Source organism: Cryptomeria japonica, chromosome 2 (assembly GCF_030272615.1).
Source record: "Cryptomeria japonica chromosome 2, Sugi_1.0, whole genome shotgun sequence".
In the NCBI taxonomy this organism is placed as follows: domain Eukaryota; kingdom Viridiplantae; phylum Streptophyta; class Pinopsida; order Cupressales; family Cupressaceae; genus Cryptomeria; species Cryptomeria japonica.
The window spans coordinates 89566220-89638308 of record NC_081406.1 but is presented as its reverse complement, the minus strand read 5'-3'; the positions used below and the strand labels follow the sequence as shown (position 1 = coordinate 89638308).

The following is a 72089-nucleotide window of genomic DNA, read 5'->3' as shown; positions in this document are numbered from 1 at the left end:
GGTAGGTGCCAGCTCCAAAGGAAGTGCTACTTGAGTGCCAACACCATAGACCAAGTCAAACAGAGACATCCCAATTGCCCTCTTTGGTGATGTACAGTCGGCCCAAAGAGCTTCATACAGTTTCTTATGCCAATCCTTAAAATTTTCACTCACTAATTTTTCATGGTATTAATGAGATTTTTATTATTGGATTCAACCTAACCATTTCCCTAAGGATAATAATCAGATGAGTGAGCAAGAGAGATTCCATGATCATAGAAAAATAAAGAAATTTCTACAGAGGACAAATTGGTAGCGTTGTCAACTACAATTTTTAACGGCACTCCAAATCAAACTAGGATGTTCTCTTTCAGAAAATTATAATCAATCTTTGAGGTTGTCTTTCATACTAGAATGGCCTTGACCCATTTGGTGAAATAGTACGTGGCTGTCAATATATGGGTGTGTCCTACAATAGAGGTAGGTGTTAAGGGACCAATGAAATGCAGACCCCATTGCTTGAAAGGTTCATCCACCACCACGGGTCGAAGTGGTAATGCTGCAAGTTGTGGCTTACCTATAAATAACTTACATTTCTTTGCACCTAGTCACCCATGCATATGCGTCCCTGAACATTCCTGGCTGATAATAACAGTTCCTCAAGATCTTGTAGGCAGTTACCATTGATGAGAAGTGACCCCCACAGGCTTCATCATGGAATGTTTTCAAGAGAGACTCTTGGAGTGATTTATCAATGCAACGCAAGAAGGTTCCATCCAATCCCCTCTTATATAATACATCATTAAAAATGATGTACTTAGCTGCCTTTAGCCTCAGGTTCCTCTATTCTTTCATAGAAAGATGTTCTAGGCAATCTCCATACATCAAATAATAGGCTACATCTGCAAACCAGGAATCTTGAATACCAACAAACAGGACTAAAGGCAATTCCTCTGTCACTTCCTCCTTGCTTTCTGCAATCAGCTTGCACAAACTTTGCCCCCTTACCAACTTTGTGGGCCTAATGTCTAAATTGAACTCTTTATTTTTTGACACCAAAGAAGCTCTTTCATTCATCCCTATGTCTTGTTGTGTCAATATGCTCTTGACTGCTGAATGAGGCACATAAACAACAGTGTGGGAATGGAGAATATAATACCTAATCTGTTTTACTACCTTCATGACTGCATATGCTTCCTTTTCCATTATTAAATATTTTTGTTCATGCTTTCTTAGGGGCATGCTCATGAATGAGATAGCGACCTCATCATTATCCTCATTCTTCTATAGCAAAATCCCTAACATAGTGTGCTCTGAGGCATAACAATAAATAACAAAATCTTTACTGAAATTAGGATTAACCAGAATAGGTGCCTAACCAATAGCATTATTTATCGAGGTGAATGCTTTCTTCTCTTCCTCACTCCATTTAAAAACCTAATTCTCACTCATCAAATTCACAATGTATCTGGTAGTTTCTACAAAATCTGGGATGAACCTCCATATAAATTTACCTATCTGAAGAAGGATCTAACGGTATTCCTACTTGATGGTAGAGTTAACTGTTGAAATGCTCTTACCCTTTCAGGATCTATTTTCACCCCCTCCTTAGAAACTGATGCTCTGCAAAATGAGGCAAAAATTAGGCAAAAGCCTGTGATCGTATAACACACAAAAACACAAGAAACTGTTAGTGTTAATCAACCAAAAACTAATCTAAGTAGGCATATCAAAAGAGACACTAAAAACATGATAAGATATTTAACTATGGAAGCAAATACAACAAGGCATCTCCAAATGCCTTCTACCATGCTCTTAGCTCCTTCTCCCTTGTTCCTCTCCTCTCCAAGTTCCAAATTAGTGTAGCTCTCAACAGCTTTTTGCACTATGGATGCTTATGGAGGTTCAAGATTGTAAATGATTATGACTTATGTTATGCAAGTTTGAATAAAAGCTGAAATAAGAGATTTATCTAATTAACTAATTGATTTTAAACCAAAAGAGTGAATATGATGCTAAATGCTCTCTTAAAATACATATAGATTAAATGCATACAATTTTTTCAGGATCTGGATTATGAAGAAATGGGCTCTATTTATAAGAAAAATGGAACAATGGATGGTTGAGATTGAGTAATCTCAACAAGAGTCGGGATTGAATGATATCAAATCCATGTGAGGACTTTCAACCCAATCCCAAGATGACAAGTGTCAATATGAGATAGGTTGAGAGGAGAGGGAATAAGCATTAAATACTTGACATGCCCTGAGAGTTAACTTGGGATTTAAGGTCAAAGTTGGGTTGAGTGAATAAATTCTTTATTCAAAGAATAAAGCTTTTTATCCAATGGATAAACTCTTGTGCAAGGGTTAAAGGGATAACCATGGTCAAAGCAATAAATTCTTGAGGAGACACATGAGTCACATGAGGGTTGAGCTAGGGGTTAACCATAAATGGTCATGTAAGAGCCATAAGTGGTTTGGAATACTTTGGAGGTTAAATTGTTGAACACACCAAACATTTAATGCTTTTCAAAGACTTTGAATTCTTTGAGAAGTGACTCCAAGTTACTTAGAAATGTGATAATAATTAGGGGATGGATTAGGCTAATTGATTAGGATTAGATAAGCTCTAGAAGAATTTAGGAAGGGCAAGTGGGAGATGTAGGAAAATGCAAGTGGGGGGGAATAAATGTTTTAAATAAATATTTTATTTTATTTATTTAAAAGAGAAAAGAGGATTAAATTGAATAAATAAAATTTATTCATTTAATTGAGTGTGAATTTGGTTGAATTGATTGATTAAAATAAATTGAATAATTTATTTAATTAATAGGAGAATGTTTGAAGATGAATTAATTAAATATTAATTTAATTAACTAATGGCTAGTGGATTTTTAATCAAATAAATATGAAATATTCATTTAATTAAAATAGATAGATTTATGTGACTACATTTGCCCCTCTTTGAGATGGTGCGGTTTATCGCGTCATTTCAAAGAAAGAAACATAGGTGTGAAGAAATGACCCATAAAATTTTAATTTAGTGGGTGGTATGCCCCCTTGAGAGATGGGCTGAAATTTTTTGAAAAATCGAGCGATCTCTTGAAAAAGAATGAAAATTGACAGGGTGGTAGAAGAGAAAAAATTAGCAATATTGGTGAAAAATACAACAAATCAGAGTAAAAATGGAGAAATGGGAGGCTTGGGAAGTTCACAGGGACCATGGCAGTGAGCGGGGGAAAATTAGGGTTACAGTGAAGGGTTTATATGGGGAGAAAGGGGTGAGAACAAGCTCATTTGCAATCGCATCCATAGTTAAATTTGAGCTTTGAGAGTGATTGTTTAGAGGAGCAAGCAACAGTCAAGATGCTAGTTCCCATAGCAGAGCACTAATTAGAGCAAGTCCGTCGATTCCAGTGGCCAGATGAGTATGGACCAGCAGTATGTGAATTTGAATTTTTGAATTTTATGCATTTTTTATATGTTTTCTGTTGGGTCCAAGTTGAGTCAACACAATAGCGCTAAAACTGTGTTTTGGCGCTGTTGTTAACTTAATTAGTGCTATTGTGCCACTATAGCGCTATTGCATAGTGGTTTTAGTGCTTTCGTTTGTTTAACGCTATTGGGTAGTTGATTGAGTGTTTTTGTTTGAAGGTGGCGCTTTTGTGTAGTCAATATAGTGCTATTGTTGGTTTAGCGTTGTTGCATACCTGATGTAGTGCTTTTGTTAGGAGATTAGCGCTGTTGTGTGCAAGATAGCACTTTTGTGTAGGAAAATAGATGCCCCAGTTTGTTTGAAAAAAAATCTCTTGGTGCCAATGATGGATGGATGGAGAGATGAGGTGAGAGTTGTTTTGAACCATAGCAGCCCTGATGAGACTTAGGTCATTAAGATAAATGCTTGTTGAAGTCTAGGTGTACCATGATTGCTTACCTGTTAAGACCCGAAGATACTTGATCAACGTATCTGTTGATAGTCTAGGTTTAAACTTAAGAAAGTTTGAAACAAAACAATTGATGATGATGGTTGATGCATTTGTGTAGGAGGATCTTTGCATCTTACAGTTGCGTGAGGCATCCCACCACACAGGTGCTGCGCAATTGGTTGATAGAGGCCGAGGTAGATTGCATTGCAGTGATAGGCCTGTACGACATGATGTATATGCCCGTGATTTGGATGAATCACGGTTTGATTACAGCATTGGCAAAGCAGTGGCATAGTGAGACATGTACGTTTCACTTAGCACAGGGGGAGATGACAGTTACACTAGAGGATGTATGGCACATCCTCCACATTCCCAATCGAAGAGAGTTGGTGTCATATGACCGATCTTGGGGGATAGCAGCTATACAATGGGTTTTTGAGGAGGATGTGTATATTGATGATGGGTCGATAGCTTGGGAGGACATAGCAGCTTTGTATGAGCCATTACCATCAGTGCTATCAAGGATTATTGGGGGACTGCTATGTCTGGATCGATGATCACATGGACTGACCATTGGTTGGGGCCAGGTGATTGAGCAAATGATGACAGAGGAGACTCAGTTTGCATGGAGAACGTGTGTGCTATCGCACTTATATCGGGAGCTACATGAGGTAGCATATCGAGGGATGGGCTCATTGGGAGTGGGTATCATGCTACTACATATCTAGGTATGGGAGCATCTACTGGTTACTCGACTAGTCAGTTTGAGATTTTGAGTAGTGGATCAGCCTTATGTATACATGTATGGAGGGATGATGAGCTAGCCACACCTGGGGAAGTTAGAGTGGTGGCGGCAGGCATTGGATGACTTAGATACAATGATTGGGAGGTCATATATTGAGTGTGAGTCATGGGAGGATGATGTGGAGGCATTTCCATATGTGTTCATGATGCAATACCTCATTGGTAGGACAACCTACAATGTGGAGAGACAATTGCTTGGCAGGGTGTTGAGATAGTTTGGATGGAGGCAGGGATTACCCAGTGGTTTGGGAGAGTATGCACGGGTGGTACGGGAGAGGTACTTATGGAAGTCAGTGCTACCATATGATCAAGCATTGGCAGAGTTCCACACACTACAGGTGAGACCATGGCATATGAGGCCAGGGATGGTGGATGCTGGGGTGTTAGAGGACTATACACAGTATATTGCAACATATTTGATTCCGCAGATATCAGATCTGACAGAGTTGATTCCATATTTTAAGGAGGAGAGGGGACAAAGATGGAGGAGGAGAGGAGGTCGTGGAGTAGTAGGGGGACAGGGGAGAGGGGATGGTGGTGGTGGGGAAGGAGGAGGAGGAGGGGGTGGTGGTTTTGGAGGAGGTGGCAAATTCAAAGGTGGAGGTGGGGGTGGTGGTTGATTACAGTGGAGAGGGAGAGTTGGGCAGCCATTGCACCTATCTCAGGGATTGTTGATGCAGGGAGGTATGAGATTAGGTGATAGGGATACAAGTGAGGGACAGGCACCTATGGATACAGAGGAGAGAGCCACTAGAGAGGGAGCCACTAGGGAGGCACCTATGGATACGAGGGAGGGAGCTGTAGGTGGAGATCTGCGGGATCATATGATAGGATATTTACAGACTCGTGTAGATGATTTGGAGGCAAAGGTAGCAGCTAGAGATGTTCAGTTGTTTGCTCGAGAGTCAAAGCTGACTGTGGTGCTGCAGGAGAGGGATGAGGCCATGGAGAGATTTGCGGCGTTGTAGGAGAGAGTATGGGTGGGAGCAGTAGTAGGAGTATAGGGTCCTACTAGGGATGCAATGAGGGAGATGCAACAAGCACAGGAGGAGATAGATTATTGGTAGGGGTTATATGAGCAGGCAGTGCTAGCTAGTCAGCGAGTACTTAGTCATTCATAGATGCAACGGGCGAGATCAGAGCGGTCTCAGAGGATGTAGAAAAGTGGTGGTGTTATGGGTCCTCCACGAAGAGATAGATCAGGTGGTGTGGGGGCTAGTGGGGGAGTAGGTGGTGATGGTGGTACAACATCCGATCAAAGTGGCATCTGAGAGAGCATTTTGTATGCATGTATTTTATCATTGTCATTTTGGACTGTGTCTTGTATGGCTCTTGGTAGCCGATATTTTGGACATCATTGTACTTTGATACATGTATATTTGTGGTGATATGATATGATATATGAGGAGATCCCATATTTTTGTGATGATATGCATTTTGATGACATGTATGGATGCTTATGTAGGATGATGATTTTATGATTTTATGCTCAGATGGATAGTTGTACTTGCTATATGTGTGTGTTTATGAGATGATTCATATATGCATGTCTTATGATGATTCATTTTTACATGATGTCGATCTGCATATTTTATGATGTGCTGCTAATTTGTGGATGCAAGTTGATAGGCATGAATGATTTATGTATGTAAATGCGATGACGATTATATGTGCATAATGCAATGATGATTTTGATGGTACTTTGGATTTGTATTTTGATGAGACAATGTAATGATGCTAATGTAATGTGTTGAATGAATGAATTATATATGTAAATGCATCTATATGTTTGTTAGATGAGTGCAGAATGGATAAACAAATGTAAAATACAAATGTGTAAATGATGATTTCTAAATGAATGCATATGGATAATATATGAACTTATGTGGAAACAAATTGTTTTATTATGATTCTAAATGGTGAAAAATATGATGAAGTGAAATGATAATACAACTCATGAATAACTGCACCTTAATGCAATTAAAAAGTAGAATGAATGCATGTTTGTAATGAATCCTAAATGAAATGAATTGAATGAGTATAAAAATATACTAAATGAATGCACTTGACTAATGGATAGATAAATAAATGTATGCGACTATGGAAATCTAAACAAATGCATGGTATATGTGTAAATGATGATAAATGATGATAAATGATGATTGGTAACTGACATTAAATGAATGCATACTAATGGCTAATAATAATGATAGTTAATGCAATGATGAGGAATGCATAAATGAATCTAAAATGTCATGATTATGCAATGATACAATGATATAATGGGACTAATGTCAATAAATGATAATGAACTATATGTAATTTTATGCAACTAAATGCACTCAATGCAAATGCAACTAAATGTAATGATGATGATATGATCATGATAGATGAATGCATGTTTGTTTAGACTTTGCATGATGCACTGATGATGTATCAGAGTACTCTGTCGTGATTGTATCCAAGACCAATTCAATTTTTACATAACTTCTCACATTAAATTTGTTCACACTTGCATACAAAACTATGCATATGAATAATGAATGAGTAAATGGATGAACGATATGCAACAAAATGCAATATAAATAGATGAGATGGAATGACGATCCATACTTCTTTATTTTCATCATTGAGCTTTTAAAATGTTCTAAGAAAAATACAAGCAACTTGATATAATGATTCAAGATGACCTGAGTAGTTCTTACATGAATTTTGATATAGCAAGTTAATACAAGCAACTTGATATAATGGATCAAGTTGACCTGACTATTGCTTATAGAACAGACAAGGATTATCTCCTTTCATGCATGACTTGGAACGTCCTCCTTGATCTTTTGCCGATCATATCCAAAGACAAGTGCATACCGTAATTAGAGATAAACCATTTTGGATGAGATATTAAGAACCAAAGATGGAGCATGGTACTTGCAAGCAAGCAACATATATAAAGAATACAAAATATGGACCCTCGATAATGGTTCATGCTCATATGGTCGAGATATATGCTGTAGTCAGCAAGCCGTAGTGATCTATGACTGTATTTTGCATAAGATCACATTGCTTAGTGAACTTCCCACGTAGACACCATTAGTACATGCCCCAGTACTTCATCAGAATAATTCACAGAGGATACACAAAAAATGTTGTAGGCACCTGAATGAATAACCTACAAATCAACCAAGTACTTGATAGCTTTAAACAAAATTTTCTTGTCAAAGAAAATGTCATTTTTGTCTTTGTTTTGGTAAGGAAGGATGCATCCTTGTTTAAGACAGTGGGTGCATTGAAGTTGATTGTTTGGTCGATGTGATATGTGGTCATCATTTTTGGAGTATTTCACAATGTTTGTTTGGTATCTGGTTTGAAAAATGTATGTACAGTGCATTGCCATGTTTTGATTGTTTGATGTTTTCTGATGTTTTTGGATTTTGTGAGATAGTTTTGAATGTTTTTTGGATTTTGTGAGATAGTTTTGAATTTTTTTTGGATTTTGTGAAATAGTTTTGAATGTTTTTGGTATTTTGAGAGACGGTTTTGAATGAAGAACCAATGAATCACAAGTAATGCAGAATCCACTTCCATCAAACTAGATCAAGGGCATTGCCCCTAGTTTAGACATGACTATGAAAAAGCAGGATGCAAGACACATGAGATACTATCCTTGATTGCAGATCAATAACAAGCCATGGTTTGGATGGATGGACAAGTGAATGAAATGAATGTGATTGCAACAAGTCTAAAAGACAATGCAGCCATAGCATTTATGAGTGGTGCCTATTTGCCAGGTTTTCACCATCGCACTTACCCAAGGTGCCACTAGAGTGGTTGTTCACCATTTGGATGCATGATTTTTCTTTACTATTTTGATGTTTTTGTATTTTTTTCAGGACAATTATCTGAATGTTTTTGGTATTTTTTCTGATATGTATGGGAGCCTGATGCTCTATACAGCTTATGTATAAAACCATTTAAGGTGCATGTTGTTGATTGGATCTGCTAGTGATTCTCCTTCTAAAGTAGCCAAATGATATGCCACGGACCCAAATACAATAGTAATAACATATGGACCTAGCCAATTTGATTCAAACTTTCCTTGATGTTCTCAGTTGGGTTGGTTACAAGGATTTTCTTGAAGAATAAGATCACCTACCTCGAATGTATGAGGTCTAACCCGATGATTATAACTTCTGCTCATGCGCTGTTGATAGGCCTTGAGGTGATTGTATGTAGCTTGTCGCTTCTCATCAAGTAGCTATAAATCTTGGAGATGGGATACTCTGTATGCTTCATCATCTATGACATTGTGTAAGGAAACCCGTAGAGATGGTATCTTGACCTCAATAGGTAAGATAGCTTCTGCACCGTAGACCAGTGAGTAGGGAGTTGTGCCTATAGGGGTTCGTATGCTAGTTTGATACACCCATAGTGCTGGATTCAATTGAACATGCCAATCATGACTGACATCATTGACTGTCTTCTTGAGGATTCTTAATATGTTCTTGTTTGATGCTTTGACCTAACCATTGCCTTGTGGGTAATAGGGAGTGGAAAAGCGGTGTTGGATGTGAAATTTCTCACAGAGCTCACGAACATCCTGATTTTTGAATGGAAGACCGTTATCTATGATGATGGACATGGGTACACCATACCGGAAGATGATGTAATTAAGGATGAATGAGGCAATCTGCTTGTCGGTGACTTGGGTAAGTGGAACAACTTCGATACACTTTGTGAAGTACTTGGTGGCGGTAATAATGAATTTGTGGCTGTTGGATGAAGATGGATGGATTTTACCCACAAGGTCAAGGCCCCATTGACAAAAAGGCTATGGTGTTGTGATTGGTTGCAATTCCTATGTTGGTGCATGTATCAGGTCTCCATGAACTTGGCATTTCTTGCACTTTCTAACAAAGTAATAGGAGTCTTTTTCCATGGATGGCCAATAGTATCCAGTGTGCAAGAGTTTCTTGGCTAGTGACAGACCACTTGCATGAGTTCCACAAATTCCTTCATGTACCTCTTCCAAGGACTTTGTTATCTCATCCTATTCTAGACATCGAAGGAGAGCACCATCAAGACTACATCGATATAGGGTTTCAGCAATAATAGTATATCGAGCGGTTTGGCGAATGAAGGTTTTACGTTGGTTATTTGATTGGTTAGGAGGAAGTGTGTGATCATGGAGATAGGTGTAGAACTCACTATACCATGGGGATTTGGAACCGATAAGGAGACATATCATCTTTGATTCGGGGATATCATAAGCGGGAATCTAAAGCTATTCTACCAGGAACTCATAGCATGTTGAATTTTGTGGAAGATCTAGTAGGAGAGATGCGATGGTAGCCATAGCATCAACAGCTCAATTATGATCTCTGGGTACCTGCTCAAAGGTGATAGTAGTGAATGATGTTTTTAATTTGTCCACTATTTGTTTTATGGCATGAGTTTATCATCCTTGGTTTGATATTCATCTGTTACTTATCGGATGACCAGTTGGGAGTCGCCATATATTTGTAGCTCTTGTAACTTCCATTGTATGGCTATCCTGAGTCTTATGATCAAGGCCTCATATTCAACTATGTTGTTTATGCATGGAAATTTGAGCTTGTAAGACTTTGGGATGCTGCCACCTTGAGGTGTGATAAACAGAATGCCTGCCCCTGAGCCATGCCTAGTGTATGAACCATCAAAGTATAGTTTCCATGGTTGTGCTGCTGTGATCATAAATATCTCTTCATCTAGAAAATTTGAAATGAGAGGATGATCACCTATGAGGGGAGCATCGACCAACTAATCTTCAATAACTTGACCCTTAATAGCCTTACGGTCCACATACTCGATGTCAAATTCACTTAGAATCATCACCCATTTAGCCAAGCGGCCTATCAATGTTGTTTTGCTGAGTAAGTATTTGAGTGGATCAATCTTTGCAATTAGTTGTACTTTATGTGTCAATAGATAGTACCTTAGTTTAGTGGCTAACAAGATTACTACTAGGCAAGCTCACTCAATAGGTGTGTAATTCAGTTCATAGCCAACCAGTGTGCGAGAGATGTAGTAAACAACACACTCTTTCCCTTCTGCATTGTGTTGTGCCAATAGTACATCCAATGTTGTATTTGTTGCTGATATATAGAGTAGTAGAGGCTTACTTGCATCTGGTGGGATCGACAATGGTGTATTCATGAGATATTCTTTAAGCATCTGGAATGCTTGTTGGCATCTAGTATCCCATTGAAAGTGGATGTTCTTGTGTAACAGGTGTGTAATGGGTGACACTTATCTGCTAGTTGTGCAATGAATCTTCAGATGGATTGATGTCATCCTTGCAATGTTCTTAGTTGACTGATATTATCGGGAGGTGGCATGTCCACGATTGCTTTAACCTTTGCAGGATCAACCTCGATGCCTTTGATTGAGACAATGTATTCTAGAAGCCTCCCTGAGGTTACTCCAAAGACACATTTCTTTTTGTTGGGTTGAACATGATACTGTTCCAGTCTGTAAAAGATTTTCTCTAATATGTCCAGATGACCTTCTCATGTTATTGATTTTTCTAGTAAGTCATCCACATAATCTTCCATTATGGTATGCATCATGTCATGGAAGATGGTGGTCATTGCTCGTTGGTAGGTCACTCCTGCATTCTTTAGACCAAAAGGCATTACATTCCAGTAGTATTTTCTCTAGGGACATGTGAAAGCTATCTTATGTTGATCCTCTGGTGTGATCTTTATCTGATTGTACCTTGAGAAGCCATCCATGAGTGAAAGCATGGCATGCCCTACTGTTAGGTCTACTATTATGTCGATGTTTGGTAGGGGGAAGTCATCTTTAGGATATGCCTTGTTCAGATCTCTGAAGTCAATACAGATATGGATGCCCCCATTTGGTTTGCCGACATGCACAATATTGGATATCCAATTTGCATAATTAGTTGGGCTAATAAAACCAACATCTAGGAGTTTCTGAAGTTCTGCTTTGACTAGCAACACAATTTGGGGATGCATCTTGCAAAGTTTTTGCTTGACAGGTTTGGCTCCTTCTACAACAGTGAGGTGATGCATGACTAGATCAGGATCAAGTCCAGGCATGTCTGCGTAGGACCATGCGAAGTTGATTTGATGCTTCTGGAAGAACTCTACAAACTTAAGCTATTCCTCTGGAGTTAAAAGAGATGCTAGAAGTATGTGGTGAGGTGTTTCAGGAGTCCCCACATTGTATTCTTTTGTCTCTTCAATGAGAGTTGTTAATTGTTCCTACTATGTACTAGAAGGGAGAATGTCAAACCTTTCATCCTCAGGCATCTCAGAGAGGTTTTCACCATTGGATACACTCTTTTTTTTTACTTTTGTGGGATCAAACAGTGCCACATTGTGGTTTTTACTAGAAGATTCATGTTTTATTGTTATATTTTTGTAGCTGAAAGGTTTGGCCTTTGCCCCAAAGTATGCTGCACTATTAAGTTCAATGGTGAATCTAGATTTTTGATCCCCACTTGGTATGTTATCCCATAGTTCCAAAAAGTCAATGATCACCTCATCATTTTGGAAAAGGTCAAGACGTGGGGGATTAGGGTGGTTCCATTCGATGATTTCAAGATGGATAATGGGAATTACCTCATCAATTAGGTTAAGTTCGTTAGATGTGTCAGTGAGAGTTAAGACATTGTGGTGAAGGTCGTTGATGGTACTATCCCTATCAGAATTAGGTGTAGGATGTGACGTAGGGTCTATGGAAGAAGTTTCCAGCTCAGGAACCCAAGAGGTCTTTATCTATGCTTCTTCGTAAACAAGGATGTCTTTGCGGGGTGGAGGTAGTGATGTGTCTTCCTCATCTGAAATATTAAGCTATATGGAATCAAATTCCCACTCATGTGAGTCAGTTTCTGAGTCACTTTCTAGTAACCAATTACTGTACCATACTGGGATATCCTTTGAGTTAAACACTGCAGGTGTGATCAGTTGATGTACCTTTGTAGATGAAATGATCAGTGTTGTAGGAAAGATTATGGGGATCAAGGAATCCGATACAGGGAGTATTGGTAGTGTTGACTCTGTTGCTTTTGTTGTAATTGCTAGTGGTGTTGATACAATTGTTGTTGCTAATGGTGCTAATGATGTTATTGTTGATGCTTATGGGGTTGCTGGTTTGATTGGTGGGATGATTGGTGTCGCATATGGTTTTGCTAGGATTTTTTGTCTCAATGGGGTAGTTGCTATGGTGTTTGATGTTTCTTTTATAGTCAAAGGTGACCTCTTTGTAATAGGCTGGTATAATGGTTTGCTGGGTTTTCCTTTGAATCTGAGCTTAGGAAGAATCTCCTTTTGAAAGCCTAGGCCAGTGTTATCTTTCAGCTTTAATTCCGGCTATAGCAGTTCATGTTGTTATTGCTTGCAAGGTCCTAGAGCACTCTGACCATCATAACCCATTCTTTGCATAATGATAAGGCCTTTTCCATACTGATCTGTGCGAAACTTAGCTTGCAGGATTTTTGTGGTGATAGGATCTTTATAGATCCATTCTGCTAAGTCTTCATCTCTGGTCTCTTCTTCTTGACTCTTTCCAAGGATGAACAATGTCAAAGTACATGTTGGCTTGATCAGTTGTTGTTGAAGTAACCATTGAGGTTTACCATGAGTTCTAGGAGAAGTGGGCATTTGTCCAACACAAAAGAGTTGGCTGAGATTGTATTCCCTAGGACCTTCCTCTACTATTTTCATCTTGGGCTTCTCTTGCTTGGGTATAGTGGTGTTTGAACTGGAAAGAGAGACTAGACTTACATATGATGTGGAGGAGATGGCTTCTCTATTGTTGGGAATGGTAATCTCTGGTTGATGACTGATATTATGACAATATGCAAAGGGGTTTGCATCACCTAGGATTGTGATTTCTTCACCATTATGCGGGAACTTGATACATTGATGGTAGGTGGATGGAACGGCTTGTATGGTGTGTATCCAAGGTCTTCCTAATAATAAATTATATAGTAGAGGAAGGTCCAGAAATTGATAGATGATGTGTTTCACCATAGGGCCCACTCGGATTGGTAGCACAACAACTCTTTTTGATGAACACTCTGCATCATCATAGGCTTTGATTGTGATCTTCTTGCAAGGATCCACTGATTCAATTGCATATCCCAAAGTTATGACTAATTGCAGCGTATAGATATTTAGGCTTGCTCCATTATCGATCAAGACTTGCTTGATCCTATGTTGGTTGATAAACCCTTCAATATAGAGTGAGGAATTATGAGGTTGTTGGGAGGATGCATTTTCACTTTCAGAGAAAGTGAGACAAGGTGATGATCTTAGGTTTCCAACCATAGCTTGGAACTGATCTGTATTTAGGTTTGCAGGGACTGATGCCTCTTGGAGATCTTGATCCAAAATTGTTTTATGGGATGGGGATAGGTGCAATAGCTCTAAGATAGATATTAGTGCGGGTGTTTTGTCTAATTGTTCCACAAGGTTATACTATTTTGGGATAGATGGGGTGCCTTGTGGAGCTACTTTTATGGTAATCTTGCTGCGACATGTAACAACATTGTAGTTGGAACTGGGATTTTTGATGGTAATAGTTACAATCTGTTCATTGGCATCATATAGGTGATTCATAGTGTAATTATACGCGGCTTGCGTATAATCAGTGGTATCTATGTTTGTCCCTAAAGTGGAAGGACCCCTTTGATCATGTGATGGAAGTGGATTTTTAAACATGAGATGATCATTGTTTGTTGTCTTTGGGTCATGTCCTTCAATTTCGATTTCACCTCGGTCAATAAGATCTTGAATAAGATCTTTCAATCTGTGATAATTGCTTGTCTTATGCCCTTTCCCTTGATGGAAATCACAATGTTCAGTATCCCTCCACTATGAAGGTTTGACTTGAGGTTCATAATTTGATGTTTTGGGTAAGGTAACCAGATTTTGAGAAACCGATTGACATAACACTATTTCGATGGGTTCCCCTAAGGGAGTATATGTTCGTTTTGGTTTAAAATTTTGCTGGCATTGCCTAGGTTCTTCTTGAGATGTGTTGTGTCCTTGATTTGGAGGATCAACTATGTTATTCTTGGGTGGGGGGTTCTATCCTACAAATTGTACCACAGGTTGTGCACTTTTGATAGTTCTTGCATCCACAACCCCATCGTTGACGATGTTTTTTTTTTTGTTCTAGAAGTTAGGCTTGTCACTATTGAAGCATGGGCATAGGCCATCTTTTGGTTCATTATATATTTTGATAAGCCCTTTTTTGATGAGAGCCTGCTCACATTTTAGACCTTTGGTGATCATGTCATTGAAAGAATCTGTGTCTTTTACATCCAGGTGAAATTCCATTTCGTCATTTAAGTTGGAAATAAATATTTCCACTAGTTCTTGTTCAAGTAACTAAAGAGAATGTCTGCTAGACATTTGATGGCATCATTGCAGAAATACTGAAAAATAGCTCACCTAGTTTTTGTTTAGTGTTACATAGATCAGCCATTGTGATATCATGTTCAATGTTGTGTGAGTAATGTGCCAGGAATTTCTGGATGAGTTCTTCAAATTTCCTAATGCCACCTGGTAATCGGGAAAACCACGATGTGGTTGTTCCTCCTAAGCTTTGGGGAAAAAGTTGCATTAAGTATGTATCCTCATATGCCACTTCGAGGCAAGTTGAATGGAATTCTCTAACATGATCACAAGGATCTCCTTTTCCTCTATACTTTTCAAGCTTGGGTGTTTCAAACCCTAGTGGAAAAGGTGGCATATGAAGATTCCTATCAAAGGGATAGGGACAAATGTCATTGAGTGAAAATTAATTAGTTTTTACACCACTATGAAGTTGTTGGGCGAGATTTTTGACTTGTTGCCGCAACATGTCTATTTCATTTGGAGAAGGAGGAGGTGGGGGATTACCTTGATGAAGGTTATATTTGATGTGATCTCGACCTCTTTCATCCTCATTATGACTTTGGCATTCTGATGCTTGTCTTAGTTGTGCAATGTCAAAGTCAGAGGGTAGTTTAGCTCCCTCTTGAGCAAGTCTTAAAAAGTGAGCATCCACATTGCTCCTGAGTATTTCATCAAAAAGTCTATTAAAGAGAGGGTTGTGTTGTGCCCTTTCTATTGCTAAAAGAGTAGGAGTACTTGGATTTTCATCATTTGTGTTTCCTCCAAGAGCTTCTTGGAATTCATTAGGATTTTCCTCCTCTTCCTCTTCGATTTCTTGTTGTTTAGACCTAGATCTAGTATGAGCCATTTTGTTTACAAGTTTTTGTTGAAGTTTGATGAAAATGATGACGAGTTGGTGATGGAATGAAAGATTGATGTTTGGTGAAGTGTTTTGCATACAGATCCCTAGCACTAAAGGTAAATGTTACCAAAGTTCTTTCCTAAATTGTTTGTTGTGTTTGATTGACAAAGTTTGATGTGATAAGGTTTAGAGAGATCTGAGATGTGTTACAAACTCAACTACCTAGTAATGAGAGGATTCACTCATAGACTAGTTTTAACTTGTGTAGAAATGTCTCTTAGGATGAGTTTATCCTAGATGTAGAGACACTCTAAAAAAGTGATGTATTTGTGTTTGATTCAAGCAATATTTTGAAATAGAACTTAGGACAAAAACCTTTTGATGTTTCAAGAGTTGGAATGGATTTGATGAGATATGGATATGATAATGGATGAGATGTTTAACTTCAATAGAAATTTTGTGTTACAAAAGGAACAAACTCTTCCTCTTCTTGTTCAGGGGTTGTTGGTTCTTCCCTAGCTGAGTTATATGTGATACAAATATCTGGAAAGAAGGGAGGATTGATCTTGCCTCCCTTATTTTGATGATAACGCAAAGCTCTATATTGAGTAAAAGCTATGCGGTTTAATGACTCTAGATCAAATTCATTTGATTTCCCTTGAAGGTAAAGATGCATGTGACGTAAGATGTTTCTATGAGAGACAAAGATTTGTCTATTAAGATATAAAAATTTCCTCCTTTTGATAAGAGCCTTTGAGCTCAATGGTTTTTTCTTCAAGTTGATGTTTTGATGAAGATTCTTCTTTCTCAAGATGTGAAGAATGGTCATATAGTTTGATACTTTTGTTGTTTCTCTTTGTTTTTGATCTTTTTGTGTTTTGAAAATGTGTGTGTTGGATGAATACTTGTGTTGGATTTTGGTTTCTTATGATGTTTCTTTGACAAGAAAAAAAAGTGTAGGATTTTGCCAAGAACAAGGGCACAATGAAAAGCATAAAAGAGACAATAGAATGACAAGAAGAAACTGTATTTTCATCAATATGCAAAAATGATCAATTGGATTAACCAATACAATGAATATAGGCCTGCTTATATAGGCAAGGCCATATGGATGTATGAGCACACAAATAAGACATGTGGCTCAATGAGAAACAAGGGTAGGTAAGAAATACTAGGGGTAGGTAGGAGAAATAATATAATATTCCACAAGAGGTGGATGACCCACCGAATGTGGAGTGTAATAGCAAAATAAGACCACAAAAGGTGGAATTTCTCCTACAAGCTCTATCCCTATGTGCACACTTCCCTAAGTGTCTCAAATCCAAACTACGAAGAGATGCATTATCCTAAGTTAACTTAAGTAAGTGTAATAATATCCAAAATGAATATTTATTTACACCAACACCCCCCCTTAAGTGCAACTTAGGGGAATGAAGACTCAAGTCAACAATGCAAGATGGGTCCCGGCTACTAGGCCATGATAGGTACCCATGTACAATATGCAAATGCAAGCAAAACTATGCAATGCAATCTCTCACAAATGGAGAAAGGGAGAAAACCCAGTGGGAAAAAACTCCCCCCCAAAAGAGAGATGAATGTACAAAAGACTCTCAAAGAAGAAGGACAAAACCTCAAAGAGGAAAAAGTCCCCCCCATAAGAGAGGGAGAAGTCAGCTGACCCCCCCTAGTGACACATCCCGCACCCCCAAGAGAGCTCACAATTGCTGGAACTTACTCTCGGTGAAAGGTTTGGTGAATATGTCAGCAACCTGCTCTGTTGTAGGACAATACTGCAAATCAATGACCTGCTCCTAAATGAGCTCTCAGATATAGTGCATATGAATCTTGATGTGCTTGGTCCACTGGTGCTGGACCGGGTTCTTTGAGATCACAATAGCACTCTGATTGTCACAATGTAGAACTGTCAGTCGTGGAGTGGTGAATCCAAACTCTATGAGAATCTGCTGGAGCCAAATGGTCTCAATCGCTACGTTAACAGCTTCTTGATACTCAGCCTCAGTTGAAGAGAGATCAATAACATGTTGCTTCTTGCTCTGCCAACAAATGGGGCCCGAACCAAGGTGAAAACTATAACCAGAAGTAGACTTACGATCATCAAGATTGCCAGCCCAATCGGAGTCTGTGTAACCAACCAAGCGAAGTCCTGTGCCTGTTGCATAGTGAATCCCATAGTGATGTGTACCCTGGATGTAATGAAGGATGCATTTGGCGGCTTTCCAATGAAGCTCATGTGGTTCTTGCATGAAGCGGGAAACCATGCCAACTGCAAATGAAATATCAGGGCATGTATGAGTCAAGTAGATGAGACTACCCACAAGTTGACGATACAAAGTGGCATCAACTGGTGGAGAAGAACACTGAGCCTCAAGCTTGACTCCTGAAAGAAAGGGAGTCGGGGTAGGCTTACAATTAGCCATATGAAAGCATGCAAGTAGATCAAGGGCATACTTGGGATGTGATAGTGTAATCCTGGAAGGTGACTGTGAAATCTCTATCCCGAGAAAGTAGTGCAAAAGACCCAAGTCAGTCATAGCAAATCTGTCATGCAAAGCAGATTTGACCTTGCTAATGATGGATGAAGTACTCCCTGTAATGATCAAGTCATCAACATAGAGCACAAGTATCAAGTGAGAGTCATCCTATCACAAAATGTAGACATTTGGATTGGAATGATACCTGGTGAAACCTGTGGAGAGAAGAAAGGAATCCATCTTGGCATACCAAGCCCTGGGGGCTTGCTGAAGGCCATAGAGAGATTTCCTTAGTCTGCAAACCAAGGAAGTATCCTGGATGAAACCCTGTGGCTGCTCCATATAAATCTCCTCATCAAGATCACCATGAAGAAAAGCACTCTTCACATCCATCTGATGTACAACCCAACCATGAGCTGCAGTAATAGCAAGTGTCAAACGAATGGAGTTCATCTTCGCTACGGGTGCAAAGGTCTCAGTATAGTCAACACCTGCAACAAGCCAAGCCTTATACTTATCCACACTACCATCCGCTGCAAACTTGGTCGGATAGATCCACTTACATCGAACCATCTTTCTCCCCTTAGGGAGATGGACTAAATCCCATGTGTTGTTCCTCATCAAGGAACTATACTCTTCCTCCATAGCGTGGTCCCATTCAGGAACCCTTGATGCTTCCCTAAATGTCTGTGGATCAGAAGTGGTAGCAATGAATGCATGTGGAAGATCTTGATGTTGTGATCGAGTTCTCCATGTATCTGAAGGATCCCCAACAAGAGAACCCGTAAACTCAAGTGTCTGTTAGGCCCAATGAGGTCTAGGTGGAGGTGGAGAACGAGGCTCCTCAACTGCAAGTGGACCCTGCGAAGGTGTAACCCTACGAGTCAGAGTTGAGGGAGTTTCATCATCTGAATCACTAAAATCACTATCCACAATGGAGGAAGGTGGAGGAGGTAGAGAGGCTAAGCTAGGAGAGATTTCCTCAAAGTGAACACTCCTCTCAATGAACACCTCATGTGTCCTCGGATCCATCAATCTGTATGCCTTAACACCCTCAGGATATCCAACAAATATGCAAGGCTGACCCTGAGGTTCCAATGCCTTGCGTTTCTGTGGAGGTATGCGAGCCCATGCTGGACACCCAAAGACTCTGAAATGTCTCACAATTGGTTTCCTACCAGCCCAAGCTTCAAAATGAGTAATACCTTGTAAAGCTTTGTGAGGAACCCAATTCTGGATGTGTGTGGCACAACTAATAGCCTCTGGCCAAAAGGCGGGATCAAGAGAACGTGCATGGATCATACAACTAGCCATTTCTTTGAGAGTTCTATTCTTGCGTTCTGCAACCCCGTTCTACTGTGGAGTGTATGCTACAGAATGCTGAAGATCAATCCCCTCAAATGTACAAAAATCCTCAAGTCTTTTGTTCACATAATCCCTTCCATTATCTGTGCAAAAAATCTTGACCACTTTCCCTGATTGCTTCTCCACACGAGTCTTGAAGTCTTGAAATCTGTCAAATACTTCACTCTTATGAATGAGAAAGTAGACCCAAGTGAAGCGGGAGTAGTCATCAATGAAGGTAAGAACATAGCGGGCCTTACTAAATGAAGGTGTTGGAAATGGACCTGCTACATCGCTGTGAACAAGTTGAAGAACTTCCAAAGCTCTCCAAGCTTTCCCTTTATCAAACTTCTCTTTGGGATGCTTGCCCATGGAACAACCTGAACATACACCCTCTGAAAAACTGATTTGAGGTAGACCTGTGACCATGTCTTTAGTGCTTAGCTGCTGAAGATAGTGGTAGTTGAGGTGACCAAACTGCTCATGCCATAGCTTATTTTCTGAATTTGAATGAGTAAGCAAGGCCCTAGAAGGTGAACTTGGCACAAAGTGGGAGAATGAATAAAGCCTTGAGTTGTCATTGACTTGTCCCACTGCTACCAAGGCATCATCATCAAGTTTCTTTACCATAACTGAATCTGGTGTAAACTCAACCTTTTTCCCATTCCCATAGTGAGTGATTTGGTAGATGGAGAGAAGGTTGGTAGACAAGTTAGGAACATAGAGAACATTCTCAAATGTTCCATCATCCATGTCAACTAAACCTTTCCCTTCAACCTCTACTTGTGTGTCATCACCTATGTAAATGTGAGGTACCTTAGATGGCTCCAATGAAGAAAATTGCTCCTTTGTAGAACCCATGTGATATGAGGCACCTGAGTCAAGTATCCATTGCTGTGAAGAACCTGTTGTAGCCACAAATGCTTGCCCTTTTCCCTTAGACTGTGAGGAAGAGGAAGGAGTTGAATCCTTCTTTGTGTAGGCGGATGGCAAGTTGATGTTGTTTTTCTTAAGAAGATTAGTTAATTCATCAACTTGCTTTGTGTGGCATCGATGCTCATCATGACCATACTTCTTGCAATATGCACAAGTTGGTTTATCCTTCTTAGGTGGTGTCCCCTTCTTGGAAGAGGATGAAAAATTTCCTTGTGATGGAGAGGATGATTTTCCTTTTTCCTGGTGTGGCTTAGACTTAGAGTGCTTCTTCTTCTTGTTGGAATCTTTGCCTTGACTTCCTTGATTCCCTTGATTAGCCACCAAAGCCTTGGACTTTGAAGACTTGAGAAACCCCATGTTAAACAACTTAGATTGTTCCAATATTAACATGTTTGTGAAAGCATCAAATGAAGGCATAACATAAGAACTCCCCACTGTCAAACATTGAGTTTGGAAGCTAGACACAAATGTTGCATATTCTGGTCCAAGCTTGTCCAACAAGTTGAATATCAACTAAGCATCCTTTTTGTCAATTCCACAATCCTTAAGCTTTGCTCTTAGCTCATTTGCTTTGGTGACATAATCTTGGATTGTATCAAAACTCTTAGGATCCAAGTTGGTGAGCTCATTGTCAATCTGATAGCCTCTGATTTCATCAACTTGACCATACAATTTCTGAAACATATCCCAAGCCTCTTTGATTGTTTTACACTTCTCAATGTGAAAAATGAGGTCATCTGATACATACTTGCGCAAAGTTCCAAGAGCCATGCAATTCTTTGTGAGCCATTCTAATTGAGCATTTGGATCAGCCTTAGGATCAGGTGGTGCTGTTATTGTTCCATCTATGTAATGTGTGAGACCCTTTTCCATTAATTTACTCCATACTTTAATTTTCCATGATGCATAATTATGTGGAGTTAAAGGTGGAAATTTATTAGGACTCATTGCAACAAAAATGGAAAGAGCACAAAGAGAGGCACAATCACACAAGACACCCCCCCAAATTCACTCAATCAAAGAACCCCCCCCAAAAATGATGATTTGGCACTTTATAATTAGTGCGTATACAATGGGCCACTTGCAAAAAATGGCAAAGTGGACTTTTGAATTACAATTTTACAACTGCCTCAATAAGGCCAAAAGAGACTCAAACTGATAATGCAAGAGATCTAACTAAGATCCAAGCAATTTGCAAGTACCTAATAGGCCAAATAAGACCAGTATCTGAAAGTATAATTTCCACTCAAAATCTTTGAAATCTGGTCATATATTATGAAAGTAGACAAAAAAAATGCACTTTCAAAAAAAACGGCACCTGAAAAGGAGGTCGTATGAGCTCAAACGAGGCCTTTGAAGTTGCAGAATTGAGGATTGGACAGGTACAGCTGAGAGAATCCAAAAATTCTGAAAAAATTATGCACCAAAATCAGAAAATAACCACACCACTATGAATATCACGAAATTTTAGCCCATTTCAAAAAAAATTGCACAAAAAAAGGAGCAAAAATGAGCAAGATATGGCCTTTCAAAGTTGGACTGCAAAACTGAAAAGCCCAATGGAGAGGGGTCAAAATTTTTTCAAAAAATGCTGATGTGGCATTGACGTTAGCAATTCACTATGTTAAATTTGATGGTCATATGACCGTCACGAAAACTTTGCCTCCCTGCTGACTGGGCGTCCATACTATACGGACTGCTGACTAGTTAGGTGATTGAGCTGCCGTACCGTACGGATGACTGACTGGGCGGTTTGTGTCAGCTCTACGTTGCAGATGATGTGGTAGATGACTAGACATATGGTTTTGACCATGGGCTAGTGGCCGCCTGCCACGTGGCGGGCACGATTTTCGCTTGGTTTGTAGCGCCGATGGAGAGAAGGTGTCGCCGGAGGTTTTTGGTGGCCGGGAGCCGAGGCGCCGGAGGGCCAGAGACCGGTGGCCAGGAGCCAAGGGAAGATAGCGATGGGAGCAAGGTGGCCAGCAGTGGCGACAGCAGCGAGCAGGGACCAGCGCAGGTGGTGGCAGTGTAGACCGGCGATGGCACGGGCGACGTGGACCTGCGGTGACGCAGGTACGACCTGCAGACGATAGAGTACGGCCCTACAACCTACGGTACATGCACTGTGGGTACGGGGGGGTCTGCGGACCCCCAAACATAGCAAAAAAACCTTTTTTTTATTTTTCAAAATTTTTTTTTCCAAAAAATAAATAATTTTTTTTTTGAAATCCGTACGATAATAGCCAAAATGGGAAAAAAAAATTCTCACCAAAATAGGTCGACTTTATAGTCAAAATTTATGGAAACGGCCTCCCGGATTCAACGGTGATGTCCAAATGGCTATATGACACCCCCAAAAAATGAAGATCCCCAAATCCGAAAACAGAAGCCTCCAAAGTGTCTCCAAAAAACTAATCAATGAAGCCCCAATAGCTCTGATACCATGTAGGATTTTTCCAAGATCAAGGGCACAATGAAAAGCATAAAAGAGACAATAGAATGACAAGAACAAACTATATTCTCATCAATATGCAAAAATGATCAACTGGATTAACCAATACAATGAATATAGGCCTGCTTATATAGGCAAGGCCATATGGATGTATGAGCACACAAATAAGACATGTGGCTCAATGAGAAATGAGGGTAGGTAAGAAATACTAGGGGTAGGTAGGAGAAATAATATAATATTCCACAAGAGGTGGATGACCCACCGAATGTGGAGTGTAACAGTAAAATAAGACCACAAAAGGTGGAATTTCTCCTACAAGCTCTATCCCTATGTGCACACTTCCCTAAGTGTCTCAAATCCAAACTACGAAGAGATGCATTATCCTAAGTTAACTTAAGTAAGTGTAATAATATCCAAAATGAATATTTATTTACACCAACACAAAGAAAGCACACAAACACAAGAATGTTGCCTCAAAAGGCACAAGTATGGGTCTAGATCAACCCAATCTTTTGAACTTTTAATGACCCTTTCCTTCAAATATATTTTAGGTGTTTCCAAAGCTTGAAGTCGGCTCATTTTGCACTGGTCTTGACTCAAAAATGAAAACACTTCAAACACTTTTTATCCCCAAGGTCAAATGGCCAGTTGCGATAATTTCAGCCCACATCTTGATATTTCTTCGACTTTGGTACTACATACCTTATGAATCTCGTCGTGGTAGGTAAGGATGTGATATACTAAGTCTTACGTGAGTATAACAAATAGATGATCCCTATGATGGGGGAATCACCACTTTCATCAAGCCACAAGTGACTTTTCAAAAAGCTATGTTTCTACTCAAGGAAATATGTATGGTGAGTATCTTGGGAGCAAAACCATCTATGCTCTTGTACTGAATTTATCACAAATATCCTCAATCAATAGAATGGGTGGGCTACTACATAAAGGTGTTTAGTAATTTTTGATGTCTTTGGACATAAGTTCATTCTGCAGTGACTCACTTAAGAGCCTTGTAACTTATGGTGGGGCCCATTTGTCCTTTCGACAAGTTACACTATAGGAATAGCTATACCCAAGGCTACAACTTTCGCTCTCACTTGATTTCTATAGCGGCTCGAAGGATTTACCATACGAGGTTGTTCCCAAGAGTGATGTGTCTTTTGGAAGGCCTCTCTTAAAAAGATAAAACTTGAGTGTTACTAACACTTTTCTCTTGCACCTAGGACCACAAAAGCCAAGAGAGAGGATGGTGTGTGTTAGAAGTAGGACCACTCGACCAACTCTTTTGCACAAGTGTGCCAAACACAAAATACACATGTTCTTTTTAACTTGTCATTGCAATGATGTTCTATCTAATTGGAGATGTTGCTCCAACAACCATGATGTTCTTTTTAACTTCAAAGGCAAAATGTTGAGTAAACTAGAATTTGAAATCCTGCTCAACTTAATGAAAAACATGTTTGCATGAAGTAAAATCGTTTTTGCAAAATTTTGAGACAAGTTGATTGTTCTTTTTACTTGCACAATAAGTTGAAGTGTTGATTGTGAATTTTTAGTTTGATGCTAGAAATAAAGTTTACCTTGTTGATTTTAAGCACCAAAAGAAAAATGAAGCCTAACTTGCAAGAAATAAAGTTTGCTTTGTGATTTTTAGAGCACCAAAAATGAAGTTTGAATCCTAAATTTGCAAAGAAATGAAATTTGTTTTGTGATTTTTTAGAGCACCATTGAATCCTAACTTTGCAAAGAAATGAAATTTGTTTTGTGATTTTTTAGAGCACCAAAGTGAAGTGTTTTTAATTTTTAAGCCAAAAAGAGTTTAGTTTAAAACCTGCACATGAAGCAAACAATTAGTAAAATTTGACCATATGGTGGGCTTCCACAAGCCTAAAAAAAATGATTTTATTAGTTACAAGGCCTTTTTTTACAACGTTCAGTTACAATAGCACTACTCAGTGTGAAAATAGAAGCGCTACTTAACACAGACACGCTATAATAAAGACAAAAGTGCTAAAGGAAATTATTTTTACAACAACACAAAAGCGCTAAGACATAAACACAAGCGCTAAATGGTGAACAAAAGTGCCATAATATTAACAAAAGAGAAAACAAAAGTACCAAAGCGCGACCTGTGTGTCAAGCTAAACAGTCAAAAAGTTAGTTTTGTAAACAAAAAATGTTGTTGGGTGCTTGATTCACATCAAGTTCACCAAATGATGCTCTGCAAAATGGGGCAAAGATTAGACAAAAGCCTGTGGTCATATAACACACAAAAGCACAAGAAACCATTAGTGTTAGTCAACCAAAAACTAATCTAAGCAAGTATATCAAAAGAGACACTAAAAACATGATAAGATATTTAACTATGGAAGAAAATACAACAAGGCATCTCCAAATGCCTTCTACCATGCTCTTATCTCCTTCTCCCTTGTTCCTCTCCTCTCCAAGTTCCAAATTAGTGTAGCTCTCAGCAGATTTTTGCACTATGGATGCTTATGGAGGTTCAAGATTGTAGATGATTATAACTTACGTTATGCAAGTGTGAATAAAAGCTGAAATAAGAGATTTAGCTAATTAACTAATTGATTTTAAACCAAAAGAGTGAATATGATGCTAAATGCTCTCTAAAAATGTCTATAGATTAAATGCATACAAGTTTTCAGGATCTGGATTATGAAGAAATGGGATCTATTTATAGGAAAATGGAGCAATGGATGGTTGAGATTGAGTAATCTCAACAAGGGCCAGGATTGAATGATATCAAATCCATGTGATGACTTTCAACCCAATCCCAGGATGACAAGTGTCAATATGAGATAGGTTGAAAGGAGAGGGAAAAAGCATTAAATGCTTGACATGACCTGAGAGTTAACTTGGGAGTTAAGGTCAAAGTTGGGTTGAGTAAATAAATTCTTTATTCAAAGAATAAAGCTTTTATCCAATGGATAAACTCTTGTGCAAGGGTTAAAGGGATAACCATGGTCAAAGCAATAAATGCTTGAGGAGACACATGAGTCACATGAGGGTTGAGTTAGGGTTTAACCATAAATGGTCATGTAAGAGCCATAAGTGGTTTGGAAGACTTTAGAGGTTAAATTATTGAACACACCAAGCATTTAATGGTTTTCAAAGACTTTGAAGTCTTTGAGAAGTGACTCCAAGTTGCTTAGGAATGTGACAATAATTAGGGGATGGGTTACGCTAATTGATTAGGATTAGATAAATTCTAGAAGAATTTAGGAAGGGCAAGTGGGAGATGTAGGAAAATGCAAGTGGGGGGAATAAATGATTTAAATAAATGTTTTATTTAATTTATTTAAAAGAGGAAAGAGGATTAAATTGAATAAATAGAATTTATTCATTAAATTGAGTGTGAATTTGGTTGAATTAATTAATTAAAATAAATTAAAAAATTTATTTAATTAATAGGAGAATGTTTGAAGATGAATTAATTAAATATTAATTTAATTAATTGATGGCTAGTGGATTTTTAATCAAATAAATATTAAATATTCATTTAATTAAAATAGATAGATTTATGTGACTACAAAAACAATATGACCAAGCAACTTACCCTCTGTGACTCCAAATACCGACTTCTTTGGGTTCAAGGATACCCCATGCTCGTGGCACCTCTGCAACACTTGTCTCAGGTCCCACAAGTGATGTTTCCTTCTTTTTGACAAAACTGTCAATTCATCCAGATATACAACAATGATATTATCCTTTAAGTGACCAAAGGACAAGTCAATAGCTCACTGAAATGTTGCTCCTGCATTGATCAAACTGAAGGGCATCCGGTTATATGCAAATGTACCCTAGGGAGTAATAAAGGCAGTTTTATGCTGACCATCTTCCTGAACACTGATCTGATTATATCCCAAAAATCCATCAAGCAAGGACATCATCTCCAACCCTGAGACTATTTGCAGAATATGGTCCATGGTCGGCAAGGGATAATTGTCTTTTAAGTTGGCTCGGTTAAGGTTTCTAAAGTCTACGTAGATCCTTATTTCCCCATTTTTCTTTCTGACAGGTGCAATATTTGCTATCCATGTAGAATGATGGATGAGATATATAATCTTGGCTTTTAACATCTTATCTACTTCCTGGAATATAGCCTATGCTACTTTTGGATTGAAGCTTCTAATCTTTTGCCGGAAAGGGCTTGCTTTAGGCTTCAGTGGACTCTAGTGCTAAAATTTTCCTTCTTTGAAATTTTTAAGATCGTCATAACACCAGGCAAACACGTCCTTGAGCTCCACTAGGAGGCTAATGAACCTTTCCTTTTCTGTCGGCGTACAATATTTTCCCAGATCAATATATTTGGGTTCATTCTCAGTACCAATGTTGACATTTTCATATCCTCTAATATCCTAGGCCTCTCAGGACTTGTCACCTTTATTATTATTGTAGGCATCATTAAGATCAAACATACGCTCCAAAGAAACCAACCCTTTAGGGATCTTGTTTCCTTTCAACTGCATGATTCCATTAGGCAACTCCTTGGCTCATTCTAGTGAAAATTATTTGCACTCTGCATCTGAACCTTCAAAATACATGGCAAAAAACATGTCTACACTTTGCATAAAGTTATTTATATTTTTATCATTCTTAAATACCTGCCAAGAATTAGAGTTGTCTGGGACACTGGTTTGATATATCAACTCTACCCTGTAAATATCCTCAACAAATTCAAGATGTGGGACTAGTAATGAAGCTGAGACTGCTAATGAATCTGCTTTTGAGTTCACTTTTTTGGGTATTGCTTCAATGGAAAATGAGTCGAAATCCTCATTTTCATCCCAAATGCTATTCCAATATTGTTTCAGCCTCTCATTTTTAACACTAAACAACCCTCTGACCTGTTTTACAATTAGTTCAACTTCTCCTTTAGCCCACAAGAGTTTCACTCCCAATTTCTTAGCCTCGGCTAAACCTAACAATAAAGCCTCATACTCAGCTGTATTATTGGTATTTTTGAATTCTATCTTAAAAGAAAAAGGAATAGGGTTGCTAGAAGGTGGTATTAACACTACCCCTACACCAAAACCTAACGCTGCACAACTACCATCAAACTCCATTAGCCACAGGCTTTCTTTTCCCTCAATTTGAGATGAATCCTCCTCTGCCTCACTATCAAACAAAATCATGTAGTTTCCAAATTGACAATCATGATACAAAATTTGGGCTCTTGGGTCATCAGATGGGAAAACAGTGAATTTGGACTTTGGTTTAGGTTGCAGGATGACTCGTGATTTACCAATAGGAATTATGGCTTGAGACCAATCCATTTTGATTTCACAACCTAAGTCCCTAGAGAAGGTATGACTTAACAACATGCCATAACTAGCTGGGATATTAGCTATCAGAACTGTCAACTTAATCCTTTTGTCTAGATGGGAAGCGAGAACTACTTGAGCATCCTTAATTTGGCATAGTAGAGGAATTTGTTTTGAATCCATAGAATAGCATCTGTCGAAGGTCATGGAAAAGGATATCCCCAATGCTTTGGCTATGACAGAGGGCATTATATTGTTAGATGCACCTGAATCTATAATATAATTATTCAACCTATGACCAGTAATGAATAATGATATATAAAAGGGCTCTTGTTTTGACTCAAGGAGAGGTGTAGAATCATCTGTTTGAAGAGAAGTTATTTCAGGTATCTTTTCACAAGGCGAAGGGTGAACTAACTCATTACTACATGAGGGCAATATGACATTCACTGACTGTTGCATTCCATTAATCCGTTGTGCATTATTTCCTTTTACAAATTGTACAAGTTTGTCTAGTTCCTTAGGATTTAGCTTAAGGTACTCAGTAGGTGTGATTTGAATTTGGGAAGATTTACAAAATTCTATAATATCAAATGAATTGTCTTTTACAATAGGCTTAAAGAAAGAAGGCACTTGCAACTTTTGATCATTGATACTGAAATCTGGGTCCAACCCCTTACCTTTGAAATTGTAGTAGACAAGGAATAAGCTCCCTGAGATTTTACATTTTGTTGGTTTCTTATGAGTACAACACAAGAAGGATCTTCTAAAGTAACCAAAATATCACCTCCTCTTTCCAAATCTGACTCGTACTCAAGAAAATGGATTTCAGAAGCACGAGGTTGCTCTGAAGATTCCTCTCCTTCCCACTCATTTGAGGTGTCTTTAAAATTCACCAATTGTGCATAACGCACCATCTCAGGATAATAACTATCATCATGTTCATCAGTAAGGTGAAATACACACATATTCCCTTTAGCAGGAGGGGCTTCAATTGCTGAGCAGAGGGTAATTGCATGGTCTTGTTCCCATAGCCCAAAAACTGGTTTGCATTCCTCCTAGGTACATCTTGATATGGAGGAGGGTATGAGGTACTAGCTTTAGGCAATTGTTGTTTAAGGGTAATTACATTATTCATTAGCCACTAGATTACAGGGTCAGAGGAAGTTGAAGGTTGGGCAACAGGTGTCTATACTTCCCTTTTCCATTTACCTGCCATGATCAAGTCATCTTCCAATTCCACTGTAAGTGTTTTGGCTGCATTTAAAGCTACAACTGTTTGCCTACAAATTAGGAAACCTATTTCTGAAGGCATAGAATTGATTAAAAAAACACTTAAGATTGTCATCTGAGGGTTTTTTATTTGCTGGAATTTTGTGCACAATCTTGTCAAATTTCACTACAAAGTCTCTCATTGATTCTGGAATTTCTTTCTTCAACAGAGCCAATTGAGCAAGGAGAGAATGTTCATCCTCAACCACTTTAAACCTTGCCTCAAATCTTGTTTTTAGATCTTGCCAGGTTGTTATTGCGATATTCGGTAAGTGATAAAACCAATCTCTTCCCACTCCAGTTATTATATGGACAAACAACTTCACGGAAACATCTTCATGTTGAACCGCTATTATCCCACAAGCCACATTGAATGCATTTAGCTGTTCATCAATGGTGCTTTTTCCATCCACACTTAATTTGGGCAAGTGATCTCTAACACCTTGGGCAAGGGATTAAGATTTAAACCTAAGTTCAATGGGCCTACAACACCCCCCCAAGGGTTATTTACCACCATTGGAAGTATGGTATTAAGTGGAGTCGGGTTGATTATATTTGGTAAAGTAACACCATGCAGGATCAAAGCTTGGAACACTGAGGACACATGAGATGATGATGATGGTGAAGGTGGTCTACTTTTTGCCGTTCTTTGAGGTGAAAAAGTTGGTTGAAAGTTTAGGTTCTGTAATTCCTAAAAGACAGAATCAACTACCCCCTCCCTCCTTTGGGGCCTAGTATATCTCTTTGACTCTAGTCTTCCAACTAGGTGACCAGTCCTATAATTCGACTCCCTAGCAGAGTCGCCCAAAATTTGTTGGTTAACAAATTTGTCTCCTTCTTGAAATTTTAACTATTATCTTCTCAAAGAAAAATATGACTCCGTTTTACCCTTTACAAAGAAACAAATTTATACCAACAATTGGAAGAATTAATGAAAATTCAACCTTTGCATTAGAGGGCAACTCCTCATATGATTTACAATGAATTTATTATACAGTTGATATGCTAACACTTTTAACCAGAAAGCATCAAAAGGCTTCAACATTTATCCATCAACACAAATAAATGCCTTCACAAATGCACACATAGGAAATTTCCTGAAAAGAATATTCAAAGGAGAGTTCATAGACTCTGATCATAACATTCTTGCTGTATAAATTCAAAGCAAAATAAGGACTCAGCGAAGACTAATGGCTCAATCAATACTCTCTCATGCTTCACAGAGCAAGGGGGATCAAGCAAATCAATACAATGTGAGTCGTCCAACAACCAATAATAAACATGAATTGGAAAGGATTACAGAGGTAACTGATCATCAAATTTTATTGCGAAATCCTCCTTTGTAGCCTTGTCTACATCTCTTCCAAGAATGGGTTTGGCAACCTCGGCTATCCAGTGGCCTGTTGTGTCATCTACATCAAGCATTGCTTGTGTTTTGATCTTTTTTGTCTTTGATGCCTTTCCCAAGCATATGCTAACCATGTCCTCTATTGGAATTGAGACCGGCACCACACTCCTATTTTTCCCAATGGCAGCTTCTAGTCATCTTGGTGCAATTGCAAGCTCCTTAGGTGGCGGAGTAGTCTGTGCATCTGGTGAAGTAACAATTACCAATGTACTCATGGGATCCTGTTGAATTTCCACTTCTTTATTTGTGTCCATTTCTTGCATTCTGGGCTCACCTTGATCCTGTGAATCCATTGTTTGTACAGGCTCTTTACTGGGGTCCAAGTCTACAATAACCTATCTCAAGATGGGTTCCTTACTCTTCTTTTTGCTTCTGGACCGAGTTACTCAGGCAGCTGTAAGACTGGGTGGTGACCTTTTTGACCTCCTCGGTTGAATTTTCTCTACAATGGGCTTTGAGACACCTGCAACATCAACAACTTCATTAGTGGTAGAAATAGGGGATTGAACCACAATGTGTGAATCAATTGTTGATTCATGTGAGGACATATGACTTCCCTCTTTGAACGTTTGATTCCTCAACCATCTCTCTGTTCTCCTAACAACATTGAAGTATCTTGTTTGGATACTCTCATCTTTCCTTTTGTTCCAGTCAATTTTTGGAATTGGTTTTCCTTCAAACTCAGTATCAAACTCAAGATCCAAAACATTCCCCTATGTATCTTCTCATACACCGGATATATTAATTGGGAGCCTCATGGTGATTATCTGTTGCAAAGTGATTCTACACCACAGTCTCTTTCTCACTTCATACTTGTCCTTGCAGTTCTCCCAATATTCCTCTATCTGAGGTTCCTAGAGAAAATGACTCTCTACATTAAGGTTCTCCCTTGAATAACTATTGCTATCAAATTATGCCTTGCCACATATGGCTGCAGGTTCATCCTTTTGAACCCCAGTTCTAGGTTTAAGGCATCTCATACAAACTTACAACTGTAATATCCATGTTCAATGAGAAATACCAACCCAAACTCACCCTTTGCTCCTAATATTTTATATATGTAAGCTAACTGCCTACTCACTTCTATAAGCACATAGATATCAAAAGCATACTTGGGCAGTTTGAATGGTTGGCCTTCAAAGCCATCTACTCATATGTAAGTAAACTAAGGAAATTGGATAAAGAAGCTTCCATATATACTCACAAACTCCATAGATTCAAATAACATCCTCCTGTTTCCATCACCCTGAAGCTCATAGGCAAGTTTCTCCACAAAGACTCCATTCCATCTATCAATCTTCTCAACACGTCTATGTTGTTGCAATAGAGGGTAAACATTGTAAACTCTCATTCCATCAATCCAAGGTTCATTAGGTAGTCTAGGTTAATCCCTTGTGCATGCTAAAATGGAGAAAAGATAGGAAGACATGTAAAACCCTGTCATCCCCACAAAATTGCTCAATCCTTTATGAAGTCTCTCTATAATTACTTGAGACCAATCCAGAAATCTGTCACCAGATAGAACCACTTGGATGAAAAAGTACATCCAATCCTCCTAGTAGAAGGAATGTGAATTCCCCTTTACTCTGTTCAAAAGTATAACAATGTCCCACACCTCTAGGATGAAGTGTTCTCTAGTCAGGGGCTTGGGTAACCATGATCCTCCTTTCTGAATCTTCAAGAGCCGATTTCTAGCAATTACAATGCTATACTTGCTCTTCTTTTCAAAGAAATAGGCATACAAATTCCCAATTGTCTAGTCCTCATACTCATCCTTATGCGGAATACCCATTGCTGCCATCATCGTTTCTCTATTAATTTATGACCAGCTCTTCACCATCACTAGTTCAGATACATCTGTTCTTAGATTCATATATGTTCATGCATGCCAACACTAAATCTGGGCAAGGTGCGATGAGCAGGAACGTAGCAGCTTCCACAAGACTACTCTTAACTATCTTTTCCATTAATGAGCCAGTCTGAGAGTTCTTGGTTCTTTCCAAGAAATCCCCTAAATCTACATGAATTAAGTAGGTGTCTTCCAATTCTAGCAAAATACTCACTAGAAAAGAGGTCCGACCAAGCTTCGGTAGTACAGGCCTCATATTAACTATCTACCCCCTTAACCAAGAAATTTTAACAACAAGACAAAATCCGACCCCAACAATTTAGAGATTTCCCTTTTCTATATTGATAAAAACCTTAGAACTCAAAGAAACACAACTTAGGAGAAATCAATTGAACTTACTCGTTAACACCATGAAAACTGGAAATTCTTCCAGAGAATAGAGATGGTTTTACCTTCAATGCCTCCAATTTTACTTAAGTATGGTAGTTGTGACCTTCTTAAATATGGAAATAAATTCATACACATTTCCTTCAACCAGACGGATAAATATCTTTAGAGATACACATGCTTCAACATGATTTATCCAAGCATGCAAGTAAAGGTGAAATGACAAAAATCTGACAACTTAATTACCTATCACTTCCGCACAAGTAGCTTGATGCACTCATGATTACTTTCCATATTTAAAATTTAAACTACTGAAAAAGGGAATATTCCTTCTTGTTGTGCCGTCTTTATTTCCACCAAAAATAAACCTTAGAGTTAATTTTGAAATGAACCCAACCTTGAACCGCTTGATAAAAAGGTTCAACGGTTCAAGTTCACTTAAGAAATATAACAGTGAGTGGGCAGCACACACAATAGCACTGAGAATGAGCGACAAAGGAAAAGGACTATTAAACATGAACCTTTAACCTTTTGAGTCACTTGAAATTTGGTTCAAGGTTCAAGATCGAATATCAACTCAAAACAAAAGGACTCACACTCGTCATATAACGATACATTGTCGTGACTCATGAAAAGGTATTTTGAACTTTGAACCTTGAAACTGCTTAAAATTTGGTTCAATGGATTCAAAACTTCAATGACCACAAACAAAAGCGCACCTATTTGTATGATGACAAAGACCACAAATGACTCTTTTATAAAGTGTGCTTTGAACCTTGAACCTATTGAACTTTTGTTTTGAGAGAGTTCAACGGTTCATGTACGAAGGAAAATGAATGACCCGTCAAAAGTAAAGGTACAAAGGCAACCCATGAGCAAGAATACTTTAAAAGGGAAAAATGACAAGTGGACTAACATCAGCTCTGACTGGAGACTAGAACTATGAAGGAACTAGAAATGAACTATAGAATCTCTGGTTTCGCATGCAAACTTTATTCAAAGACATAAACAAAACTAAACTGAAAAGACAAACAACTACAAAATTAACTAAACGCTATATACAAAAACCACGAGGGACTCTCGTTTACAGTTTATATAATTTCAAATCTTGACCATTATAGGTCAAAGGAAGAACAATACCATCCAGATATGCAAGTTTGAAAGAATTTGGTCCCTTTACCTCATGAATCAAGAATGGTCCCCTCTAAAGTGACTCGAACTTGGCATGTGCTCCCTTGGGCTCTCTTCGTCTATCCCAGAGCAGTATCTGATCACCTAGCATGAACTTTCAAGGCCTTGCTCGCTTGTCAAATATCCTTTTCCCCATCATCTAGTGTTCTATTATCCGGTCCACCAGTTTATCTCTTTCTTCATCAATCTTTGTCAAGTACATGATCTGTTTTTTCCAGAGAACTCTGAAAATAAACATCTTCAAATATCCATTTGTAGTTTGGTAGCTGCAAGCTCCAAAGGAAGTGCTACCTGAGTGCCAATACCATAGACCAGTTCGAATGGAGACATCCCAATTGCCCTCTTTGGCGATGTACGGTCAGCCCAAAGAGCTTCATATAGTTTCTGATGCCAATCCTTAAAATTCTCACTCACTAATTTTTTCATGATATTAATGAGATTTTTATTACTGGATTCAGCCTAACTATTTCCCTGAGGACAATAATCAGATGAGTGAGCAAGAGAGATTCCATGATCATAGCAAAACAAAGAAATTTCTGCAAAGGAGAAATTGGTAGCGTTGTTAGCTACAATTTTTAACTGCACTCCAAATCGAACTAGGATGTTCTCTTTCAGAAAATTACAAACAATCTCCGAGGTTGTCTTTCGAACCGAAATGGCCTCAACCCATTTAGTGAAATAGTATGTGACTATCAATATATGGGTGTGTCCTACACTAGAGGTAGGTGTCAAGGGACTAATGAAATCCATAACCCATTGCTTGAAAGGTTCATCCACCACCAGGGTTGAAGTGGTAATGCTACAAGCTGTGACTTACCTATAAACGACTTACATTTTTTTCACCTAGCCACCCATGCATATGCATCCCTGAACATTCTTGGCCAATAATAACAGTTCCTCAAGATATTGTAGGCAATTACCATTGAAGAGAAGTGACTCCCATAGGCTTTGTCATAGAATGTTTTCAAGAGAGACTCTTGGAGTGATTTATCAATGCACCGCAAGAAGATTCCATCCAATCCCCTCTTATATAATACATCATTAAAAATGACGTACTTAGCTACCTTTAGCCCCAAGTTCCTCTTTTCTTTTGCAGAAAGATGTTATGGGCAATCTCCATACATCAAATAATAGGCTACATCTACAAACCAGGAATCTTAAAGACCAACAAACATGACTAAAGGCAATTCCTCTATCACTTCCTCCTTGCTTTCTGCAATCAGCTTGCACAAACCTTGCCCCCTTACCAACTTTGTGAGCCTAATGTCTAAATTGAACTCCTAAATTTTTGACACCCAAGAAGCTCTTTCATTCATCCCTGTGTCTTGTTGTGTTGATATTGTCTTAACTATTGAATAAGACACATAAACAACAGCGTGGGAATGGAGAATATAATACATAAACTGTTTTACCACCTTCATGACCACATATGCTTGCTTTTCCATTATTGAATATTTCAGTTCATTCTTTTTCAGAGGTACGCTCATGAATGATATAGGGACCTCATCATTATCCCCATTCTTCTGTAGCAAAATCCCTGACATAGTGTACTTTGAGGCATAACAATAAATAACAAAATCTTTACTAAAATTAGGATTAACCAGAATAGGTGCCTAACCAAGAGCATTATTTATCAAGGTGAACGCTTTCTTCCCTTCCTCACTCCATTTAAAAACTTGTTTCTCACTCATCAAATTCACAATGTATCTGGTAGTTTCTACAAAATCTGGGATGAACCTCCTTAGAAAATTTACCTATCTGAAGAAGGATCTAACGACATTCCTACTTGATGGTAGAGTTAACTGTTGAATTTCTCTTACCCTTTCAAGATCTATTTTCACCCCCTCCTTAGAAACAATATGACCAAGCAACTTACCCTCTGTGAATCCATATATCGACTTCTTCAGGTTCAATGATACCGCATGCTCGTGGCACCTTTGCAACACTTGTCTCAGGTCCCATAGGTGATGTTTCCTTCTTTTGGAGACCACTATCAAGTCATCCAAATATACAACAATGATCTTATCCTTTAAGTAACCAAAGGACAAACCCATAGCTTGCTGAAATGTCACTCCTACATTGATCAAACCAAAGGGCATCTGGTTATATGCAAATGTACCCCAGGGAGTAATAAAAATAGTTTTATCCTGATCATCTTCCTGAACGTTTATCTGATTATATCCCGAAAATCCATCAAGCATGGACATCATCTCTGACCCTGAGACTATTTGTAGAATGTGGTCCATGGTCAGCAAGGGATAATTGTCTTTTAAGCTGGCTTGGTTAAGGTTTCTAAAGTCCACGCAGATCCTTATTTCCCCATTTTTCTTTCTGACAGGTACAATATTTGCTATCCATGTAGAATGATGGATGGGATATATAATCCTGGGTTTTAAGATCTTATCTACTTCCTGGAATATAGCCTGTGCTACTTTTGGATTGAAGCTTCTAATCTTTTGCAGGAAAGGGCTTGCTCCAGGCTTTAGGGGAATCTAGTGCTGGAATTTTCCTTCTATGAAATTTTTAAGATCGTCATAAAACTAGGAAAGCACATCCTTGAACTCCACCAGGAGGCTAATGAACCTTTCCTTTTCTGTCGACGTACAATATTTTCCCATATTAATATATTTGGGTTCATTCTCAGTACCAATATTGACCTTTTCATAACCTCCAATATCTTGGGCCTCTCGGGACTTGTCACCTTTATTATTCTTGTAGGCATCATTACGATCAAACATAAGCTCCAAAGAAACCAACCCTTTAGGGATCTCATTTCCTTTCAAATCCATAATTCCATAAGGCAACTCCTTGGATCATTTTGGTGAAAATTCTTTGCACTCTGCATCTGAACCTTCAAAATACATGGCAGAAAACATGTCTACACTTTCCATAAAGTTATTTATTTGTTTATCATTCTCAAATACCTGCCAAGAATTAGATTTGTCTGGGACACTGGGTCGATATATCAACTCTACCCTGTAAATTTCCTCAACAAATTCAGGATGTGGGACTAGCAATGAAGCTAAGACTACTAATGAATCTACTTTTGAGTTCAATTCTCTGGGTATTGCTTCAATGGAAAATGCGTCGAAATCCTCATTTTCGTCCCAAACTCTATTCCGATATTGTTTTAGTCTCTCATTTTTAACACTAATCAACCCTCTGATCTATTTTACAATTAGTTCAACATCTCCTTTAGCTCATGAGAGTTTCACCCCCAATTTCTTAGCCTCGGCTAAACCTAGCAACAAAGCCTCATACTCAGTTGTATTGTTGGTATTTGAATTCTATCTTAAAATAAAAAGGAATAGGATTGCCAAAAGGTGGTATTAACACTACCCCTACACCAGAACCTGACGTCGCATAACTACCATCAAACTCCATTTGCCACAGGCTTTCTTTTCCCTCAATTTGAGATGAATCCTCCTCTAGCTCACTGCCAGACAAAATCATGTAGTTTCCAAATTGACAATCATGATACAAAATCTGGGCTCTAGAGTCATCAGATGGGAAAACAGTGAATTTGGACTTTGGTTCAGGCCGCAGGATGACTCGTAATTTCCCAATAGGAATTGTTGCTTGAAACCAATCCATTTTTATTTCACCACCTAAGTCCTTATAGAAATTATGACTTAACAACATGCCATAACTAGTTGGGATGTCAGCTATCAGAATTGTCAACTTAATCCATTTGTTCGGGTGGGAAGCAAGAACTACTTGAACATCCTTAATTTGGCTTAGTAGAGGAATTTTTTTTTAATCCATATAATATCGTCTGCCGAAGGTCTTGTTCAAGGATATCCCCAATGCTTTGGCTACGACAAAGGGCATTATATTGTGAGATGCACCTGAATCTATAATATAATTATTCAACCTATGACCATTAATGAATAATGATATATAAAAGGGCTCTGGTTTTGACTCAAGGAGAGGTGTAGAATCATCTATTTGAAGAGTAGTTATTTCAGGTATCTTTTCACAAGTTGAGGGATGAACTAACTCATTACTACACGAGGGCAATATGACATTCACTAACTACTGCATTCCATTAATCTGTTGTGCATTACAGGGTCATAAGAAGTTGAAGGTTGGGCAACGGGTGTTTGTACTTCCCTTTTCCATTTACCTGCCATGATCAAGTAATCTTCCAATTCCACTGCAAGTGTTTTGGCTGCATTTAAATCTATAAATCTTTGCTTGTGAATTAGGAAACCTATTTCTGAAGGCATAGAATTGATTAAAAAACACTTAAGATTGTCATCTGAGGGTTTTTGATTTGCTGGAATTTTGTGCACAATCTTGTCAAATTTCGCTACAAAGTCTCTCATTGATTTTGGAATTTGTTTCTTCAACTGAGCCAATTGAGCAAGTAGAGAATGTTCATCCTCAGCTGATTTAAACCTTGCCTCAAATCTTGTTTTTAGATCTTGCCAGGTTGTTATCATGTTATTTTGTAAGTGATAAAACCAATCTAATGCCACTCCAGTTAGTATCTGGACAAACAACCTCACAGCAACATCTTCATGTTGAACCGCTATTATCCCACAAGCCACAGTGAATGCATTCAGGTGTTCATCAACGGTGATTTTTCCATCCCCACTAAATTTGGACAAGTGATCTCTAGCACCTTTGGGCAAGGGATTAAGATTTAAACCTATGTTCAATGGGCCTACAACAGCCCCCCAAGGAGTATTTACCGCCATTGGAAGTATGGTATTGAGTGGAGTTGGGTTGATTATATTTGGTAAAGTAACACCGTGTAGGATCAGAGCTTGGCACACTGAGGACACAGGAGATGATGATGATGGCGAAGGTGGTCTACTTTTTTCCCTTCTTTGAGGTAAAAAAGTGGGTTGAAAGTTTAGGTTCTGTAATTCCTGAAAGACAGAATCAACTACCCCCTCCCTCCTTTGGGACCTAATATATCTCTTTGACTCTAGTCTACCAACTAGGCGACCAGTCTTATAATTCAACTCCCCAGTAGAGTTGCCAAAAATCTGTTGGTTAATAGATTTGTCTCCTTGAAATTTTAGCTATTATCTTCTCAAAGCAATATATGACTCGATTTTACCCTTTAGAAAGAAACAAATATACCAACAGTTGGAAGAATTAATGAAAATTCAACCTCTACATTAGAGGGCAGCTCCTCGTATGATTTACAATGAATTTATTATACAGTTGATGTGCTAACACTTTTAACCAGAAAGAATCGAAAGGCTTCAACATTTATCCATCAACACAAATAAATGCCTTCACAACTGCACACATAGGAAATTTCTTGAAAAGAATATTCAAAGGAGAGTTCACAGACTCTGATTCATAACATTCTTGTTGTATAAATTCAAAGCAAAATAATTACTCAGCAAAGACTAATGGCTCGATCGATACTCTCTCATGCTTCATAAAGCAAGGGGGATCAAGCAAATCAATACAATGTGAGTCATCCAACAACCAATAATAAACATGAATTGGAAAGGATTACAGAGGTAACTAATCATCAAATTATATTGTGCCCATAATCAACTTAAGAAAGATTGCAAATCTAAGAATGCATAGATTCAAAGATAACACAACATTTCATTAATAACCAATCATTGTATCATCCAAACAATTCATATCAAAATTTTATCTACTGCTCCCAAAATCACATTTTTCGGAACCTGTACAAAGACAAGCTCTTCAGCTTAAATAGCCACTAGGCCATAGTTCTTACATGATCAAAGAACATTTATTTTCACCCAGGTTAAAGAAACCATTTAAAGAAACATAAAAGAAAACTAAACTAACAGCCACTAAAAGGCTGACGTCTCATTCTCAAATCAACTAGGCTTCCACCGTGGCAGAGGAGGTTATGGGCTTGTCCTACTTTGTTACAGAACCATGCCATTCTAGGTGCACTGCCGAGAAGTTTAAGATAACTTGGAATTAGGGCTGACCGATGTGCATGATCCTCTACTTCCACACTTCTTTGTCCATATTCACCTATGTAACTTTCACCTTGTGAACCTCTAAATGGTCCAAACAGACAAAGAGCATTGATTCAATCCTTGCCGCTTTTGAAAATCCATCGGTGGTCAAGGATTTTGTTGTCTAAATGAACTCGATCCTTTCTTGGAAAACCTTAGTCATGTCTGCAGCTACTTCAATCACCTTTGCTTCCTCCTTCATGAGTTGAATATCAATTCATTTGAGGTCCTTCTGCATCATGTCGATCAAGTTAGTCAATCCTTTGAGCAGCTTGGTGGATTCTTCATGGCCCTGCTTGATGATCAAATTGTGCCATTCTATATTTTTCTTTGACACATACAACACATTGTCATCCAAGTTCTCCATCAGTTTCTTAGCCAGGAATTTCATTACTCCATACTTCTCAACATTGTTCATCTATGCAAGGACTGCTACCCACTTAATCCTTTCTTTTTCCCAGGCGGTCGTTTCCAGTTCAAGCTCTTTACTCACAGTTTCAGCATCCTTATAAACTTTAACCAGATTACAAAAATAATCTAACCCTTGTTGTATTATCAGGTCCAACCATTTATTAAACATTTCCATCACTACCTTTTTCCTTTGAACTTGATCTAGCATCTTCTGGTTTGCTGGTGATTTAGGATCAAAAGACACTGGTATCTGCAATAATGGTTGGGGGTTTGGGTCGTGGATAGCATTGATGTAGTGAGCCATCTGTGTGACAACTTGCTTTAGTTCTCTCATATCCTTTTCATCTTTCCAAGTCCTTTAAATTATCCTCTTTGTGGAGGATTCTAGATACTTAACATCTACAGCTCTTGAAGCAACCCCCAAATATATCTTCTCCACAGTGAAATCCTCTTCTTTAGCATTGTCTGCATCTCTTCCAGGAATGGGTTTGGAAACCTCGGCTATCCAGTGACCTATTGTGTCATCTACATCAAGAATTGGTTATGTTTTGAGCTTTTTTGGCTTTGATGTCTCTCCCAAGCATCTGCTAACCATGTCCTCCATTGGAATTGTGACTGGCACCACACTCTTGTTTTTCCCAATGCCAGATTCTAGGCATCTTGGTGCAATTGCAGGTTCCTTAGGTGGTGGAGTAGTCTGTGCATCTGGTGAAGTAACAATTACTAAGGTATTCCTGGGATCTTCTTGAATTTCCACTTCTTTATTTGTGTCCATTTCTTGCATTTCGGGCTCACCTTGATCCTATGAATCCATTGTTTGTTCAAGCTCTTCACTGGGGTCCAAGTCTACAATAACCTGTCTCAGGATGGGTTCCTTACTCTTCTTTTTGCTTATGGACTAAGTTACTTGGGCAGCTGTAAGACTAGGTGGCAACCTTTTTGACCTTCTCGGTTGAATTTTCTTTACAACAGGCTTTGAGACACTTGCAACATCAGCAACTTCATTAGTTATAGAAATAGGGGATTGAACCACAATAGGTGAATCATTTGTTGATTCATGTGAGGACATATGAGGTTCCTCTTTGAACTTCTAATTCCTCAACCATCTCTTTGTTCTCCTAACAACATTGAAGGTTCTTGTTTGGAGACTGTCATCTTCCTTTTTATTCCAATCAATTTCTGGAATTGGTTTTCCTTCAATCTCAGTATCAAACTCAGGATCCAAAACATTCCTCTCTGTATGTTCTGATACGCTAGATATATTAATTGGGAGCCTCATGGTGATTATTTGTTGCAAAGTGAATCTGGACCACAATCTCTTTCTCACTTCATACTCGTCCTTTTTATTGCAAAAATGACTGTCTACATTAAGGTTCTCCCTTGCATAACCCTTGCTATCAAATTTTCACCTTGCCACATATGGCTACAGGTTCATCCTTTTGAACTCTAGTTCCAGGTTCAAGGCATCTGATACAGACTTGCAACTGTAATATCCAAGTTTAATGGGAAATACCACCCTGGACTCACCCTTTTCTCCGAATCTTTTATCTATGTAAGCCAACTACCTACTCACTTCTATAAGCACATAGCTATCAAAAGCGTACCTGGGCAGTTTGAATGGTTGGCCTTCAAAGCCACCTACCAGTATGTAAGTAAATTGAGGAAATTGGATAAAAAAACTTTCATATATACTCACAAACTCCATAGCTTCAACTGACATCCTCCTGTTTGCATCACCCTGAAGGTCATAGGCAAGTTTCCCCACAAAAACCCCATTCCATCTATCAATCTGCTTAACATGTCTCTGTTGTTGTATATGGTAAAAATTGTAAACCCTCATTCCATCAATCCAAGGTTGATTAGGTAGTCAAGTTCAATCCCTTGTGCATGCTAAAATGTAGAAAAGATAGGAAGACATGTAAAACCCTGTCATCCCAACAAAATTGCTCAATCCTTCGTGAAGTCTCTCTGTAATTACTTGAGACCAATCCAGAAATTTGTCACCAGATAGAACCACTTAAATGAAAAAGTACATCCAATCCTCCCAGTAGAAGGAATGTGAATTCCCCTTTACTCTGTTCAAAAGTATAACAATGTCCTGCACCTCTGGGATGAAGTGTTCTCTGGTCAGGGGCTTGGGTAACCATGATACTCCTTTCTAAATCTTCAAGAACCAATTTCTAGCAATTACACTTCTGTACTTGCTCTTCTTTTCAGAGAAATAGGCATACGAACTCCCAATTGTCCAGTCCTCCTCATCCTTATGCGAAATACCCATTGTTGTCATCACCATTTCTCTATTAATTCTGACCAGCTTTTCATCATCATTGGTTCTGATACATCTGATCTCAGAGTCATATCTTTTCATGCATGCCAACACTAAATTTGGGTAAGGTGTGACGAGCGGGAATGCAACAGCTTCCACAAGACCACTCTTAACTATCTTTTCCATTAATGAACCCATTTGAGGGTTCTTGGTTGTTTCCATGAAATCCCCTAAATCTACATGAATTAAGGAGGTGTCTTCCAATTCTGGCAAAATACTCACTAGACATGAGGTCTGGCCAAGCTTAGGCAGCACAGGCCTCATGTTAACTATGTACCCCCTTAACCAAGAAATTTTAGCAACAAGACAGTATCCTACCCCAACAATCTAGAGATTTCCCTTTTCTATACTGATAAAAACCTCGGAACTCAAAGAAACACAACTTAGGAGAAATCAACTGAGCTTGAGCTTACCCGTTAACAATATGAAATCTATAAATTCTTCCAGAGAACAAAATTGGTTTTACATTCGGCGCCAACAATTTTACTAAAGTATGGCAGCTGCGACTTTCTTAAATATGAAAATAATTTCATACACATTTCCTTCAATTGGACGGATAAATATCTTTAGAGCTACACACACTTCAACATGATTTATCCAAGCATGTGAAGTAGTTGTGAAATGACAAAAATCTGACACCTTCTTAATTACCTATCACTTTCGCACAAGTAGCTTGATGCACTCATGATTACTTTCCATATTTAAAATTTTAAACTACTGAAAAGGGAATATTCCTTCTTGTCACGCTGTCTTTATTTTCACAAAAAAAAAACCTTAGAGTTAATTTTGAAATGAACCCATGAACCTTGAACCACTTGACAAAAAGGTTCAACAGTTCAAGTTCACTTAAGAAATATAGCAGTGAGTGGGCGACACACACAACAACACCGAGAATGAGTGACAAAGGAAAAGGACTATTAAACATGAACCTTGAACCTTTTGAACCACTTGAAATTTGATTCAAGGTTCAAGATCGCATATCAACTCAAAACATAAGGACTCACACTCATCATATAACGATACATGGTCGTGACTTACGAAAAGGTATTTTGAAGTTTGAACCTTGAACTGCTTGACATTTGGTTCAACGGGTTGAAAACTTCAATGACCACAAACAAAAGTGCACCTGTTTGTATGACAATAAAGACCACAAATGACTCTTTTACAAAACGTGCTTTGAACCTTGAACCTATTGAACTTTTGTTTTGAAAGAGTTCAACGGTTCAAGTACAAAGGAAAATGAAGGACCTGACGAAAGTAAAGGGACAAAAGCAACCTACGAGCAAGAATACTTTAAAAGGGAAAAACTACGAGTGGACTAACACAACTGGTAATGATGCAATAAAGAAACCGGTAGTAAATAAATGAAGGCAATTGGTAGTATTATTGAAGAAGAGAGATCAACCGGTAACCTTAACCAATTGATAAGAAGAACCCTAACCGATGGAGCTTGGAGAATCGGTTGTGATGATCTATGACCGAATGATGATCAAAGATGAAGATGCCACGTATGCATGTTGCACATGATGAGTTTTGAAGTGGATTTGATGCGTAGAGATAATCATTTATCTTGGGAATGATCAATTTCATAGCATGAAGTGAAAAACACGTGATGACCTACAGGATCCAATGTACAGTGATCTAGGAACAGTTGAAGATGTCTTGAATAATGTGAAGTTGATTCCTATGTAATCTAACAATCAAAATTGAACCGATATGTTTGTAATCTCTATGAGATTTATAGGTTTTGTGTTGTGTTACCGACCTATTGTATTTGTTTTTAAGGTTGATGATTTGTTTCAATGTTGTGTTGGCGAATTTGGTTAAGTGTGATTATTCTGAAACATAAGGTGTCTGTAGAATGTTGTGAAGGCAGATAGGAGTAGAAAGGGTTTTGATTAAGAAAGGAAGTACTATTACCAGATCAGCAAAGAACCTGTTGTTCTCTAACTATTACAACAGTTAAATCTCTTAACTGGGTAAGCTTTAACCAGATTCTTGTTGAAATTCTCTAACTAGGTGATCCATTAGCTTGGATTTAAAATCCTCCACCAAAGTTACCTCTAACAGGGTATTGTAGTGAATCCCTTAACTGGGTGGTCTTTAACTGGATTTGCTCTTAACAAGACATTATTGTATAATCTTCTAACAAGGCTTGGCTCCTAACAGGGAGAACTTCAGAAGAGTTCAAAATACTTGTGGGTATTCATCCCCACCGTAGTTTTTCCCATTTGGGTTTCCACATGAAAAATCATTGTGTCGAGTGGTGAATAATTTTGTGGATGTGTTTTTGATGTGGCTGATATGAATGACTAGTAAATCCACTTAGATATGTTTAGATAACCGCAAATGATATGAAATGAGATATTACTGATATTAGTGAAGTGGTTCAATGTTTTGGTTAAATGGTATTCAAGTTTCAGATCTGTTGCATTGTATCATTGATGTTTTGGTCAATTGGTAAAGTTTGACAATGCAATTGCAGTTTTTGATATAGTGACTAAACTAGTTAGTTTAGTGGTTGGATTCAGAGTTGAAAGTTTGTTTGGTGAAATTTTAGTTTATTTTCTATCTATTGATTCACACCCCCTCTCTCAATATTTTACTGGATCCTTATAGTTTCATCATATTATCAGCTACTGCAGAGTATCGTCTTATTGTGGGTAGGTTCCCACCATGGTTTTTCCCTTAACCGGATTTTCCATGTCAAAATCTTGGTGTTGTATGTTGTGCTATCAATTTTCTTATCTTTGTAATTGTTGCAGTTTATCAGATCTGTATTTCTGGTTAAATTTGTAGATCCGATGAAAACTGATTGACCCCCCCCCCTCTTAGTTTTCCTTCTTCATTATTGCCTAACACTAAATATATCATGTTAACCAAAAAAAATCTAAGTTTTCAGATCTAATTTGTATGCATTTCATTGCATATTTGCAATCATATATCTTATGCACTCATAGTTACATTCATTTGATAGCTAATTCACATTGCATTTTATGCATTTAGAGATTAAAATTTTCTTCCTTTTATGCAATGTTTAAATAGTCAATTTGATAAAGATTTGTATTATTTAGACATTTTCTTCATTAGCTTTGTGCATGAGTTTTAGGACTTTGATCCCTACATCTAATATCCATGTAAAAAGAATTTATAGACTTATGGAACTTAGGTGAAACTTGTATGTCTATTGATGAAATACCTAACATTGTTGACAATCATAATTCCCACACTTCTCATAATGAGGATGACTCCCTAACATGAGTATCTTCTAGCCAAATAGTAAATCCTTTCTAGGATTTGAAAAAGCTTGAACATTGAATGGGTCAAGAACACTCGAATAGTGAGGCGATCCCGTTGATTGAAGGGTTGAGGAGGATGGTTCAAAATGATGAACATGGTATAGATATGTTGTGTGGCATATATCATATTGTGAATGATAATATCGTGTACATGAAAAGTTGTGTCAAAGCTCTTAATTTTTCTAATTCTCCTAAAAACATTGAAAATACCATTCCATTGCCAACATCATTACCTAATGTGCCTACTTATACTCCACCTATCATGGCTACATCTACACAAAATGTCAATCCTACACATGTTTGTCTTAGAGGAATCACTATCATACCTCCTTTTGTGAGTGTTCCATATATTTCCCAACCATCTCCTATAGCTACTTACCATAATGTCCCACTTCCATATTCTTATGCTCCATCCATTTCTCATAGTATTTGACATTATCCTTCATTATGATGCAGCCATGGTCTAGTGGGTCCTCAAAGAGAACAAACCAGATCATGCAACAAGAGTACTACAATGAAAGCAACAACAAAACATGGATAAAATGCAAAATCAGATATTTGCATCATTGTATTATCATCATAGAAAATTTGGTAATCATTCGGTTACATGCAAGCTAACATGCTCAATTTTAGACTACATGCTAGATTACAATTCATCCGAACCTCCAAGAGGCATCCAAAGTACAATTCTTGAAAACTTGATACCCATAATTTGTGAACTGCCCTCCTAAGGATCACATAAAATAATATTTATACCCTCCAGAACACATTCGGCTAGGCCACAATAGATTACAATTACCAAGAAAGGAAAATGAAACATGCAAATAGGTTGGCCCCAAGAATGAAAGGAAAATGATCCAGAAAAGAACAACCGAGAAGCGCGGATCGAATAGAAGATTGACCAAGTACTCAAGAACATCGAGCATGACACCAAATAGATCTGCCAGCCAAGAAATTACTTGGCACAAGAAGGAATCGCCAACTAGTTGTTAAGCTCAAAAATAGCTTCGGAACCAAGAAACAGACACTCCAGAAGGAATAATTCTCCAAAAAAGAATCCAAATGAACTAAGAATCTGGGATAATGCACAAGAAAAAGCGTGGAAACCAAAAATCTAATCTGCAATGAAAAGGAACCAGCTATTGGAACACACTAAAAGAAACACATAAAACTGCTACAAGAACTGAACAAGAACAAAACTAATGAAATATTTTTGGTTGATGCAAGATTTCTCATAGGTCGGGGATGCTCTTACATCAAACACCCCAAGTAGAAAGAGATCATCCATGAGAGACAACTCATGAACATCTAAAATGATTTGGAATATAGACTCCATGCTCATTTTTGATCGAAACATCTTCCTTGTCTACAAACCCCTTCCTTACCTCCTTCGGAACCTTAATTGGATTCTCTAACTCCTAATTGTCTTTATTTTTCTTTCCTTGTTTGAGACCTACACACTGTCTCTGACCAATGCTTTCTTTCTTCTACAACTCTGATTTATTTCTGCCACAATATTTCATCCGGTTCACCATCATAACCTTACTGCCATCCAGTTCCTTCTTACTATCAGGCTTATCTATCAGACCCTTCTGCAAATCTGTACCACCATCCAATGCAACTTCTGCAACCTACTTCTTAGCATTACAGCTCTTTTCAAGACTCAAATTCCTCACTTCCTTCTCTTCCTCCCTTAAAGAAACCAATGTGAAATTTTGTTCGTCCTTCTCAATATTGATTAGGTTTCTTCTACAATCATAAATAGCTCCTCTGTCAAATTGCCAAGGTCTTCCCAACAAAACATGACAAGCACTCATAGTCACAACATCACATAAGACCTCATCTCTAAAAGGTCCAATATTGAAATTCACCAAACATTGCTCTTTTACTTCTAACTTTTGATCATCTACAACCAACATACCTTGTAAGGAAAAGGGTTCTTAAGTCTCTTCAATCCAAGCTTCCCTACCATCTCCCTAGATACCAAATTATCAGTACTTCCACTATCCACAATAACTTTACAACACTTACCTCCAGATTTATACACAGTCTAGAAAAGATTCTTCCTCTGAGTAGGTCTGGTGTCTTCACTGATCTGCTCCATCAAGACTATTCTAAACATAAGGGATTCTCCTCACTCCAGATCCAACATATTCTCACTAGTAACTCTAACTTCCTAATCCTCATTTGCCACACAGCTCCTTGCCATCCCTTGCTTGCACTCAAAAAATATATGTTCGGTTTCTCCACACTTGAAACATCTGCCCAAGAATTCTCTACTGCTACTGCCACTGCATTTTCCCTATGTCTTCCAATCTGGTTCCTTATTCCACTTAGGTTTTGATTCTTCTTCAACATTTTGCTTCTCTATACTACCACTCATCTGCCCTTTATATCTCTCCTTTCCTCAAGGTTTTTTTTGTTGTCTTCTTTTCACTTTCTCCTCAACCCTCAAAGCATATTGGTAAACCTCTTCAACTATGGAAATATTCAACATACTCATCTCATCTTGAATATTAAATGCAAGTCCATTTATGTACCTCGCTACCTTCTCCCTATCCATCTCTCTATGTCCAGATCTGATCATCACCTTGTAGAATTCCTCGGTGTATTCTTTCACACTCATGTTTTTCTGCTTCAAGTTCTACAACTTCTTGAATAGCTCCAATTCATAGTCTCCCAGAATGAATTTAGCCTTCAATCTCGCTACCATCTGCCTCCACTGGGTGATCTTAATCTCACCACTCTCAACTCTATCTCTCTGCAATTATTTCCACCATAAGGCAACATGCCCTTTCAACTTCGTTTGTGCCAACCAGACTCTCTATGGGTCCTTAATATCCTCAAACTTGAAGTAGTCATCCAACTCTCCAATCCAATCAATCAGATCTTCTGGATTCAATATCCTGGAAAAGTTCAAAACCTCCACTTTATGAACTTTACTCACTTGGTCCACCGCTCTTTGAAATCTTTCCTCTCTTTCAACTTTTGGTCCTTCAACCTCTTCGGCCTCAAGCTCCTCTCCAGCCCCTTCATACTCATCCTCAGACTTTGGATTCCTTTGCAAACCAGCCAATGCATTTCAGATCTCGTTCCTCATCTCATTCTTGAAATCCTCCATCATCTACTCTACACTCTAGGGGTTCATCCTTCTAGGGAGCATCTCCTCCTTTGATCCAATGCAACTACCTCAACTCGGTGATTTATCAAACAACCTTGTAGCCTGCCTCCACTTGGCAATCTGTTCACCCAAGGAATGCCTCAAGGTTCGCAACCAGCTCTGATACCACTCGGTGTAGCCATGGTTTGGTGGGTCCTCAAAGAGAACAAACCAGATCATGCAACAAGAGTAACACAAAGGAAGCAACAAAAAAACATGGATAAAATGCAAATCAGATATCTACATCATCATAGAACATTCGCTAATCATCCAGTTACATGTAGGCTAACATGCCCAGTTTCAGATGATGTCTTGGCAATTGCCAAAAATGGCACTGTGGACCTCTTTAGGTTTTTTTAATGGGTCTTTCATTAAATTAAAGATATAAACCTAAAGAACAGGGCAGTTGCTAGCAAACTGGATGAGCTGATTGAAAAATGGCAATCTCAGAAGGCTGAAGAGGTAGTTTGGACTGAGGAAGAGAAGCTATACATGGTGGAGTGTCTACAAAGAACCATAGAAATTATGGAAAAGATTAAAAAATCAAATGAGAAAAAAACCATGAAGATTGAAGGGGAAGTTGGTAAAATCAGGGGAACTATGAATGCTATTATGAATCAAAGCCACAAGATTGTCAAGAACTTTGTGGCCACTATGAATATGCTTGTGGATAAGTTGGATAAGTGCCAATAGGGTTCCCTGATCATGGACCTCGATGCTGACAGATAAAAAGGCCAAAAAGAGGATTCATGTCCCTCTAAGAGAACCAGAGCCAACCTAAAGAGAAAGGCGGAGTCCTCCAATCAGGAGTTCTAGGACCTGAAAAAGGTGGCCCAAGAGATGAATACTCTAGAAACTAAGATAGCTGAGAATTTAAAGTCTTTAGGTTAATGCTTATCTAGTTTTAGTTTCTGTTGTCTTTTTGTTTGGTATGTTGTCCTTTTGTCTGTTTGATAGCTTTTCCATCATGGTGAACTTTGACTATTTATTTTATTTGAGTCTATAACTCTGTGGTTTTGAGTCCCTGTAAAACCCGCTTTTTCCCTAATAAAAAACATGCCCAGTTTCAGACTACATGCTAGATAACAATCCATCCGGACCTCCAAGAGACATCTAAATTACAATTATAGAAAGCTAGATACCCATAATCTTTGAACTACCCTCCTAAGGATCACATAAAACAATATATACCCTTCAGAATACATCTAGGTTAGCCACAATATATTACATTTACCAAGAAAGGAAAATGAAACATGCAAATAGGTCGACCCCAAGAATGAAAGGAAAATCCTCCGTAAAATAAAAACCAAGAAGCATGGATCAAAGGGAAGGTTGGCCAAGGACTCAAGAACATCGAGAAAGACACCAAATAGATCTACCAGCCAAGAAATCGCTCCGCATGAGAAGGAATCACCAACTAGCTGTTAAGCTCAAAAACTACTCTGGAACCAAGAAATAGACACTCCAGAAGGAATAACTCTCTGAAAATCCAAGATAATGCACAAGAACAGGCTTAGAAACTGAAAATATGATCCGCAATGAAAAATAACTAGCTACCGAAACACACTGAAAGAAAAACAAAAAACTGCTACAAGAACTGAACAAGAACAAAACTAAGTAAATATTTTTGGTTGATGCAATATTTCTCATAGGTCGGGGATGCTCCTGCATCACATTATCTAATATGTCCAATACCAACCTATCCACTGAAGAAACCATTAATGGCCTAGCTCAAAGTGTTTCATCTTTGCAACAACAACATGCTTCCATGACCCAATCCAAATTCGACATTCCCACTTTCAAGATTGCTAGCCTACTTTCCAATGATATCATCCATACCATTATCCCTTAATACATGTAAATCCCTCACTTAGAGACATATAATTGAAAAGGTGATCCCTTGACTCATGTGAAAATTATCTGAATATATTAAATTGGGTGAGGCCCAAACCTTTGCATAACTACAAAACTAGCGAGTGACAAAAACCAAGGGCTCACTAGGGGTAAGGGCCTAAGACCAGAAATCCTACTGCAGAAAAGGAACAAACTCGATAGGTTTCAAGGACCCCTAGCAAAACCCAGAAAATAGAATAACCAGACCCAATAGACCAAAAAATAAAAAAGACACACCCCCACTAAAGGAATGAATTAATGGCCTACCTATGAGGGAAAACACTAGCTTCCTATCCTGGTAAATTTCTATGCCTTTTTATAAAAAAGAGAGTTTTCTATCTGAACCTTTTTTAGAGGATATGGCCAAGGAGTCCAGATTAGCCTTCAAATTGGACACAGATGCCTCTAGCCTAGTAGTAGTGGATTACTCCAAATGGTACCTCATCTTCACACATCTCCTTACAATTTCATCTCGAATATCTTGGAGTGTAGAAAAGTTCTTCTCGATCATTTCCATATTTTGCACAAACACATTCTCCATTTTTCTTTTCATGGAGTTTTGATTATCATGCAGCACCTCTACCACATCCACCAAATCCTTTGTGTCATTACCATGGTTATCTTTATCATTAAACTCCTTCATTTTATTTTCCAACCCTTCCCACTTATCAACCATAGCAGCAAACTTACCAACCACTATCCAAGCACCCTATTCCTTGTCATCCATATCACAATTCGAGGCTCTGGTGTCTACTTCAACAAGAGCTTCGAGTCTATTGATTTTATTTTTTACCACCTCAAATTATCCCAGAAGCCAGTGAATGGTAATTTCATGCTTATTGATCCCCTCACAGACTCATGCGAAAATATTTCAAACCTTGTGTAGTGACTTTTAAAATGATCATAGACTAATGGATAAGTTTTTTACCAGGTCATTTATAGATGAGGCCTTGTAATGGTTTTGTTCTTTGCCTCCTTATTCCATTGATTCTTTTCAAAAATTGGTCAATGCTTTCATTCAACAATTTCAAAATAATATTGGTCATCAAAATTCTTTTATTTATTTGATTCATTGTAAACAAGGTGTTAAGGAAAAAGTGATTGATTTAAATATTGTTAGATATAAATATTTGCATGCTCAAATATCTTATCTTGTGCCTGATATTAATGTTCAAAGAATTTTCATTTCTAATTTGCGAAAAGACATCACAGATAAGTTATTGTTCTCTAAGTTTACTTCTTTTAACCAATTGTGTATAGTGCTTCATAATTATCAACTTCAAGTGAGCCAATTTGAGTGACCAAACAAAAAATCCTATGTCATGTTTAATACAACATACAATAGTTTGAGTGGCCAAACAAAAAATCCTACACCATGTTTAATATAGATCAACCTCCAACAAAGTGTTAGCAATAAAACACATGCAATAACATAGATCAACCTTTGAATAGATTTGAATGAATACAAATCACATGCAAAAACAAAAAAAAATCTTTATAGCCCTCAAGAATAGGGACCACAATATAGAAACAAAGATAAATTTCTTCTTGAATTCAAATAATAATTTCAAGATAAACTAAGAAATAATACTAGACCATTATAGAGCCAAAAAAGCTATGATACCATTTTTTAATATGGATTTCAAATAAAAATGGAGGCATCAATTAGACCTTGGGAGATGGATAATATTATGCCTTACAAAGTCAGAAAGAAGAACGTAGGTAACAAATAAAAGGAAATGAAATAATGGTCAAATTATTTAGGATTGATAAACTCAACCAAGATGTACAAATGTATAGTGTGTTAGAGACATAGGGGCTTCACTTAGTGAACCTAAGTTATAGCATGTGTGTTCATGACATACTAAAGAATCCCCCTATTCTCAAATAATATTGCCCTAAACTCCTTTTTTGTCACCCCCTCCCAATACACGGCTTGAATTAAAATCCCCCTATTTTGGACAAATATTGTATTTTTTCATAGCCCAAATTAAAAAATCCCCTATTTTCACCAATAGGCAATATATTGTACCCTCATTTTTGGGATATTAAACCCCCCAATATGAATGCATGTGATATAATATTGCCTAGCCAGTGAAGCCTCCATGGTTAGAGACCTATTAACCACTTTGTAAAAGTAGCATGAAACTCCATGCAAGCACAATGAAACCTAAGCAAGCTTATCTATAACTTAAGGAAATATCTATTGATAAGATAATCCATAAGAGAAAATAAATATCCTTTAAAATAATATTTTATAATAATAGAGACTAAGTTTGTATATCTTTGAAGTTTTTGGTGATTTTAAGAGGTTACATGAATATTTTATGGTTGTCATTTAGGGAGGGGAATTGTGAATTTCTACCATTATATTAGTGAAAAAGTGATTACTAAAGGGTACCTAACAAGGCTTTGCATCAAGATCCAAATTTTCTAGATCATGGTAAGATATTTGAAAGTAATTAATACAATTAATTTATGGGGGTGTTAGAATAAATTATTAATTGAAGACTTACCAAAATAGACCGGCTCACATAGCTACCTAACATTCCTCCTTTTGAACTTTTTGTCTCTAGTCTCATCTATCTTTGGGTTTTGTGGTGTCTAGTTTTATGTTCTTGCTAGTTTTTTTTCCTTTTTGGTAGTTGGAACAAGGGTTTTGGGCTCTCACTTCTCATGAGTGCCATGGTTTTTCTCACTTTTTTGTCTATGTAGCAGTTATGTAATGGTTTGCACATCCTAATCTAGTCAGAACATTACTCATCAACACTCACCTAATTCTCCATCATAAATACTTCAACAACTTATATGATATACAAATTATAAATTAATGTTATATTTTTCTTATAAATTAAATACAATAAATAATATTTTTATATGCTCCAATTAGCAATGTTGAGATATTTGTATTTCTAGCTATATGTTGTGCTCCAATTAGTAGCATGACCTTCTTTACTTCATTGTAACAATCAATATACCATTTTTTTGTATAAGAATCCAATGTTTCATGCTAGAACAAACCACATACAAGTCTATCACCATTATATCAAGCATCTCATCAAACAATGAGTATTTCATCTTCAATATTGTAAGATAGAGGACTAGATGATCTTTTCACCAAGGATTTATATGAGACTAATTTTTATATCTTAGAAGCCTTTTAAGATTGCAAGAAGTAACAGTTATATTTGATGGCTGTCATTTAGAGAGGCATTATTGTGAGTGTCTACCATTATATTAGTGAATAAGTGATTGTGAATGAGTTCCTAACAAGGCTTTGTGTTGGAAACCATCTTTGTTAGATCATGGGAAGCTATTTAAAATTAATTTATAATTTAATTTATGGGGGTGTTTTAGAATAATTTAATTTAAGATATATCGGCAGAGATCAATTGGCATAGCCTCCTAACACTACTCACTATCACTCATCTCACCATCCATCATAAATACTTTAACAACTGCTCTACTATCTAGACTATAAACTAATAATGATTTTTTGTTATAAGTTGAATGCAATAAAAAAGATATTTGTGTGCTTCAATTAATGATAATATGATTTGTTTGTTTCTCTATGTGTTGACAACTACTCTGCTATCTAGACTATAAAATAAAGATGTATGTTTCTTATAAGTTGAATGTAATAAACAAGACATTTGTATGATTCAATTAACAACAATATGATTTGTTTTTTTCTGTGTGTTGTTCTTTATCTCAAAAAATAAAATGATATGAATTATTCATAATTTAAGTATATTAATACAATTATCCAAATTATTTGTAATTTAACTAACATTATAAAAGTTTGATAATACTAGCATCTTCTATTAAGATAAGTTTCTTTGTTTAATTTTAAAAAAATGTGACTTCTCCAAAGTAAGATAACAAGAAAGTGGCTATCCAATACCTAGATGTACCAATACATAAATTATCCATAAATTATCCTCGACATACTCATTAACTCTATAACATCTATGTCCATATATTTAATGCGCAAGCAGAAATCCTGAGATTATGCTTTTTCTAGATTGAAAGCTCAATTATATTCCAACTCTTTTGCTCTTGTGCAAAACTTTATATTTTACTTCATTGGAAAGATAAAATGCACAATGCCCAACGAATCCAGACTGGTAAAAAGATTGGAAGATTGGTACACCGTCGGCGATGGGAATGGATCCCATTTCTCGGATTCAGGAGGATAGGGATTAAAGCAAGTAATCAGGTCTTACGAGCATCGTGTTGCCACTTGCAACGTTAATGAAGCTTCACCACAACAGGAAAGCCTTGAAACAGATGCAGAACATGAAACTTATGTAATCTCTCCGTTTAAGTGTGCTAAGCGACACTTTTATAAAGCCTTCTGGGACGGACAATTTTTCTTAGTTTAGACTTGCGGCCTGCAAAGACAGATTATAAGCTTCATAGAGAAGCACAAATTGACTCAATAAATTGTATCACCACCAAAGACAGTATTTTTATTAGCTGGAGAGGAATAGATATTGTAATGGCTAAAGCAACGGTAGCGCTAATGGTAATGGCGATTTGTGTTACATTGCCATTCGCCTAGTCTAACAATTTCGTTACGTCGGCTTGCAAGACTACAGCTGAGCCTGAGCTCTGTGTTTCGACAAGTCTCGCAGGCTTACCAGGATTCTCCCTCTTGATTCCCACAAAACTGCTCAACGCAGCCATTAAAGCCTCAATCAGTTTGGTGCAAAAGACATCCACCATAGCTATTGGGCTCTCTAGAAAAACGTCGCCTGGATTAGAGAAGATTGCTCTTCAAGACTGTATCGACCTCCTGGACGATACCGCGGACCACCTGAATGAAGTGCTCCACCATATTTTGAGTCTGGATTTCAGGGCGAACAATTTTGAGGCAAGCAACATCAACACGTTTCTCAGCGCTGGGCGAACAAATCAGCAGGACACCTGCATTGAAAGCATGGTGGGCACAAACGGGGTCGTTAAATTATCTCAGCTGCAGACCAGCGTACGGCGAATTTCGCGTACAATCAGTACTTCACCTGGCATGTTTATGGCAATTGTTAAAAAAAAGCTGATGTCAAGCCTACTCATAACCGCCGTTTGTTATTTGCTCGCTATAGCGAGAATGCTGATTTGCCTGCAAGGTTATCCACCTCAGATCGTAGGTTTCTGCACGGTAGACTTCATCTTTGGCAATGCGGCGGTGGTCCTGCAGAGATGCAAAATAATGGCGAGGAAACCGCTGGAAAAGCAGACAATTACCATCGCAGATCAGGGAAGAAATGAAGGCAACGAGAACACTGGAATTTCTATCCATGACTGCAATGTGACCACTGCCCCTGATTTTGTTCCTATGTCAACTTATCTGGGAAGGCCATGGAAAGAGTACTCTAGAGTTGTATTCTTGCAATGTTATCTTGACAATATTATTGAGCCACAGGGTTGGGCGCAAAGGAATTCATCAGACTTCGCATTAAAAACTCTCTACTATGGGGAGTACATGAACTATGGTCCGGGCGCGGATCCCGGGCTATCACGCTCTGGACACTTCAGAGGCCAACAAATTTACGGTTGCTCAATTCATTAAAGGCAACGAGTGCCTTCCATTAACCAGAATTCCGTATTTTCCCGGTCTAAAAGACTAAGTTTTCAAATAAATTTTGCCTGAATGACTCTTTACGGCCCAGAATAACTGCAACAACGGAACAAAACCATGTAATAAGCTTGGTATTATGTAGAGATGTCTGTGTGCTCTTGATCATTACTAACGGCAAATACTAGTCCCGTATACCTTTATAATTACTTGTGATTGAAGTTTAGTCAGTGAGTTCCCATTTTAAATATGAATATGAAATCATCAAATCTGTGGATCACAAAAAACATCACACGCTTCTTTCACAATTTTTGCGAAACGTATCGAAAAATCTCATGCATTAATTGTTCAGGATGCTAGTACTCCTCAAACCTCTCAACCTCTTATTTAAACTGATTAGTGTGCTTGAAGGTTGTTATAATCATGATATTTTTTTGCACTCCCATTAAACCAGTCATTATTATGAAAGGAGGTCATGCCACTAAAAGTCCTTATGAATATGCCAAACAAATCGCTCAAGGAAGTTACAATGTGGTTGCTCACACATATAACACAAGAAATAATAGACAACTTAATCTTCCAATTATTCCAAATTTTATTCCTATTTCTCAATCGATGCTTCCTCCAGTACCTCGTCTTTCTTAACATCTTGGAAAGGAATATGATCTTATTGAACAACTTTGAGCTACTCTTGTCAAGATATCTATCTAGGAGTTGATTCAAACCTCACACACCTATCATGGAATATTAGAAGATGCTTTAAAGATCTTAGATGCTCCACCTATGGTGACACCTAATTATATGACTTCTTTGATTAATTCTATCAAAGCACCTAAAGCTAGAATTGTGTTCTCTCAAGATGAGTTACCTCCTAATGAGATTCAAAATCAATATGACCCTCTTATGATTGTTGTCCTTATTAATGGTAGTGCTATAAGATGAACCTTAGTGGACAATGGATTTGATCTTTATGTTTGTCACATTGACTCATTGCATGAGATGTGGACACTTTTCTTATTCAACCTAAATCTCTTTCTATTCATGGCTTTGACAATGTTGCTAGAGCATCCTTAGGTACTATAACCTTGCCTATTATGGTAGGACCTATTATGTAACCTACACCTATCCAAGTCACGCTCAATAAGCTTACTTACTATCTTCTCTTAAGACAACCTTGGATTCATAATATGCAAGTTGTCCCTTCTACTTTGCATCATCAAGTCAAATTCATTTATAACAATAATATGTATACTTTGTACGCTAATACTAATTTACAAGCTTGTTTTCAAACTTCACATGATTCTAAATATTCTTCACATTCTTCTACTCCTTCTCCACTTCAAGTTGAAACACCCTCTCCTCCTAAAGATACTTCTTCATCTGAAGAGGTATTCTTAGAAGATAACTAGGTGTCTTACACTTACCTTTATAAGAGAATATGAAGTCCCCCCAATATAGCTTAAGACTAAAAAGGATGATGCTATGGTGAAACCTAAGAAGCAACCTACTTTTTCTAAACAACTTAGTAACAATTTTGTGGCTGCATCTAATTCAAACAATTCTTCAAAATATTCTTCTAGTTCATCTAAATATAACATTGAGACCTATGAGACCCCGCCATCTCTTTTCGATACGGCATCCCTTTATGGTCTGAGTTTCAATACTTTCTAAAAGACCATTTCTCAATGTGAATGCCATATTTAGTAGTGATGACTATGGAATGTTAAATGAAGCTCTTAATGACTTCACCTCAACTAGATCATCATCTACATCTCTCATCCTGGTCATAAGGAAATTATGATGATTAACAAGCCCCTTTAAGAATATTCCCAAGAGGTTAACAGAATTGACAATCCCATTTATGAGGCTTTACCTTCTTTTCATTCCAATACCCTCCCTTATAGAAATGAGCCCCTAATGAATTATACTTGACGCTCTCCTAAGGTTTATTTTATGCATGAGGAAGTTTGTGTGCAATAGGAACATGACTTAGAGGCCTATTCATCTCCTAGAGACTACTTTGTTAATCAAGACATTCCAATGCTTATCATATTATGTATGGTTTTACTTTCGTTAATTGTAGAGAATTTAACATATTATATTCAACTTCTTTTTCCACTCTATCATGAAATTAAATAACATTAGTGGCTATTATGTTGTTTCTCACTATGTGGCATTAGTAGATTACCTATTGGGGGCTCGTTGTCATTCATGGTGGTACAATTTCATGCGCAATCATACTTTGGTAGTAACATGATAGCCTATTTTGCATCTTCTTTTGTTTTTGTGCTTTGGGACAAGAATGATCTTCCTAACATCTCTCAAGTTCTTAAGATTAAACTTTCCCTTTGCAAAGTAGTATCTTCTATAAGGATCTCTTATTGATTGTGGTGTATATACTTGCTAAGGGTCATCTTCTTCTTATTGGAACAAGTATACTTGATAAGGATCTTATAAGTATATATCCTTAATTGGGACCTCTTCCTTAGTGTTGAAAGTTTATATAAAAAGATATCCCTTTTTGGTATATTATAATTGATTACAATGATGTAGAACATGATAGTGTCATAAGTTATGTTATTCAATCTTGCTCTTAGAAATGAGTTGACTAGTGTAAGACTAATCTTTGTTATTCACTACACCATGATGTTAGTCTATGTGCATCTTGATATTTCATTTTATATTTTAGAGACACCCTTGATTTTATTCATCTTCTCTTTGATGTAGACTATCCTTATTTACTTTTTGTGAGGAAACAATCTAACTGTCTTCATTCTCTGAATTATCATTCCTCATAGTTCTACATGAGTATGGATTCTTTTGAGCATCATTTGAAGGAGGTCTATTTATCTTCAGAGCTATCTTTATTTTTGGGTGATGCTCTACATTAGTTTGTGGAAGATATTGGATTTTCATCTTCATCAGTGTGGCCTAGAACTCTTGATTTGATGCTTAAAAGTTTTAGTATCAACATGTAGACACATTTGAAGGTTTATAGACATTTCACTTCATCCTTTTTCACTCATATTCCTTTCACAAATTGGAAGACATTCTAAATCTTCGTTTTGTCTACTTCTAGAAGAACAAAAATTGTTTGGAAAGGTTGGATCATCTTCAACATTTAATAGTAGGAATCTACCATCATTCTAGGAGGATGTACATTGGGGGGATGCATTGTTACTCTTTTGCTTCTTCTCTCATATAGGGAGGGTACTTTTCCCATGAATTGGGTTTTATTATTCTCATTCTTCATTGAGGTTTTTTTGTCCATATCTAGATTATGGAGAGGATTTTGTTTGCCAAATTTTCTTATTTTCTCTTTTTTGTGTGATATTGCATTGTATTTGTACATGAGTAGCTAATATTCCCTAGTACCTAAGACACATATGGCATCTTGCATTATTTGCAATTTTGTACATTATACCCTAAGTTGCACTTAAGGTTGGATTGCTAGCATGAAAGGGGTATTTTCCTAACTAATTCATGACCTAGATCCCAATTACACTGTTCATTTTAATTGGGGTATACATACAATAATTATCAATTTAAGTGGATAGTTATGACTTTATGTTTCAATTCATAAGATTAAGACACATGACATAATGTTATGCAATTCTGTGTTTACCTTGGCCTATATAACCAAGGGGTCTTCTTTATAATCTCAACTCATTCAATCCATATTAATCTATCATTTTCATCATTTGATAGAATAGAATAATCATTTCAGAGTTGATCTCTCTTGTACTTTCATGAAGTTCCTAGATCTTGGGTAGTTACAATCTTCAACCAAATCTTGCATGTTATAGAGAATTGTATACCAACTATTACATAAGAGTGCATAAATCATTGGGAGTATATCAAATATGAGCTCTCAATAGATTTATCAAAAAAATAATAGGTTGAGTTATATATATTATTATTAGGAGCTTAACTATTATATTTTATAAGGAGGAATAAATACATATATGTTAATAGAATATTTTATCATTTATTCATTCAATATAAGTTCTTATTCATTCAAAAAATTAAGTTAATAATAAAATAAAGAGAGATAGATTCAACTGGGCATTAATTTGAGAGCAATAAGTAAAAACTTATGCAAACCAAATATAGAAGATACCCATGCAATTATTTCTTCTTTAATAATCCATGATGAATAAAAAAAATATTGTATCTATCATAAAAAAAATCTCAAAGAATTTAGGATGGTTCCATAGTTATTCTATTGACCATCTAATAAAAATATAAAATTATAACAAATGTGAACATATAAACCAAAATATAATATCATTGAATCATCATACTTAGATGTGGGGACATGTAGATCATGGACAGTTATCTACAAGATTATACCTTCTCAAGACACATGTGAAGATATCCCTAAACCTTCTCAAACTATTATATGCTTGATATAATTAATGTAGAATAAAATATAGATAACCTTGTATTAAAATTACCAAATTTACTTTCTCCTAAGAGAAACATGCACAAATACATAACTAGGTGGTTACCTTACATCCTCCAAGATAATTCTACTTATTTCTACTTCTAGTGCTACAAAGTATTCTCATGTATTTCTATTTTTGAAACCTATGTTTAGGAATTCAATATCTCCAATCATGAATCACACTTATTCATATTTGATAATATGTGTATCACCATTTGGTAAGTTTTGATCATAAAGCATCCATGATTGATAGTACTTAAAAAATTATTTTAATTTGAATTCCCCAATGAACTTCAATTAAATTTTCCTTGCGTTTGTATGTTTGACATTAGTTGTGATCAAATCTCAACAAAATATAATGCTTCATAATTTTAATAAGTACAACCATTGTCCTATGGACTTAATTATTCTATTTTCACACACAGCAAGGGCTCTAAGCTAGCCACTATTATATCCTCTAGTTCTACCCGCTATGCATATCACATGATTCCTTAAATCAATTTTATCTATAGTTATCTACCTTATTACCTTAGGAATCCTACTTATTTCCTTATAAATTTATAGGCATAGAGAATTTAAGATGCCTTTTGATCACAATCAATTTCTAGGGCACCATCATAGTCTTGGCTTCCAAAAAACTTGCCTTTGATTTCATAATTTTCCCAACTAAATAGTTTCCCTTTTTCTCTTAATGCTTAGAAAGCTACGATTTCTTTTGTTGATTATTTTTTTTGAACAATATCGTCATATTTGTGGCTCTCGCTGATCACTTTATGATCAATGAAATAAAGTGAAATAGAAAAGAAAAATCTCTAAATATTCAAGATGCGTGAAGATATAATATTTGATACTTTCTTTATAATGATAAACAAAAATGTTCACTTAGGTGGCCTATGAATACCTATCAATATTGAAGGAACAAATAGAATAAAGTGTAAAGTAAAGACATAAGATTTAAAATTTTGAACAAGTTATTATAGAATTTTATTATTAATCTTTACACAAGCATAACATGGAGAGTTCACATTAAGGTGGTATATTAGAACTCCAAAAAGGAAAAGAAAAAATCTCTATTTATAATATCTTAAATAAATATGATATTAAATTTGATAAATACTAAATAAAAATTACACAAAATATCAATTTTTTATCATATAATGATATGATCGTTAGACATAGATATTTGATACATATAAAATTTGAAACAAAGATATCTAAAGAGTATTCAGGCAACCAAAAGTAACTAATTACACATTAATGCTTGCATTTACTCAACATTTACATGAAGAATAGGTGATAAGTTCACCTAACTCACAATAACTGACAAGTTCACCTAACCCATATAATTTATAAACCTATTATACAAGGATAATTTTCTCCTCATTCACAGTACCTATCTAATCACCTCATAATCAGAACTAAACTGACTTGGAACTCCCAATTTGATCTCAAAGATAATTGAGCTCTTTCCAGAAGCGCACCCCATGAAATTGGGAACTGTAAAAATAGCAAATAATTGATTCGTATGTGCATTGGCAAGATGTTAATGTTTTAATCTTCGGGGTTTATTAGCGCTAGTTTATTTCTCTTTTTTTGGTCAGTTTTGACAGTTTTTGTAAGACAGATTAACTGTACTGTTGCTGTGTTCTTCCTCTTTGTATTGAAAATAACATAAAAGCTTTTCTTTGTCATTTCCATTCTACTGGAAATCCTGGCACGCAAAAGTGACGAACAGACGATCCAATATTCTCTACAGGTGGTTTCATAAGCGAATCTGACAATGCATTAAGACTGAGCCCATCCATTCTTAGCGAAAGCTTGTCCGATCCCTTGTCCCCGCAGTCTTTTTGGCGTATCAGACAGCACTAACAAGCAAACAGAAAATTTCAAGAAAATGGAGGTAGCGAAACCGGTCATTCTTACCAGGAGGGCGGTCCTAACTGTTGTGGCTTCTGTCACGCTCTTCGCCACGTTCATACGTATGGCTGTTCTTATCGCCCCCTATAACAGCCATCATAGTAATATAGTCATGAAAAATTTAGTCCATATGGCCTTGGGCTCAAATCATTCGATACATGCGGCTTGCCAGGGCTCTGCAGATCCTCAGCTGTGTGCTTCGATTATGGCGAGCTTAGGAGCAGAATGGCCTAAATATGACCACGAGGAACCTTCTGTAGAGCTTCTCAAAGAATCCGTGCTGAAAATAAGTGCCTTCGTAGAACAAAGCACAGCGAGGGCTCTGGCATTGATGCCCAAAGCTGCCTCGGGATTAGAGCAAATCGCGCTTGCAGACTGTCTCGATCTTTACAACCTTACCCTCGACGAGCTCGGGCAGGCGTTCCAGTACTTGCACAACTTCAGCCAAAATTTGAACAATCCCGAGCATGGTTTTGAGGCCAGTTACGCCCACATGTTTCTCAGCGCTGCCCTTACGAACCAGGACACGTGCATTGAAGGATTTGCTAACACAAATGGGGCCCTCAAATCCCAAATGCAACTCAACGCGCAAGTAAATTCTTATATCCTTAGCCCTTGTCTTGCCATGTCTAAGAAAATTTCAGATCTCTCTGCACAGTCTCCGGCTCCTGCTCCAAGCCCAGCCAGCCGCCGTGCTTTACTCTGGGGCTTGAATGATGATTTTCCGGCGTGGTTGTCGGCCTCAGATCGCAGGCTTCTGAAGGACTCTACCGGAAATTTACAGATCGATGCCGTAGTTGCCCAGGATGGTACCGGAGATTACTGTACAATTAGCGAGGCTGTGGAAGATTCACCTCAGAAGAGCGAAAAGAGATATGTTATATATGTTAAAGCTGGAGTGTATCGTGAGAATGTTGAGATCGAGAAGAATAAACGATATCTCACGTTGATTGGCGAGGGCATAAACTGCACCATTGTAACGGGCAACAGGAGCGTTGCGGATAACATCACCACATATCATACTGCAACTTTTGGTAAATCTTCTCTACCCTTCATTCTAAATCACTCTTCCTTGAATGAATAGGAGCTGATGTGGGTTTTATTTCTCTACCCTGACATAATTTCTGTTATGCAGCTGTGAAAGCCGAGGGATTTATCGCCCGTGACATTACTTTTGAGAACACAGCGGGAGCAGAGAACAATCAAGCAGTGGCCCTTCTAGTTGTATCTCATGAATCAGTGTTCTACCGGTGTAGCATGAAAGGCTACCAAGACACTCTGTACGCTCATTCACTTTGCCAATTCTACAGAGAATGTGAAATCTACGGCACAGTAGATTTCATTTTCGGCGATGCTGCAGCCGTGTTTCAGAAATGCGTAATAATGGCGAGGAAACCCATGATAGGTCAGCAAATCACGATAACAGCTCAAGGCAGGAATACCGCCGACTCAGACACTGGCTTTTCTATCCATGACTGCAACGTCATGGCTGCTCCTGACCTTATTCCTGTGAAAGACTCCTTCCAAACATTCTTGGGCAGGCCATTTGGAGAGTACTCTAGAACTGTGTTCATGCAATCTTATCTAGACGATATTATTCAACCCAAGGGTTGGGTGCCATGGAATGCCTCAGATTTTGCCCTAAATACTCTCTTCTATGGCGAGTACAAAAACTATGGAGTTGGTGCATCAGTTGAAGCACGCGTAAACTGGACGGGTTATCAGATTCTTGAGCATCCTTCACAGGTTAAGAAATTTACTGTTGCCCGTCTCATTCATGGTAAAAAATGGCTTAAGCCTACCGGAGTCCCATTCATTGCTGGTTTGAAGCATGATCAAAGAGACTGAAATTAAGAGTAACTTTCCTTTCCTTTCATATTTTCTGGATCCGGGCCTCTAGAAGAACGGCTTAAGCCTCCCACACAAATCTTGTTATATTATAGTTTGATTTGAGTTATGAATTGTTATGTGAGTAGCAATCACAACTAAACAGGGATTTGTAGAGATAATCTTTCTTTTCTTTTCTTTTCTATATTTTGAATGGAAGAGTAGATTCTTCTATATGCATAAAAATCATATTATATGGAGTATGAAGAAAATATTATATTATTGTGAGCATAATAATGTAAGTGAGTTGGTTATACAATTCACTTAGACATTTAAGAGTGAGAATAGGAGGGAGAATAAAGGTGTTTGAACAACCCACCTATATTTACTGTGAGATTTAAGTGGAGTTGTAATTCATATAATTGAAAAAGGTATGGAAAAAAAGATAATATTAGTATTTGTGCAAACAAAAATTATTTCGCTTCAATAATTTTTACTCATTTTTTTCACATGGTATTAGAGTTGGGTGTCCAAAAATTGATTTCACTATCTATTCAGTAAAATTGCAATGACTTGCTCAATACTAAATGAAAATTAAAAAATATTCTGGAAAGATAATGAATAGTAGAACAAACCCCCAAAAAAATTGATTTACCTTCATATCATTGAAAAAGGTATGGAAGAAAAGATAATATTAGTATTTGTGCAGAAATTTTTATTTAGCTTCAATAATTTTTGCTCATTTTTCTCACATGGTATTAGAGTTGGGTGTCCAAAAAATGATTTCACTATCTATTCAGTAAAATTGCAATTTCTTGCTCAATACTGAAAGAAAATTTTAAAAAATTATGGAAAGATGATGAATAGTAGAACAAACCCAAAAAAAAGTTGATGAAATATTTAGTATTTAGTGAGCAATTTGTTGTAGAAGAAGAGAAACAAAATGATGGACATGATTTTCTTCTTAGTAGGTAATTTGTTTGAAAACTCTAATGCATTTATGGTTGAATTCGAAATCTTATCATCTCATGAGTTTACAAGTATGTTTGAAAGTCTTGTTTTTTTTAGCCCATCCATTTGGACTCTCAAAAAATTGGGTGAATAAAGCACGTAATACATCATAATGAAGGACAAAGGCATTGAAGGTTGGAGGTCAACCAATGACCTCTTGTCAGTTATCAAAAATGGGGCTGCATGCATGATATGGTGAAAAATGTACAATATGTAGTGTGTGTTTTATAACTTTTCAGTATGGTATGTGAAAGTTAAAAGAAAGGTTATATTAGAGAGTAGATGATTGCAGAGGTCCTCTAACTATAATGATCCTCTAATTGTCATACTTTGTTGGAAGATGATCGTTAAATGAATACATTCATTGGCAATGGTGATCATGTGCAACAAGATCCAGACAATAGTATGTAGCCCAATATGATTCACTTTTTAGTGTTGTTGGTTGCATGAATAAGTGGAAATTTCACATTGTGGTGGGGAATAATAACCAATGTTCCATTCCATTATGTGCCAAATTGACTAAAGTCAAGGGTATCTTTTAGTGGGAGTAGTGATTGTCTATGATATTCGAGATCGAGTGGCAGTGGTCGATATTAGTGACTACAATTAAGAAAAATATGTTCTTATTGAATGTAATGTGAAACCTTTTCTAGTAAGGGTTTTTCAGATGTGTGATATGTATGTTGATTTCTATATAAATTCCCTGATGTACAAGCATAGTGTATTTTTACGTGAGTAACAATCACAACTAAGTAGGGATTTGTGGAGATTATCTCTCCTTGAATATAGAAGTAGACTCTTCTATATATGTATATAAATCATATTATATGGAGTATGAAAAAAACATTATATTATTGTGAGAATAATAATGTAAGTGAGTGGGTTATACAACTCATGTAGAGATTTAGGAATGAGAATAAGACGGAGAGAATCAAGGTGGTTGAACAACCCACCTAGATTTAGTGTGAGATGTTAGTGGATTTTTTATAAGAGTTATATAACTCATATTATATATTTCTAATTCATATCATTGAAAAATATATTGAATTAAAAGATAATATTATTTGTGTGCAGAAATTTTTATCTAGCTTCAATAATTTTTGCCCATTTTTCTCACAAATGTTTGACTTCTAGGCTTCAAAGCTTTAAACACTTAGAGTTGAGTGACATTCTCTAGGCTTAATATGTTTCTTAGTGTGTGTGATTTATGGATGGCCTTGATTTAAGGCTTAATATGTTTCTTAGTGTGTATGATTTAAGGTTGGCTTAATATATTGCTTAGTGTCTAATTTAAGACTAGCCCTTATTGAAGTTTTGATTGTCATTATATTTCATTATTAATTTTTGTTACAACGTAAAGTAATAAATCTTTTTCATACTAGAATAATGGAGGGCTAGTTTGTCTCCCTCTATCAATTCAATTTGCATCTTATTTGTGAGGTGGCCTGATTGCATTGTCAAATGAAGAGTGCATTAGTTTCTTTGTGAAGTTGCCCTGTAATTTGTGGGATTTGTATGTGCTTGACATTTTCAAGATTTTAAGAACAAGTTCTATATCATTTGTATCTTGATTCATGCTTGCTAAGAGCAAGGTATTTCTCATTTTGAGGTATGAAATAGAAGATGATATAATCCGAATAGTTTTTCTTCATGTAAGGAACACGAGACTAGTTGATAAATTGTGTTTTAATTTTTTAATAAATTTAATTCTTAGACGTCTTGATTTGATTTATAATTTTTTAGCACTACTTTTTCACATATCATGTTTTTGATTAAGATAAACAAGGTTTAACAAGGACCCGAAACCCAAATCTAAAATATAAAACTAGTAGCGAACTAGAGTATAAACAACAGCCAAACAGCAACAAAAATAGGGTTAACACCCATAGCACCTGTATATGGTGAAAATGGATAACAATAATAACAAAATTGAAAGGCTAAATGAATTCAACCACAAAACCCTAGCCTAACAATGAACAAAGATCCACCATAACATAAGAAGATTACCTAAGACAATGCAAATAACTCAAAATCACAAATATTATACCATCACATGTCCAATAGGGTTTTGATCTCCATTCTTCCTATCTCCATTGATCTTGCTTGATATATTTGCTCTCAGATTTTTATATGCACAAGAGCTCAACAAAGAACGGAATGTGGTTGCAAGTAGGATCGTACTGTAGCCAAGTACTCCAAAATCAGTCATTAGGCTGAGTGATTAGGTCATTAGGGTTTGACAATGAAGGAAGCATCTCCTTAAATAGAAGACACAATATGAAATGGAGGGATAAGATTGAGAGGTGTAAAAAGGAGGTCGGCTATGATTAGAGGGTAGGTAGAAGAAATAATAAAATAATGAAATGGGTAGGTAGTGTAGGAATTAAGAGATGAATGACATGTGTCATGGGTAGAAAAAGATAATGAATTAATTAAATAAATAAAGATTTATTTAATTAATAGAAGAAGTAAGATAATTAAATAAATAAGATATTTATTTAATTTAGGAAAAGGATAATTTAAATAAATAAATGTATTTATTTAAATGAGAAATAAGGCTAGAAGAGGATAAATGAATTAATTAAATAAATAAAGATTTATTTAATTAATAGAAGAATTAGGCTTAGATAATTAAATAAATAAAATATTTATTTAATTAGACATGACAATTTTAGGTGTCTACATTTTGCCCCTCTTTGAGACAATGTGGCTTGTCGCGTTGTTTCAAAGAAGATAAGATGAACTGATACAGAGTTGCCCCAGAATGGGAATGATATGCCCCCTCGAGAGATTGGATGAAAATGTCTGAAAAGATTGCAGACAATCTCTCGATAAGAAAGAAAGGCTAGAATGGACTGACCGGATAAAGTGACAAAGTCACGGGATAAAGAAGACTGACTCGGGAAACGAAAGCGAGGGCTAGGGTAGGCTATAAGATAGACCATGGGAAAAATACATCCTCATTGTCATCCACACCCTTACAAGATCACAGTGCAGAGCGAGAAAAGAGCAGCAGCAGTCAGCAGCGATGGCCTTCGTTCACAGATTCGACCGCGTTCGCCGATTTCAGCGACCAGCAGATGCAGGAGAGCCGGTAAGTACCCGAAAACCTCCTTGTGCTTTCACGCATTTCAATTTTTTGTCATTAATGCTCAATAGGTAGCAATAAATGCGCTAGGAATAGGGTAGTGAAAAATGCAAAAACGTAGAACTGCGTCTGTGTCAGTGCCAGGCGCGTCTGTGTCGAACAGGCGTGTCTGTGTCGGGTCCAGGCGCGTCTATGCCTGGGACCGCGTTTGTGATGAATGCGGGCGCGTTTGCAAATTCCAGACGTGTTTGTGCCCTTTAGGGGCGTCTATGTTCCCTGGCCGCGTTTATGAAGGATTTAGGCACGTATGTGTTCAGAAAGCGCGTCTGTGTTGCAGAAATGCGTTTGTGCAGTCTATAAGCACGTTTATGAGTTTAAAGCGCATTTGTGTGTCAAAAATGCATGGTTTTAGTCTTCTAGGTCAAATCGGCAGTTCTGTGATGAACATACGCTGTCGATTGGATAAGCTATTGAGAGGATACACTCAAGCAGGTCCTCTAGGAAGACTAGGATAGATCAAGGCACTTTGTGATGAACAGGGAGCACCAAGATAGGTAGCACTTTGTGATGAACAGGGAGTGCGAATGTGAGTAACACTTTGTGATGAACAGGGAATGTCACACACGTAGTACTTTGTGATGAACAGGGAGCACTACTAGGATAGATAGCAACACTTTGTGATGAACAGGGAGTGTTACTTAGGATAGATAACCAAATGCATTTAGATAGCAAGTAGCATTATGTGATAAATAGTGAATGCCACGATAACTGATATGATTGATTGGTTGACTGCAGGAGTATTTGCCTATGCTAGAGTCACGGGAGAGATTCCCGTCCACACAGAGATTGCGACCAGAGTTGTCGATTCAGGATAGGATTGCTATTGAGGAGATGGGTCTCAGACATGTGCTATATGTGCCCGAGTTTCGGGAAAACATGGGTTTGCTGACTGCACTGGCGGAGAGATGGCACTCCGAGACTTGCACGTTTCACTTACCTATGGGGGAGATGACAGTGACGCTCGAGGATGTCTATAGGATACTGCACATACCGATCGATGGAGAGCTGATTCCATATGATCGAGATGGAGATAGGGAGGCTTTGAGACGGGTATTCTAGGATCCCGGGTTGGAGATGAGAGCAGGTCACGTGGCATGGGATACCATGACCGCGACAGGTTTAGCGTTACCAGCTGTTATTGGAGGAGCCATCAGTGGTTTCTTGTGTCCGGACAGGGCGACACGGGGGTTGGCAGTGGGCTGGGGAGGAGCACTGGAGATACTGGTGACTGAGCACATCAGATATGCATGGGGGCCATGCGTCTTAGCACATTTGTACTATGAGCTGCATCAGTTTGTCTATCACGGATCAGTAGGACTGGGCTGCGGAGTGACTCTGTTACAGGTGTGGGCATATGAGCACCTTCCTATCACACGGCCTATTCATTTCAGGGGCAGAGGACATGGGCGAAGATTTGTACATTTGTATGATATGATTACGTCACAGCCTCGGATTGGGCGACTGGAGCACTGGAGGCATGTTATAGATGATATTGACACAGTCATCTGGAGGCCGTACCTGGGGTGCGAGGAGTGGGAGGATGATGCCGTGGAGCTGCCCTATACATTCAGGAGCAGGTATCTGATTGGGCGGATGCCCTATATTTTGGAGAGGCAGTTGGTTGATAGGGTTGGTAGGCAGTTCGACCGGATTCAGAGGATGCCACGAGGCTCAGGCATGTATGCCCATACAGTCAGAGATCAGGCACAGTTTGGACCGCTGTTATCTTATGATCAGGTCATGACACAGATGACAGAGATGATGCCACTACCTTGGGATATGTGGCCAGAGGTGGAGGATGCAGGGATGGATGCAGAGTATGCTGTGTATTGGGCAGAGCATCCGTTTTCGAGGTTGATAGATCCTGGAGAGCTACTGGAGGGAGAGGTTGGAGGGGATGATGATGATGATGGTGGAGGGGATGGAGGTAGGGGCCGACAGAGGTGGAGGGGAGTAGTGGGGGAGAGGCGGGTGGCACCTCGGAGGGAGGGAGGACAGGAGGGAGCAGCCCAGGTGGTGAGGGGTCGAGGTGGATTGCCCCTGCAGTTACCAATAGTACAGGGACAGAGGCAGGGATAGGTGTAGAGACAGGTTCCAGTACAGGCATAGGTACAGGTTCCCCGGCATGTATAGAGACAGGCACCAGTTCAGGCACCTAGACAGGTACAGGGGGAGGCACAGGTGCAGGCACCTGCAGAGGAGGAGCCACAGGCAGAGGCTGAGGGTGGAGATCCTGAGGAGGATGAGCTGCTAGAGCTGAGAGAGATCTACCAGGGCCAGGCAGACGAGATCCAGGAGTTGGAGCGGGAGAGGGATCGCCTCAGGATCAGGCTCCGAGATACAGAGCGAGAGAGGGACCAGGCCATCCAGCGATATACTGAGGTCGAGACAGCTCTGAGGGCAGGGAGACAGGCGGTAGAGGACGCAGGGGTAGGCTACGCATATGTGCTGCGAGCCGAGGAGGAGATTGGGTACTGGAGGGACCTCTACTATGGTGCAGTGCCAGCAGATCAGCGGGCGAGGAGCTTCCAT

At 37.8% G+C, this 72089-nt stretch overlaps 1 protein-coding gene and 1 pseudogene across 1 annotated transcript; both read left to right on the top strand.

Annotated features, from left to right (window-relative positions):
• The first annotated feature begins 39284 nt into the window (after positions 1-39284).
• Positions 39285-57259, top strand: LOC131078780 (probable pectinesterase/pectinesterase inhibitor 34; annotated as a pseudogene).
• A 6176-nt stretch (positions 57260-63435) lies between these two features.
• On the top strand, positions 63436-65677 carry LOC131078881 (pectinesterase). Its single transcript, XM_058016708.2, has 2 exons — positions 63436-64605; positions 64707-65677. The coding sequence occupies exons 1-2, from the start codon at positions 63549-63551 to the stop codon at positions 65417-65419; spliced, it is 1770 nt and encodes a 589-aa protein (XP_057872691.1). The 5' UTR covers positions 63436-63548; the 3' UTR covers positions 65420-65677.
• Positions 65678-72089: the final 6412 nt, after the last annotated feature.

Coding starts and splice junctions, on each gene's coding strand:
- LOC131078881 (XM_058016708.2), top strand. CDS start 63,549: ATGGAGGTAGCGAAACCGGTCATTCTTACCAGGAGGGCGGTCCTAACT. Junction 64,606..64,706: donor ATATCATACTGCAACTTTTG/GTAAATCTTCTC, acceptor TCTGTTATGCAG/CTGTGAAAGCCGAGGGATTT.